Source organism: Lepisma saccharinum, chromosome 13 (genome assembly GCF_977018435.1).
Source record: "Lepisma saccharinum chromosome 13, izLepSacc3.1, whole genome shotgun sequence".
NCBI classification, from domain to species: Eukaryota; Metazoa; Arthropoda; class Insecta; order Zygentoma; family Lepismatidae; genus Lepisma; species Lepisma saccharinum.
Window position 1 is genome coordinate 465,024 of NC_139241.1, and position 72,089 is coordinate 537,112.

Consider the following 72,089-nt stretch of genomic DNA (forward strand, 5'->3'; position numbering starts at 1 on the left):
GGAAGATGACAGGCAGACAGGTGTTCATGCAAAACAAAACACTCGCTGGTGCATGATTGCCATATCTAACTTTCTTTGCGCTGGTTATGATGATACTTTGAATGTAGCGAAAGATAAAAGTTTAAAGTAATTGGGAATTCAGGTTGCTAATTTTCACTGTATGTTTGTTCCGGCATAACTCTCGAACGCCTGGAACGATTTCAACCAAACTTGGAACACGTATCACTTGCAATCTCGAAAGAAATACTGTGTAAGACATCTCTGGCACCCCTAGGGGTGAGGGTGGGAAGGGTTGACATGTAAAACGACCGATATTAGTGTGGAATCAATAGTTTTCGGGGTCGCTAAGATTAATAATGACACTCTCAATGCCGTTCAATTCCAAGACACTCCTGGCACCCCTGGGGTGGGAAGGGGGTGACATGTAAAACGAGCCCGACCCTGTGGCCGAGTGGTTAGCACATCGCTCTATGACGCCAGGGGTTCCGGGTTCGAATACCGGCTGGGCATGGATGTTTGTGAGTGGCCATTCATCAAGTTCATCATATCATCACTCATTCTCATCTTCGCAAATTAGCCAAAAGTGGCACAAGAAGCGAAGTAAAATAAAGCAAATCAATCAATTAATTAGTTAGTTCTACTATAGACCTTGAATGATTACCAAGGTTTCAGATGCATGGAACTAACGATTAAAGATTTTATTTGTCGTTGTTGTACATTGTTTGCAATAATTGTAGACAGCTTATAATTCCACTAACCGAGACTGTTTCGGAAGGATCCCTCCATCCGTGTTAAAAAATATTTTAAATGCCCATAAATCAAAGTTCACAGGCACACATACTATGCACATACTTTTAGAAGAGAACACATATTTTAAAACGTCTCTTTAAGAAAGTAACAATACGCGTAAGCCAGAGTCGGTGTAGCACACTTTTAATACGATTGGCAACGCTGCATCTCCCTCGAAAAGGCAACGATCTGTCTGCCAAGTACGTACAACAGCAGAAGTCATGACGCAATGCACCTGCCGAGGAGCGAGCAAGACACTACGCGCCAGTTTCCTCCACCTTTCCTCTTGAAAGGGGAACAAGAAGGCCAATCCGCTAGCCGGTAGCACTGACGTCAGTCACCTACACAAGAAGCGCAGAACACGAAAACAACAGGGCTGTCGTGTGGGGGAGGTAGCATAAGCAAACGTACAATCCCGCAACACTGATTGCTTGAACGGGTTCATATCCAAATTAAGATAAGGATGAGATATGATGAAATTGAAGAAGGGTCAATCACAAAGAACTCCAATTCCCAGACTGGAGTCGTGAAGCGTTGAGATAACCATTGATGTGGGGGTAGGGCCCAACACATTCCCAATCTCGCTCGGCCATTTGGAGGTGATGTGATCAGCACCACGCTCCGGCCACCTTCCCCCCCCCCCCCCGAGGGTTTCCCCTAGTTATCCATTTATTTGAGTCTGGGTTAGCCCAGGAGCCGCTATATGCTGGGACAAGGCCGGAATAATTTCGAAGTTAGATCATCCACCGCGGGATTCAAACCCTGGTCTCCAGCGTTGCAGTCAGACGCCCTACCGACTAGACCAGCAGTTGCGGTTACACCATTCATATATAAAAATAACTATCTCACCGGATATGAGCTTGCACTTCAAATGCTCCGATTGCGGATCAGAGCACTATTGTATCTCGCCCCGCTCCGGATCGGATCGTGCATGTAAAAATAAGTAACCACTCCGCTCCGGAGCGGAGTGCTGTAGTACCATGCTCCGCTCCGGAGCGGAGTGGTATCGCACCACGCTCGGCTCCGGATCGGAGCGTGGAAGCAGAAACATCCAACCACTCCGCTCCGGAGCGGAGTGCTGTCGTCCTACGCTCCGCTCCGGATCGGAGCGTGCACGTAAAAATTACTAACCACTCCGCTCCGGATCGGAGCGTGCAAGCAAAAATATCCAACCACTCCGCTCCGGAGCGGAGTGCTGTCGTCCCACGCTCCGCTCCGGAGCGAGGAGCGGAGTAGAACTGACGCTTCGAAATCGCTCCGGAGCGTTCCTTTAGTGCGCTCCGCACTCCGCTCCGAAACCCTGCTTGGAACACGCCTTCGATAACGGTATTTGCTATTCGTAACGGATATGTGTATCACTTTTTCGAAACAGACTTTTGTGGAGGGAAAGAACTGTAACGTTACAAAAATAACGAGCACAATTATACGAGAGACCTATGTTATTCTCTCCGGAACACGGCATCGGACACGGTATTGCACATCGGAACGTCTGTATGATACCAGCTATCAATAACGTTGTTGCTTTGAAGCAAGGAGTGTAACGTTTTTACAGTCGTGGCCTCAATTAAGTTACTGGTTAATTGTAACGTTACTATCACTTTCCATACACACTAAAGTTACTAGTCAATACGTGACAAACTTGTTTCTTACCCTGTAACGTTACTGGTTGCCGGCAATGGATGTAACGTTAAAGCGTCACCGAACGACCTACTGCTTTACAGATCAGTTATGGTTCGGTACCGTTATGCACACCTGTAACGTAATGTTCATATACCTGAGGTAACGTTTCTGTTCACGAAAAAAGTTATTCTGTTTCCGGTTGTAACGTAACGGAAACCGTAATTGAAAATACCGTTCCATTTCGTTACGTTACGACTCCCTGCTTAAAACACCAAGTCAACCAACCAACCAATCTATGAAATATCCCTGCTGCTCACGTGCAAGATAAATGAAAGGGTTCAGCTGCGTGTGTGTTTTCAGGCCATGCGAAAAATATTGCTTATAAAATTGGTTGCTGACCAGACACTCAAAAATATTTTTTAAACTTATATTTATCGTTATTTACCGTAACCTATGTAGTGCAAAATAGGAATTTTCACATTCTTCACTTTATTTATAAAGCCTATTTAACTTTCTTTTCCAAAAAGCAATTTCAGTTTGTGTTCCAGATAAAAGATTACATTAGTTGCACAGTACATATCTATACTTAGTTTATGTATAATTATTACAAGGAAATAATGTGTATAACTATGGGCGTATTTAAGGGGGATTCAACAGGTCCGACCCCCCCTTTTTTTGGTTCACTAAAATTGCCAGTTTCCTTGTTCTATCCGCTTGTTCATAAAAAATTCCTTCGGACTTATTTCAATCTCTTAAATTAAAGACGTATAGGATGGGATACGGATGGGAAGGAAATTTCGTAATTCCACACACCAGATGGGACTGCAGACCAATATCTGCAATTTCCTGATAGTTTCGGAATTTCTGCGATAAGAAACTACATTGAGACTCTCAAATCAGCTATTTCCCCCCCCCCCCCTCCAATCATATTAAAGAAATTTGGATCTTAAAAACGTAGTGACACAAGATGAAGAGAAAAGTATCAATACTAATAAGTACTGTGACTACATACACACAACTTTGTCGGGTCCAGCACCCCTTCCCCCCCCCCCCTGCTCCCCAACAAGCTTCCGGCCAGCAGTGTCCTGGATTTTCCCTTACGAAACAAAGCAACCCTAATCATACCAAAAGTTGATCCATACCTCCCCCCCCCGTGAACTATATATACGCCCCTGTGTATAACAATATCCCATACTCAAATGGTACGATATAATTATTTTGAATTTTGTACTGCGGAAAAAGCCGCCTCATCTCGTTACCCCGAACGCATTAATTGGTTGGTTCACAACTTCACCACTAAGGATCCTATCGAGACGAGACATGGCAGCCTTGGTCTCGTTCTCGTTGAGAGTTGTAAATGTCTGTCTCGTGTTTATTTGTAAATGTCTCATTGACAGTCTCGTCTCAATTTATAAACATCCGTCTCGGTTTGGGAGGGCAATTCTCGTTCTCGTCTCAAGTGTAGAAAAATATAGAATTAACAACGTATGCAAAGGCTTATCATTATAAATACAAAAAAAAACTTTCTTAATATATATATATATATATATATATATATATATTGACTCCTCGTTTCGACGGTACAGCCCTCGAAAACTAAATATTATCCTGCTTATATATGCAAGCCAAACTGCAGATTCAGAATTACCAGGAATGAACTGGCGTTGTAATTATTATACACAAAATTCATGATTTAACTGAGGAAGTCGCATGTTCCAGGTTTGACTCGACCTGGGCATGACTGTTTCCTTGTGAGTGACATTTCATTGAACTAGAAATTGTTACATGGGAGGATGTTTGCTCGAGACTTTGGGGACAGCTAGGGGGATGCTTCTATTGTTAATGTTAGTGTTGTTCACGAGACGAGGCATGTTCCGTCTCGTCTCATAAAAGGAGATGGGACAAGTGAATGATTTCGAAATGAGATGGGACAGAAGAAAAGGTTCGTCTCTTATAGTGGCAGGTTGTGTGATACTTAGATTGTGCAGTTGGTGGTAGTGTGTGTGTGGGGGGGGTGTACTCCTGCACCCCGACTTCGAATACTGCTTGTAGTTATTCATCTTCATTGTAGCGATTAGCCAAAAGTGGGAAGAAATGTGATGTTAGAGATGATACATAATAAATTAACCATGCGTTCTCATCGTTGCGGTTAAACAAAGTGAACGGAAAAGCGACGTAAAAGTAGGCTAAATACAAAAATTTGCAATATATATATATATATATATATATATATATATATATATATATATATATATATATTAACTGAAGAAAACTGTCATTTACTGCAGGAAATTTAAAAACTCACCGTACCTTTTTATACCGTATCACCTCTTATATTGCAGAAATTGACGTGTAAACCAGTGTGTTCTAAAAGGATTATCTTAAAATTTGTGAAGAAAATATTATGACGAAAATAATTGTAATTCCAGAAAAGGCATTCCTATAACATTAAGTTCTTGCCAGTCAGAACTAACCTATGTATTCGCAATGAACAAGGCTGTTCACGTGTTCAGCCATTGACTGTTACAAGATTTGCTTTGTCACCCTAATGGGAAAACCCTCTACCGAGTGGCTGAATTATAGTAAATACTACTATACTGCTAGGGCATAATTCATCTCCAAGAAATGGAGCACAGATTCTTGCACTGGAAGTTGTAAGATACTTGTTTTACACAGTAACAAGTGAATTTTCTGTCGCTTCCGCGGCTCATGCTAAGTTGACGGGACGAGCAGAAGACATGCTTGCACCCATTTCTAAGTGATGACGTCAGAGGACCTCCTGTCTGTGGAGAGGACGTTTTCAAATACGTGACGTAGTAGGTGAATTTCAGCGGTGTTTGAAGGCGAGTTTCTCGAGAACCGAAACAAATATCGCCAAGATATTTGGAACATCTCATGTTTGTGTCATTATCTGTAAAATGAATGGATTTAAAACGTTTTTCATGTCAAAGTGGAAATGTCCATTTTTAATCGCGAAGATATTCTCAGTTATGATTGTCATGTTAAACAATAGATTAGGAGATTGCTTTCGTTGCTTAAAAGTAGGAGGAATTTATTGAAAAAATCATCAGAATTATCTATGAGTAAAGTGTTGGTAGTTTTTATTATTATTATTATTATTAAATTATGAGTAATGGCAAAATGTGTTGCCCTTTTTTTGCGGTGTCCTCTTTTTTATGACTTTGTCCCCCTTTTTCACCATGGTCTGTCCTATTTTTTGAATGTGTGTGCAGGGACGGCGACAGGGGTGGGCATGGGTGGGCAAGCGCCCACCCAAAAATTCATGTGCCCACCCGATTGCCCACCCAATCAAATTCAATAAGTACATATACTCGGGGATATATGAATGATTAAATATTTAAGTGTAACCTGGTGTTCATAAAATGTATATTTTACTTGTGAATATTATCTATGCTGTAAATGTTCACATATTATCAACCCATAAAAAGCCACTTTTGTCACTGTTGAAACAAAAACTGTGATCAAATTAATACTTCCATGTTTAAAAGCAGCTAGTAGGCTTAGGAGGCTCAAAATTATGCAGGGTATGATCAAGATTAAATCAGAATTGAGGGTGAACTTGAGGACTGCAGCTCCGGGCCTCCATTACATATATATATTCCAGCCTGGCTATGGTTAAAATAATCTCCAAATAAACAAATCTAAACATCATCATCATCATTACTTTCTCCAGCAACACAATAAATTATTTCGACTTTTTAATTAATATTAGATTAATTTAATCAAGAAGACTTAGGTAGATGGGCAGGCCATGTGACACGAATGGCAGAGGAAAGAATAGTCTACAGGATTCTTGTTGAAACCTGATGGTAAGGGACCAGTAGGAAGGCTAAGACGAGGATGGAGGGATAATGTTGAGATGGACCTAAAGGAAATCAGTAAGGATGGAAAAGATTGGATTGATCTTGCCCAGGATAGGGACAGATGGAAGGCTTATGTTGCTGCAGCCATAAACCTTCGGGTTTAAGTATGCTATAGAGCAGGCATGTCCAACGCGTCGATCGCGATTGACCGGTCGATCGCGGGGCGTTTTTTAGTCGATCGCAGTTATCTATTGTAATTATACGAATATACGTTATTTGAATTCAACTTCTATAATGTATAATGGCTGAGTAGGTACAATTTTTTGCAAAGATGAACGATTAATAGTAGCTCACTGCCTGTTGTGACAATAAAAAGTAGATCACTGCTTGATTGAAGTTGGACATGCCTGCTACAGAGTATAATATAATTTTAATTAGCTCTGCATTGAAATTCCAGAAGTGTCCATTTTTTTCATAACAATTTTTATATACCTGTTATCTTCAAATATCAATATTGTATACGAAATATCAACTTTATATTCGTTCTACTAATAAGAAGGAATTACAACAATCACTACAATACAGAAGTGAATAAATTTTAATAAATCAGTTATATATGGAAAAATCTACAGAATTTTTCAATTGCTAATGAGTGGCTTATCCTATTTAGAAATCCTCGTTCCACACATAAATTTTGTCACATGAATTAGCCGAAAATGTCAACAGAATCTGTAGATGCAGCTGAAGTAAAGAAAAAAAGTTATGTCACGAAGTATATAGAAGACGATTTTGTTAGTTTGTTTCTAAGCCCATTTTCATGCACAGATAGGCTAATCGGGACTAAACCTACAGTTTAACGTGTAGTCCGAACCAGTGTGCATTGTGCTTCCACCAGAGGAGGGGGAGTCAAACACAGGACCTCTTCATTATAATGCGACAGCGTTATGCCATTTGGGGAAAAATATACAGAAAGAACTCGCACCAAACGTGGCATTTTATCACCACAGAAGATGCGTCTATTTTAAGAGTGTGATTGCCTGAGACAAATATTTGAGACTTTCGGAAAACAACGTCATTGTTCACGGAATTAGCTGCCTTGATCCACTAATGAAACGGTGTGCGATTGAAACTACCTCCTTAACTTTCTAAGAGGTATAAACTAATGAAACTCCATTTTTGGAAGAGTAAGTTCTGGTTGATTTGTTTTATTGTAAGTCATTTTCTGCTAATTTTAATAATGACGACGTAATAAGGTTCAATGGTGATTAGATGAAAGTAACGAAGGGGCGAACACAAACACACGCCGACACTCAAAATACAAACCCTCATAAATTATTACTTTGACAGTGGATCCAGGCACCAGGGACTCGTTGCCCTGGAAGAATAAAGTCTCCAGGGTATGCTGCACAGGATAGAGGTTGATATTCTAGTGTGTTCGAAATGGTCACGCCATACAACCCAATGAAAAATAGATGAAGTATTACTGGTACGATGATCAACTTCGATTAATTCCTTGTGTCCTAAATCATTTTATTATCTCAAAAAATATGTTCATGTAACCATAAGTGTATTGCTTCTCCCGCATTAGTAATATGACAGTTCTTCAGAAAACGAATAGCAACTTAGCTAATAATCTCTTAAATTCTGAACAGATTTCTCAATCTTACTTGTTTATTACTTATGACGAGTGATATTTTGTGAAAATAGCCTTTCATTAGCCTAGGGATACTTAATGGACAATGAACAAATAATTTGTTTTCCGTGTGCGTTCTAAATCATTCCTAATAAGACGTTCATTTTAATCCCAACATTCAGTGGCGGCGATTAGGAGGAGCGGAAAGTGGGGGATGCAGTTCCCCAGCCACATTTTGCCACTTTTTGTCCCCGCACTATAGCCTCTTTATGCTAAGCCTTTTCTACCAAGAAAACGTATATTCAAGGGTGCCCACAGGGGGATTATGGCGCAGGCTGCACCATCGAGATTCTTTGGGGGGAATTTTTCCTTCCAATAATGTAAAATTGAACATTTATATATTTTTCCAAAATACAGGTTAAAATTTTACACCTTAAATTCACCATATTTAATCCATTAGATGAAGAAAAGAAAGCGTTTAAGGTCATTATTGAAGGTGCGAGGGGGGGATAAATATCCAACTCCTATATATTAGGCCTTAATTGACACGTGGGTTCCGGGGGAATTCTGAATTAAACGTTGGCGGGGACAGTATTCAACTCTAAGTCTTAGATTATGGCGGGTATTTTAGTTAGACGGGCATTGAGCATTAAGGTATCCAATTCTTGTGTATTACTATTGTCTTAGAATGTTTTAGAACTTCTGGTGTGGAGACTGAGAATATTTTTTTTGGAGGAGGCAATATCCAGTCTTCAATATCAACAGTAAGTCTAAAATTGGCATGGACATTTTTGTGGTAGGATTGAGTATTAAATTTAAAGGGGGAGATAGGAAGCTCTTGATAAAGTGTTAAATCTTAGATTGTCAAGAGATTTCTGTAGTGAAGAGAGAGTTTGAACATTAAATTTTGGAGACTGTATTTAGCGATATGGTATCCACACGTTTTCGACCCCGAACGTGCCAAAACAGAAGTTGGAAAACACTAAATATTTTTGGATCCTAAGAAAATATTGACACCCCGTTAAATTAATATTCTTGAAAGCCTGCAAAGAAATGGATGTAAAAATGTTCTTGCTTGCTTCGCTCGCAATAATCTGTTTGTTACAACAATGCGTGTTTGGCGCTCTACTGAGGTGGATGTGAATTTTTATGCTATAGCTGCATTACAAGACATGAGCGATATTATCCATATTCATGAGTAACATCACTTCTTAAAATGTAGTGCTTAGTGTTGGTATACTGCTTATTTTAAAGCAGGTGCATCATTTGGAACAAAAAGCTAAGAAAAAAGTTTCTTTCGGTGTAGAGATTACGATATAGTTTCAGGGCGGATATGATATGATTGGGGGGGGGGGGAAGGATTACATGGACATGATTTTTGTGGGGATGGGCCATTGGCCTAGGGGGGATGGGCACCTCTGCGTATATTGTCCATAACCCTCAAATGTTGGCACCCAATCGCTGCTACTACAAATATTCAGATAGATTTGTCAGTTGTACAAACCTTGTAAGCTAAGAAAAGTAACCCCCAAGGAGTAAGAAAACTCTTTCAGTCAAAAACTTACACGATGAAAATACTATGCTCAGGAACATGCATTTAAATTACGAGAAACTTCACGATTGTCTACCATCGCACTTTCCATCATTGTCGCCGAATACATAAAATCAAGTATGTGCCTTGCATTTGCAGCACAAGCTTAAACCTAATTCACATTTATTTCACTGTATTAACATGCATGAAAGTGTGAGGCAACCACCAGTTTAGAATTTCTTTTTCAATAATAATATACATATTATTTTTTTTTGTTTGTGTTTCGTGTGTAGTTTGCGCTCTTCTCTGGAGTATAAGAGATCCGGGCATGGAGGACTCTGGCGAGAAGGTGCGGGTAGAATTTTTGTATTTTAATTATATATTTTTTTTCTTGGGTTTATATTCAACATTAATCTATTCCTATTCTCCTGGGGTATTTGGGTTATAGTTAGGGATTAGTTGAGGTCCAGTACTACCAGTGTACCCTCATATACGGTCCATAACAGATCAGGCCCGTAGCCAGGAATTCTTTGCAGGGGGGGCAAAGTCAATCCTAGAGGGGGCAAATTTTAAATATATTGTCACATTGGCAGATATAGCATGGTACACAGAAAAGGGATGATATCTTAAAACTGCAAAAAAAAAAAAAAAAAAAAAACTACTTCGAGCAACATCAAAATAGCAATATTTCGATGATGACCTTTGCAGATTGCTAAAGAATATAAAGTTTAACATAAATAGGGACTGTATCTACTTGATATTTACAGGTCGATAATGTTAAAAGACGATTAATATGTACCAACAGCTTTGGACCTCTCTGCAGAACTGATTAAGGGAGCCCTTTATAAATCATGCTTCATAATGATTCCCTGTAGTTTCCAGTAGGCAAGATTTTTACGTACAAAGGGATCTAACGAGAATCCAACACCATTGTGTTGTGTTATGCAAGGAAAATCGAATTAATTAAATAATAATGGTTGCATATTATCTACACTTGAGGAATTGTGTAAAAATTTGTAATACATTTTTTTGTACTTGCTAAAATATGAAAACATGGGTCCCTTAGTCCACCACGGAATCTATTTCCTTCAAAGGGGAGTCTCTTGCATCACTACAGACAATGTTTGCCTAATGGTTACGTTAACCATTTTGCAAAATATTGTGTGAATTGTATTACATTATAGTTGAAATACATGTTTTGACACCTGACAAACAAATAAGAATCCCTTGATTGATCAATGAGTTCTTGGATTACAATGTCATCATTAATATTTCATATTAAGTTTCATAGAAAGAAATTGTTTTAATAGGGCGCACATAATTTTACAGGACGCCATGGAGAACTTAAATTTCTTTTTTTCATATAGATGGTTTGGCTCCCAGGGCCGACTCCCGCCGCCCCTTAGCTATGGCTCTGTACTTGGACTATAAGAATAGAAGGAAATGCGAGCGAAGCGAGCAAGAAAATTTAAGGAGATGTATTTTTTATTTGTATAAAATTTGAAATCGAGGGGGGGGGGGTGCAATTGTCCCTCTGTCCCCCTTGCGAGTGCCCTTTGCCGTCTGGAAGAAGAATGCAAGAAACACATAAAAACTAATTCCATCATGAGTATCCAATTGTCCTGCTATTCTTAGATTCTCCTAGTCTTGTTATTTTACTTCAATGTTTGCTTCCCCTAGAATGGATTTCCGTCCAAGGTCGGTGGGGGAGGCAATGTCCCCTGCCCCCTGTGGTTGCGGCACTATTTATGAGTGTATCTTCATCAATTTCACGTCATCACTCATTCTTGCGATTACCTACGTGGCAGAAAAGCAAAGAAAAGTAACAAAAATAAAATATCCACTCCCTCCTCTCTCTACCATATGAATCACTATTACCAAAAGGTAGACTTGGGAAACAAAAATTTAAGCAGTTACAAGTTCATAGCAATACATCCAAGAAACACTTCCGAACACATTAGGCACCTTTAATATAAGACTACTCAAAATGTCACAACTGTTCTAGATACTGAAAATTGCGAAATCATTTCCCGAAGTTTGAATCTGGAAGTGAATTTTCCCCCCAATCCTGATACGACATTATACGGAATCCCATGCACCCTAATAATGATTGATTGATTTGGTGTTTTATGTCCACTTTATGCACAGTAAGGCTAATCGGGACTGGACCTACAGTTAAAGTGGGATCCGAACCACTATGTGCCTCCACCGGGTATCGAACCCGGGACCCCTTGATTACAAGGCGACGACGCTACCACTGTGCCATCGGGGAGACCTATATACACCCTAATAAATCACAAAATCAATAAGTGTCTTTGTTATGTTGCTAGAGTAACACATGATATAATTTTAAGGATTAGTGCGAATTCTAGGTAGGAATGTGTTCTGCATTTTTCACAGGGGGGGCAAGGTAGGCTCTCAGGGGGGGCAGTTGCCCCCCCTGCCCCCCCTCTAGCTACGGGCCTGTAACAGATTACGGGCAGCTAGATGTGGAATTTTAACATGTAGTGTAACAAAATACGCAAGAGGGCAGCACCTCGTGTGACTGACCAAAAAGGACTCTTGTTGGACACCCCCTCTGCCGGTCAGTCCAAGAACCACCCCAGGGGGAAGAAGGGGGAAGTTTTTTTTTACGTTTTTTTCTCTCTCTTCGAGGAGAGAGTCTACAAAAGGACAACAAAGATATAATATGGCGGAGTAGAAGGACATAAAAACAGCCTGTAGAGAGTGTGCGAGTGTGCATTGTGCAAATAGTGCGGATAAGGATTTTTTGACATGTGTAATATCGAAGCAAGGATCTTAGGAAAGGATTGGACATAGTGAAAGAAAGAAGCGGCCGAAGGAAAGTGCGTAAAAGAAGAGGATTGGACTAGCTTAGAAGGAATATGCAGGTGAGAGTGCAGTGAATAAGGGCCCCAACGAAAGGCGCCGGGACTTAGTTAGTGTGTGTGCATGGAATAAGTAAAACAAATAGTAGAGGCCTCTAATAACTAAGACGGAACTGTAAATACAACAAGAAGCAAAAGTATATACTTATAATGTTCACAATCATTTAATCATATTTTGTTTAACAACGCAGAAATAATAAATTCAATATTTGTATAAATATTATTGTACTAATTGTTTTTTTATGAACAAATTATAGTGCTCACGGCGGCGAGGTGGGGAAAGGGTTAACACCTACGTAAACTTTCATAAAGAGTCTCATGCCATCCCTTTCGCCTCTCCCCGTTGTGCGTCACAGAAAGAATGTGATTAGAATGTATGTCTAGGGTATGGCTGCGCATGTGTAAACACTTCCTTGAAATAATTGTGTCCATCAGATAAAAAACGAAAGGAAATGGAACAAGATGCGAGAATAGATTAGAAAAGAATAAAGAGGAAAACAAGGAAAGGGAAAAGAAGTAAGAGGAAAATCGGGAGTGTAAGAGAGAGAGGGGGATACATACGTCTTATGTACACATACATGGTCTTACATTTATACTGCCCACCCTAATCTATCACTATGGAGCTTCTGCCCACCCGGTCAATAGGTTCTGGCGCCGCCCCTGTGTGTGTGTCTGGTCACCCTAGGAAGGTAGTGCAGACGGTGCAGACACCAAATACGCTACTTGACTCCAGATCAACGAACCAGACATTTTTAGACGCTTCGGTGCAAAGAAAGTCACAGCGAGTCAAAAAGAGCAGCGAACTAGACGGGGCTACTATGAAGACACATCTATACTAGCGCCTCCATCGGAAAAGTTTGTCGCGTAATATCTTGGGAACACACTTTCTATTGGAAGATATCTGCTGAAGCAGCCAATAGAATCCTACTTTTTTGTTCTGTTAGGTGTTTTGTCACGTGCTGCTGACTAATGTCTGAAACGCAGAAACGTACGTTTTGTATCAGCTGATTTTTGTATGCTCTCTCTCGTTTTTCAGTTTTTTTAATTTGTGTAAGTATTTAGTTAAGTAATTGTACATGTATTAATTTCTGATTTAATGTAAAATTGTAGATGCGTACTGCATATCACCTTTTTTTCACAAACACACACTGTGCAATATATCGAAAAGAAGTTCACATATGAACTTTTATCCTATTATCTGAATGCTTTGTGTGCAAACTTTCTGGTATTCTAAAGATAACGAGGAGTTATGTTAAAAAGGGTACTACTTTACTATACCGGAGACACTTATCAATGATTTATTTCGCAATTTTTTACATTGCTAACGTACTATTCTGCATTGCGGAACATTTCTTTAGGTGAAATAATGAATTTCTAACTAAAATAATGTCTATTTATTACGTTAACGAGACGTTAACGAGTACTTACTGTTCCTTATTTCCCACAAACCATCCACGGCTAGCCCCAAAAACCATTGACGTTAGCCCAAAAAATTACGATAGCCCCACGAACCATCACGGGTATGAGGTATGCCTACTAGGTTAGGTTAGGCCTGTTAGATTAGGTTCCATTAGCACTCCTTTCGTTCAATTTAGCATATACGGACAACATCGGCTTGTAGCAGCAGCAATAGCGCGTCAGAAATAGATTTTCGTAGAACACCACATCCATTCGCATTAAAATGGATGAAAACTACATTCCCGAACATCAACAATGCTACAGAAAATGATTTGCGTAAGTACTTTCTCCTGTAAATTTGAAGAAATCTGTCTCCGGTATAGTAATGTGTTACCACCTTAAAGGTTGAATGTATTGTCATGCATTATTTTTTGTTCATTATTCCGGAGCCAGTGAAAGATCCTGGGGTCGTCAACCCACTGTACCCCCTCGAGAATTACGTAGACTTTCTTTTTAATCTACGGATTTCATCGGTTTACGTAATATAAAAGTGGTTCCAGCGTTAGGATACCACAAATAACTGAGATATTTGATCGCAAAGTATGACCCGCGTAAGCACAAGAAACGGTAAATGTCTGTTATATCGGAGACACATTTCTTCATTTTTACAGAAGAAACTACTTACGGAAATTAGTTTCTGTAACATTTTGAAAGTTCGTGGAGGTATTTTCTCACCGTAGAATGCTGCACAACAAGAAATAAGCACTTTTGATATAATAAACTTGCATTTTGCGCAAAGCGACAACATTATGCCGTTGTTTCCATTATGGGTACTATTATCGTATGGGTGAAACACCTACGAATCATATATTTCGGACTTCTTTACATTGCTAACGTGTTGCGGAACATTTCTTAAGGCGAAATAATGCATTTCTAACTAAGATAATGTTTATTTTCTCTATTTACGAGTACTTACGTTTACTTGTTGTTTCGAATCTGTAACACATTATGGCCGTCATAGCATACAGGTTTAGGGGGCGTTCTGAGAGTGTTTTGTCGATTTATGCAGTGGTGCAACCTCGTTCACCGGAAAATATCTACTTTAGTGCCCCTATTTGAAATTATGCTAATACGTCGCATTTACGTGTAGAACTTGTAAAATAACCTTGCGATTTACCACGTTCATTCGTTCATTGTCCATACACAGCAATTCGGAACCATCTTTCTTTCACAATTCGTTAATGCTCTTCCTTTACGCACAACACTCTTGCAACCTTGAATATTGACGTCAGACGAGGAATGCCTACGTGGTTAGGTTAGGCCTGTTAGGTTAGGTTCCATTAGCATAAATACAAAGAAAAAATATTTTCGCTAAGAGACGCGTTACCTTTGTATTGCCTAACATGAAAGAGGTCTCTCCTGTGACGTCAGAACACAATGTTGCTAGAGTGTTGTGCGATAAGTGACACCCATTCGGGTCGGAACCATCTTTCTTTCGAAATTTTTTAATGCTCTTCCTTTACGCACAACCATCTTGCAACCTTGAATATTGACGTCAGACGAGGAATGCCTATGTGGTTAGGTTAGGCCTGTTGGGTTAGGTTCCATTAGCATAGATACAAAGAAAAATTATTATTTTCGCTAAGAGACGCGTTAGCTTGTATTGCCTAACATGAAAAAGATCTTTCCTGTGACGTCAGAACACAATGTTGCTTCAGTGTTGTGCGATAAGTGACACCCATTCGGGTCGGAACCATCTTTCTTTCGTAATTCGTTAATTCTCTTCCTTTACGCACAACAATCTTGCAACCTTGAATATTGACAGACGAGGAATGCCTACGTGGTTAGGTTAGGCCTGTTAGGTTAGGTTCCATTAGCATAAATACAAAGAAAAATTGTAAAAACAGCTCTCTCCTGTGACGTCCGAACACAATGTTGCTACAATGTTGTGCGATAAGTGACACCCATTCGGGGAAAAATGGCTTGTTCCGAACTCGACAGGTGGTTCTAGTGAAAACACGGCGAGGCTGAAATACTGGCTACGGGGTTGTATCGTCTTAACACACGGAACATTGCACTCTCATGCAAAAAGCAAATGGCGGGAGCAGAAACAGCGTGTCGGACAGAGATTTTCGCAGAAAATAAAACGCATTCACATTAAAATGGATCAAATCTACATTCAGGAACTTCCAAAATGCTCAAGAAAATGATTTCCGTAAGTACTGTCTCCTGGAAATTTGAAGGAAATTTGAAGGAATCCGTTTTACCCATACGATAATGTTACCCCATTATGTACCTGCAGATGGCACGAGCGTCGAAAGTGACGTGGTTTTGCCAGTGTTTCCAAACGTGCCTTTTTTTTACGAGAATTTTTTGTAACTATGCTTGCCTAGCCTAACCTTGCCGGAAATGGTTCGTGAGGCTATCGTGAATGGTTTGTGATGACATAATGAACACAAAATTAGGTATTTTTCAGTTAGGAAGGTTGAAACACTGCATACCCACTCCAAATCGACAAATCACAAGCACGACGCACGATGATCCACAAGCTTGCCCGCCATATTGTATGTTCTGCAACGGAAGAAAGGACTCAAAAGAATTACTCGTAATGTGAAAAATCGAAGTTATTTTCCTGTAAAAAGCATGTGGGCACCTTCAACTATGTTCCGCAATACACAATTGGTAAGTACGAACCATTTGAAACTGAAAATATCCGATAGAAATGTGTCTCCGATATAATAGACATTTACCCAAGAAACTACTATCGCTCATTTTTCCCGTAAAAAATTCCCAAACAGCAGCAAAACTAACACTCGTGGCGTATCCTGACATTACTACAATCCAAAATTTTAACTATGTTTACCTAAGCTTACTGTGCATGTTTCGTGGGACTATCCATTAATGGTTTGTGGGGCTACCCGTGCATGACGTCAGTGCAAAAGTTTAACTGCAGATTCGTGATTACGAGGCATAAATTATTGACTGTGAAAAATGAAAGAAATTGGCCACTCTTCTCGCTGCCGTATTTTTAACTTCATCCACACATTCCTGCGATATCGTCCACTGCATTTGACACATTTCTTTTTTTCCGGTCAATAAACCATCCTACTGCAACTCTCAGATATACACCTCCAGCTCCCGGCCGAAGAACTCCAGGATACTGAAACTGTCGATACACTCATTCCTATGCATTTTCAATTAATAGCACTTACCACGCTAAGAACGCATGCCCACCTTACAAACAAAATTCCAGTACCATGTGACATGAACTGAAACAACGTCTGCAATAAATCTCACGCGGCCTGACGTAACACCAGGATTGCCAACCTTCAATCTCAGATATTTCCAACACGGCTCCAAGTTACAAAACACAAATAACGTAACAACATGTTCCTTCATATCACATGCAGATTGCAGCGATGAAAATGACGTCATAAATAGTGTCATCAAAAAACTCCATTATAATACATCTCCTGAAGCTAAAAACAACACAAATCGTTCGTATAGAATGTAATTTCATACATGACACCAAAATCATCACCTTATCGCGGGGTACGGAGTGTCGGCGGTACCAAAGATCATACACCCCATCACAAGTATAAACTATTCTGTTATTTAATCAGCAGATTTCAGTGTTTTTACATGGTAAAAGTTTGGTAACTGTTTCAATTGTTTCATGATTTTTCAAAATTTCCTAGCAGAAAACCCAATTATCGTAGAATGTTGGCAATCATTGTCACATGAAATTTGAACCTTCCTTAAAGTAATGAGCAATGTTTGGATTTCGAGAAAGTAGCTATTAACATTGAAAATAAAAAGTTAAGAAATACCTTACGCAAGCATGTATGCTCTCGATGGACAAGTCATTTTCCATTTATAAAATCCCCCCTCCCCCAAAAAAGAAAAATATGTAGAAATTTTAACGGCATTAAACCTAACAGTCCAATTGCAACAGAAAACATAAAATTACTGTCAACAGTGCTGTCATCATGTGATAAAGAGTACCACAGAAGACCTCCAATACTTCATTATAACATCCTTGCAAGCTAGAAAGAAAAGGAAATACTCATGACAGTCATCATAAACAGTACAAAATGTTCCACTTGCCTGCAGTTGGATATTGGTCATGAACAACACTTGATATGTAGAAATTTTAGAGAAAAGTGCAAACTTAACCAGGACTCAAACCAAGGTCTCTGCTATACCATGCCATGGACCAAGTTCCTTTTATTTCATGCTACTTTGATTTACATATGTTAAAACATACTTCAGAGTTTTAGCAATTACTTGCTGCATGTTTCCTTGACACTGGTTTTTCACTCCCATATAATTCTATACTTACCAGGGTCGTGCGGTGCCAGCTACATTAAGCTAGGCTCTGAACCAGTTGCAGCGATTAGGGGGTGGGGGGCAATTACCCTCCACTTTTTGCCGCCTTTGCCCCCGCACTATGCTAAACCTTATTACCAAGGGAAAGTAAACTAACTGTCTTGTCCCCCCCCCCCACCCCCCAGTTTTGGAACTGCCACTGCCTGAAATGTAACTGAACAAGTGAACGCAAAGGACTGAGATATATCGTGTTTTGTGATAGCTATGGACGTCAGCAGGATTTTTTCAGTGAGGGGCAAGCAAGGCATTTTTCCAAAAGGGGGGGGGGTGAGGCAAAATAGGCTTACTTCTTCCATAATAGTGATACCTCCTCAAAAAATACAGTTTGTCTGAAATTATCATGTTTCTTCAACACTCTTATATAATTAATATAAATTACTGTGACTGAAATGAAATTGTGTGAAATATAGACTTCTTAGGTAGACATTCATTTTCCAGGGGGGGCATGGCCCACCCTTGCCCCTCTTCTGGTTGGTGAGATTATTCAAGTTGTGACCTTCTTTACTCCACACACTCCGTTCATTACAATAAGTATCTATGGCCAGCAAAATAATTTACTCCATTTACAACTACCTGCTAACCAATCAGTCATTTCATATTGATGTGATGAACATTAGAATAGCAAAAGTATTCCCTTTCTTTTTCTTTTTGTAAAATTTTCAAATTTGGAAGTGCTGGCACAGGTCTCCCTATATTTATAATATAACGTTTCTCACTAAAAGTGTGACAACCAAATGGTTTCTCCAACACATCATCAATTACAAACGCACTTTCTACCATTGCAATACAATATCTTTCATTGTAAATACACAGAGAGAGCAATACACGAAATAAGAGCATCTCATCCCATCCCATTACGACTAGTATGCTGCACATAGAGCTGTCTGCAATGCATTCAATGGAGGCACAGCGAGTCACAACGCATGTGCCAACTCGCCAATGCAAATAGGTAAAGCATGTTCGTACACTCACTACAGGGCCCAGTAGGTGCAACACTCAATGAACCCACACTCAGTGTAGGGCCCCGGGTCCAATACAGGCTGCGCTTCGAAGGCTTGTGATCCGTCGGAACACGAAGCGACAAGGATGGATACGTTTTATTTCCATCACTCGCTCGTGTTACAATTTCATGTACACTTATTCTTATTTTACCTGGGTAGGCGGAGTTTACCTAGCCTACCCAGAATGCACTCCACTGATACTTACCAACAGCAATTTCTTTCTATCGTCGTGGTTCTGAACTGCCCTTCCTATCTAGGTCACATGCGTGAGTTACGAAGGGGTTTCCGGTATCAGTTCACAGATTCTAGTCATTTACCATGTGTTGTTCGGATGTATACTTTCTTCCTGCCACCATAATGTTTCAAGATTTCAGAGATGTATGGAAACTATACAGGCTGCATGAAACTTTTCAGGGATGAGTTGACAATAGTTTTCTGCACACATTTCGTGTTTGTCCGCACCACACCATGTCACATTTCTTACTTGCTTTGAAATCTGCTTTTGTAGTTAGGTTAGGCTGGACAGGTTTGGTTCCCTTGGCATTTCCTTAATAATCGTATTATTTTTAGGTTAGATTAGGCTGGTTACGTTCAGTTGTATTAGCATTACAATACAACATCCCTAAATGATTGCTACTATAAATTTCGCTACTGCTGCTCTCAAACACAAAACTCCTTCGAGAGTTGTATATTACTTATGATTTGGCACACACAGGTAATGTAGTGTGTATAAATTTTAGCAAAAAATGCACGATACATCTCCAAATCATAAGCACCTGATACATTTGATAGGTTAATTTGTTATTGCTGTAGAAGATATGTTCTTCATATTCTTAAGTTATATAATACGCTTCAATTGTAAATTCCACAGCTGGAACATGGTGTACGTTCTTAAATCAATTTACAAAAGTGTTAAAATGCCTGTAACATTTTTTTTAAATTAATCTTTTTACAAAATGCAACATTATTTCTTGTGGATTCCGAAAAGTGCAGTGCCTCCCCAATGACATAATAGTATCGTTGTCACCTTGTAATCAAGGGGTCCTGGGTTCTATGCCCTGTGGAGGCAGATAGTGGTTCGAATCTCACTTTAACTGTAGGTCCAGTCCTGATTAGCCTTCCTGTGCATAAAGTAAACTTGAAACAAAATCAATAAATAAACCATTCTATCTCCATTGGATGTGCCTCCCAGATGACAGAAATAGCCAATGAGGAAGCCTTTGGTTAATGCATTGAAAAATAGAGACCTGCTTTGGTGGTTCTCACCAGAGTGAATGCATAATAATGCATCATTTTTACACCCAACTAATAAACAGACACACACCCATGAAGCACAATTTAAAACCTGGGGAAGGCAGCTCCAGAGCAAAGTTCATCACCTGGTGAAGCTAGTCACTCTCATATTTATGTACAGTCATGTTCCTAATATTCACATCAGAATAAGAAAAGTGTATTTAACATGTTGAGCCACATGCAAACTTTTTCTACAATGATTTGGTGGTTAAAATATGAAGGCCAGAATATAAGATTCAGATTAACATATGCAGGTAGCATAACATAACCCATACTGCAACAGCCAAGGCCTACCTCCAGCCTCACCTCATCCAACCAGTTACGGGGTCATGTGTGGTCAGCACAACAAATCCCATCATTATAGGTTTCCATGACCAGGTTACACTACTCGTTCGTAACTCCCCAATTTCCTCAATATGGTGAGTGCCCACTGGTCGAAATGTCAGGAGGAGTTACGCTTCACCCAGGAGACTCGAACAAGAGTGCATCCCTGACACATGACACTGCACGGCCACGGTGCAGAACAACCTATGCAGGTATGTCCACAAATTTCGGGAGAAAAATATATCTCAAAGTAATAATAATAATTACAAGACATATTCCCCTCCCCCAATCCATTATATTTTTTCTTCCCTACTTTCTTTCCTTAATAAGCCTTTAAGGGTCCACTATTATATTAAATGCTCGCATTAATTTCCAGAAAATATATATGACCAGGGCTCGAAAAATCCCGGTCACCATGGCGATTAAAATTTTCAGCCTGGCGACTGTGATCTTTTGCTGTAATATGTACGAAATTTTGAAGATTCTTTATTCTTTTTTTGCATTTCTGCCACCTAACCCATGTCATGGAGTATGGCCAATATTTAAGTACATGTTGAGTACGTCTGTTGACAAAACTTCGACCTGCTAGTGTTGCCATATGTCCCACAAATGGCACTTTTTCACTCAACTCATAAAATCGCCAGTCAAAAATCCATCAAATGCTGCACATGATCAATATTGGTCACAACTGGCAGATTGACATGGTATCAGACATCTTATTATGAGTCTTTGATAATTTCTTACATATTTCTCTCATTCAAAAATACATTTCTGCCTTCCGCTAGTTATTAATTTATCTAATTTTCTGTGTGGCGTATACTGATGACTTTTTAGCATTGAAAAATATCTCAATGGATGAGGCTTTATAATGCAGAGATCCCGGTGTAAATATCTCTTACGGTTTTCAAGATATGCATTTTCAAATCATCGGTTGCGCGACTTTTGAAACACCGTAGTATGCACAATTCCTAGTAGGTGGTTTCCTGGCACCTGATATTCAGAGCTGGTAGCTTTGAAGAAGAAGATTTTTCGAGCACTGTAACTCTCTAGCCTTCTTAAACCCGAAGGTTCATGGCTGCAGCAACACAGGCCTTCCATGTTTCCCTATCTTGAGCAAGATCTATATACTCTTTTCCATCACTACCGATTCGAGCACTGTATATGACCCTTTTTTTTCACAATAAAGCTATCTTCACCATGCATTGTTTCCACAACAGAAAGCACCCAAATAAACTATAAATGGAAAATCATTCCACAAAGCTCTCAAACAAACAGAAATGTTGCCATTCTCATTCCATATAAATAAACTAGTTTGAAGATAGAGTAATTATTGAACTATGGAATCACAGGTCATTATAACAGGAACAAAATGCTTCTGGTTATCTTGTAGTGGTCCAGAGAACATAATGTTTGTATGGTAATGTCAGTTTAATCAAAATAGAATTTTTAGTTTTGATTGCAATTAGGACTTAATTTTTATGCTTTTAATAGCTAAGATCTCAACACATGAAATACAATTTTTTTAAAGAGAAAACAGTTTTTTTTGTTTTAAATATTTTAATCAGTGTTTTAAAGAAATAAAACATTTAAGGGACTTATTTTCTAAGAATAATGATTGATAAGGAACCTGTTAATCAAGTAAATGCTTGACTAACTTCTTAAAATACCTATTTATGTTAATCTTAAATCACGCATGTAGGCTGTTCGAGAAGGTTCAAGTAATACACAGTTGCCAGGCCCCACTCTATTCAAGAACACCCATGCCCAGGCAGGGATTCGAACTCGGGACCCCTGCCGTCTTAGCACTCTGCACTAACCATTCCGCCACGGAAGGCAGCCTGTTGCTTTTCTAGTTAAAACATATGCAATACAGAATCGCATATTGAGAATTTTATTACATTATTATATACTTCCTTGAAATAACAAAGCGAATATGTAAATTCAACAATGATCTCGCAAGAAGATATCCAGCTTTTGTATTTGTATTTATTTGCATTTTTCTTGTGCGAGCTGTACGCACTACATAAATTTTACTTTACACACACTATCTTCCCGTACAGTCATGTATTAATATTGTACCCTCTTTACGTTAATAGCATATTGGTTACATGCGCATTACTCACTATCTATAAACAAAAATACATTAAGAGTATTAAATTTCGTCTACTTACGTAAGTGAGTGTATATTCTTTGCAAACTACGTTTCGGAAGCTTTACTGCTTCCTTCTTCAGGTGGTCGTATTTTAGGCTCAGAAAATCAAGCCACGTCGCAGAAGTGTCAAAGGAGGATACTAGGTAAAAGGTTGCGGTGAAAACACTTCATGGTGCTAGACAGTACAAATTTAAAACTACCTTTGTTAAAAACCCAAAACTCACGAAAAAACATGTTAAAATCACCACCATGGTATTCTCGAGTGGCCGTTGAAAGCCCTAGTTCCTTGCCAAGGTGAAGCGTGCGAGCACCATGAAGTGTTTTCACCCCAACCTTTTACCTAGTATCCTCGTTTGACACTTCTGCGACGTGGCTTGATGTTCCGAGCCTAAAATATGACCACCTGAAGAAGGAAGCAGTAAAGCTTCCGAAACGTAGTTTGCAATGAATATATACTCACTTACGTAAGTAGACGAAATTTAATACTCTTAATGTATTTTTGTTTCTTTACATTAATATACAAATACTCTTAGTATTTGATGAGATATAAGAACATTAGACATAATAAGTATAGTTTAACAATCCAAATATTACACATGCAAATAAAATTGTGTCTAGTTCCTTTGGCCTCCAGTCTCTATATACCTGTATTCTATTTCAATCTTTCACTTCCCGCACAAACTCCCCCCTTGCACTATTTCTCAGGCTCACACTTCCATTCTCCCCTCTTCGTTACGTGATAAGGGATGTTTACACTTTACACTATAAAGATGGCTCGGTTGGAGCATGATCACTCATTTCGCTACCTTCTCTACTAGCTTTCTCCCAGATATTTCTCCACTTGTTGTCCTGCTTTGTTTGTCTTTCTTCTATCGTCTACCACTTCTATCACCTCCCTCCCTGTTAAGTTTTCAGAAACTTGTCCCTTAGGTCATGTGTGGAAGGGAAGTTCAAGAGTATATGCTCATCAGTCTCCTCTCCATTGCACAAAGAACATACTGTTTCCCCTTCTTCATTTCTCTTCCTTAATAGTTTCCATCCACCTAGTCTGAACCATGCCAGGGTGCCTCTTTCCTTTTTTCCCCACAACATTGATATATTTTGCTTTCCCCATTCTCTTACCCTTAGCTGTTCCCTGATTGAGGTCTTCGTTTGGCAGTCTGCTGTTATTTCTTGTCTGTCTATGTCAAGTAATCTGTCTTTAATTTGGTTTTCTGTTGAAAAACCTTCCACCCTCTTCCCATACCCAGCCCATTCTGCAATTGTACAGGAGATTTTTCACTTCCCAACCCCAGTTGTGAACGTTTTCCTCCCTTGTCTGTATTTCCAAGCATTGTCCCCTCAGCGTAGTTTGGCCCTCTTGTGATAATCGCATCCAATATTTAACAACCTTCATCCGTGCTTGTGCCGTGTCTCTGTCCAAGCCCAATTCCTTGAGGATCCAACAGTTGGCCGTACCTCTGCTTAAGCCCATTATCCCCTTACAGAATTCGGTTTGTGTGCCGGTTATTGTGTTGTCTCCCCTTAGCCCCCACAGTTCTTCTACTCCATAATGTTCCTAATATTATTGATGAATACAGGTTTTGAATGACCAGGAGAAACATTTGAGGATGCAAGGATTGAATATGAGGTAAAGTGTAAGGTGGCTGTCACTTTTCCCTGCTGTTGATAGAGTGCTAGAAATGTTCGCAGCATTAAAATCATATTTCTTGTCCCAATCTAAACTACCTAAAATATTAATTCAAATTTTTGGAAATACGTTCAAGCGAAGCTTACTTTTTACATTTCCAATCACCTACATATTTCTATTTAATATCCAAGAATTGAAAAAGGAGTAAAATTCTGTGCTTCAAATAAAATATATTCTATAGATTGCTTTCTTTCCTTAAACGTAAGACGAAATTACTGAAAGAGATCATCTGAGAAGTATCTGTGAGTAAAGTGTTGATTATTTTTTTTGTAAATATTGATTAAATTACGAGTAATGGCAAGTGTGTTGCCATTTTTTGCAGGGTCCTCTTTTATATGTCTTGACCTCCTTTTTTGCCTGCTCTGTCCTCTTTTATTTGAATGTAGGTGTCTGGTCTCCCTAGCCATGAGCAATTACTATCCCATAAGATGAGTGATGGCCATAGCTCTATGCACTTGTACTGTGATTAAGTTTTGGTTTTAAGACCAATTTATGCACAGGAAGGCTAATCGGGACTGGACCTACAGTTTAAAGTGGGATCTGAGCCACTTACGCCTCCACTAGGTATCAAACTTGGGATCCGTTCTATGGTGTGATGATGTTACCACTATGCCATTGGGGAGGCTAATGCGAATGAACAATGGCCTGTAATCGCCAGAGCTAGGAATTTTAGGTGCAAAAATTTGCCAATAAAGGTGCAAAAAAGGTGCCAATTTTTGTACAAAAAAGGTGCTAAAATAGGTGCTAATTTTCAGATGTAAAATTTACTGTTAGCAGTACATACATATATGATTCAACTTGTCTGGATAAACACATAAGAGTATTGTCTGGTTTTAATATAACTAAGCAAAGAAAATTCTCTGATACATTAGAAAGCGACATGAAGGAAAACATGCTTCTTCTTGCTTGCTTAGAATTAGTCATCTAGAAAACTGTTAAAATAGATTACATTCAAAATTTCTATGTTCTTCTGAGTGAGGCTACATCTGCGGTCACTAAGCAGATACTTGTAAGTTGAAAAAAGAACTTTCAACGTCAACAGACACAAGTGGTGCGTATTTTGTTTTCAACCGGTAATCCACATCCTTGTTGGTTGCGACTTCTTGAACATCAGGGTTTTTGGCTAAACTTTGTTCTAACTTCTCTTTCCCGACCCCTTGCAGCTCTCGTTGCACATCCATCAAAACAGCCCACTGTGCTTCCTTTTCAGGACACTACTCCTCCAGTTTTGTGATTGCAGTAGTAAGGAAAGAGAAGCCGTGTACAATATAGAGTTCATCTTGCAATTTCTGTTTAAGTGCAAGTTTTTTGGCTTTTTCTACAGCTGAGGAATCACTAGGCAAAGCATCTAAAAATTTCGATATTGTATGGAAATGATTGCAAATAAACACTGCAGCTTTTAACCATGTACCCCATCTAGTGAGGATGGGAGAGGGTGGTAGTGGAAGTTTCGTAATTTCTACGTACTTCTGTATTCTAGAAGGAGCCTTTTTCAGTATTTTCTTAATGCTAGAAACAAATTCGTTCACATATGTATATTCATCTTTAAGAGCTTCACAAACTCGATGCAAAGCATGAACAAGGCAGGTCACATGTTTTAAGTTAGGATACATATTCTTCAGATTAGAAAATGCAGCTAACATGTAAGATGCTTGGTCTGTAAGAACTAACCACACACTATCATATTTACGCCCTCCGGCCACAATACAAAACAAGCATCATTGAAACTTTGCATTACACTTGCATTATCTGTTTTGCCGAGAAAATATTTTGGCATGGTGAACAAGCAAATCCGATGCATCGATCAGTCGATCACAGACTGCAGTTACCTTGCTCGCTGAGACTGGAGAAGGAAACGAAAACAAAACAGCTTTCCTACAACAATTCGTAAACAATACAGCATAGGACAAAAAGAGCACAACTTCAAGCAATTGTAATGTGTCATTGTTGGCACTGTTTAAAGTCTGCGCGCTTACTACATTAACGTCCAAGAACTGAAGAAAGCCGATTCATTGTTGTGCGGTAAACAAGAATCGCGTACCAAGAAGCCGTGCCTCGAATGTGGGTGGGGTTAAACAGCGTGCGAGTTGTATTAAAAAAATGATAAAAGATGCAAAGAGGGCGAAAAGGTGCAAAAGGTTCTGAGATTGTGAAAAAGGTGGAAAAGGTTCTGAGATTGTGAAAAAGGTGCAAAAAGGTGCAACCGAAACACCATTAGTAGAGTTCAATACGTGCTTATTTTGGGGATGAGTCACTTTTTTACCCATTTTCACACAAAAAAATTTAAGGTGCAGCACCTAAAATTCCTAGCTCTGGTAATCGCACCACACCTTGTGTTGACACATGTTGTAACTACTTTTATCAAATTTCAACCACTAGATGTCATGTTCTCTTCGTTGCTGAATTTCATTTGTACTCATGTCTAATTACATTTTGGTTTTGCTTATACTTTTGAGAATAGCATTGAAAAAAATTTAGTCACCAGGATTCTGCTTTGGATTTCGATTACCGGTGGAGGCATATAGTGCTTCGGATCCCACTTTAAACTAGATCCTGTCCTGATTAGCCTTACTGTGCATAAAGTGGATTTAAAACACCAACTCGGTCAATCAAATGACCTTTAACTTTTACTACCAGTACCAGCCATGATAATTTTCTAAGGGGATGTTCAAGATGTTCCTAAGAGGACATCTTGTAGATTTCAGAAAAAGAAAATGGTAATAATAGAAAGGATATAAATGTTTATTTTGTGTTTTACAGGGTGATTTGGGCAGTGAGCAATGCCAGTTCTGTACAGTGTGGTGTCTCGTGGTACGACAGTCCTTGTGAAGTATGCTTCATGCGCTGGGAACTTTGCGGAAGTCACGGACCAGATCCTGGCCAAAATATCTCCAGAGAATGCCAAGCTGACGTACTCTCATGGCAGTTACCTGTTCCACTACGTGTGCGAGGATGAGATCATATACATGTGCATAACAGATGATGTGAGTGCTCAGGGGCTTTTGTAAAGGTCTGAAAGAATGACAAATGTCACTGCTTTCTTCACAAAATACTAATTTTGCCAGATCGGAATGTTTTTTTTTTTTTTTTTTTTTTTTTTTTTAAATAATTGTCATGATCACAAAATGTGGAAAAATTTGCAGCAAACGCTGTAAATTTGAACAATTTTCTCCCAGTTGAAAAAGAATACTGTCTACATTCAAACAGGGTAAAATTCCCTGTGGAGTTGAAGGGAGTTATCCTATGTGCAGATGGGGTCTCATCCAGCAAGGTGGTTTGATTTAAATCACTTTAAAGAAATAATTTATAGAGTAATGTACATAGGTAATTTGTAGATATCAGAATCACTTTTGGTGAAAGTGCATTAACCTTGTAGTCATTGAATAGTGTTTATTAGGTTCTAAGATACTTTTAAGATTTCGAAACAGAAAGCAATGAAACCAATTATATGTTGCTGATGGGGTGAAGCTCTCACAAAAGGAAAATGTAATATGCAAGCTGTAAACACACTTAAATTTCTCTTGATTTAAAATTCAATATTTTTTGTAGACAAAAGTAGCAAAACTTCTCTGAAGAATAATATGCAAAATACTATTCACGTTAAACTATAAATTGTGCAATTTCATTATCATTAAGCTGTAAATGAACATTACAAACATCATTTCAAAAGTCACCAAAATTCAGCCACAAGACTAGAAAAAATATTCAAAGTTATTAAAAGCTGTTGTTTTAGAAAATCAAAAAACATCAAAAATTATTTTTTAAAATACAAATGATGATTTTTATCCACCTTGTCATCCAGTAGCCACATGTGCACAGTCAGTGCGCTCCCTGGGGGGTCGTAAAGGCTGCTAGAGCATGGTGCTGATATCATCACCTTCACTGTGGCCAACACTGAGAATATGCAGCTCTCAGCCTCTACACCACCTCTACTAATGTCTTTGTTAATAACAAGCACTATTTTTTTATATATTCTAATGTTACCATAATATATTTTTATTATTACTACTTGGTGACTGACTTGTGATTTTGTGGCAGGAATTTGAGAGGTCGAGGGCCTTCCTCTACTTGAACGAGATCAAGAGAAAATTCCAGAATGCGTACGGAGTGAGAGCGAAGTCAGCCTTGGCGTACGCAATGAACACTGAATTCTCCCACGTCCTGGCTAACGAGATGGTGAGTGAGTTCACTCGGTCATTGTGTTCCACCTAGAGTTTTGATTGTTATGCAGCATTTTAATTTATTTTTTTTTACATTATATCCTAAATGTTAATTTTACGTAATATTACTTGCAAAATATGTAAAACATTTTACATGCATATGTAGATTCATGCACAGAAAAATCGAAGGATAGAATTAATTTAACCTTTAGTGGACGAAAGCCTCGCGTAGCATTTTTTTTTTTTTTTTTTATCAATGTTGTGAACATTCCATAGATTCAGTAACAATTTCTTACCCTTTGTCCCCCATTTCCTTTCTCAAATGATTTAGCAATGTTTTGAATACCATGATGCTCAGCTTCTTATACAGAATGTTTCAAAAGTCGCACAACCCAAATTTTGAAAATGTATATCATTAAAACCGTAAGAGATATTTACACAGAGTTTTCTGCATTATAAAGCCTCATCCATTGAGATTTTTTCATTGCATAAAATTATCAGTTTACGCCATGCAAAAAATTAGATAAATTAATAACTAGCGGAAGGCAGGGTTAAAATTTTTCCAGAAATGAACTTTTGAGTGAGAAAAATATCTAAGAAATTATCGAAGGGTCATAATTAAAATTTTGGAAAAAAGTGCACATTATACATGAGTAAATACGGTATTTTATTTCAAAACATGTGAAACAAGAGAAGAGTGTCACTGACAAAATCAGACTTATTTTCCTGTTGAGTGTTAAAGCTATGAAGTCTGCTCTACAGACCTGCAGCAAAAATGTTGTCCTGTGGGTATTCTCAATATTTCTCTTCAGAGCTGATTGCGTACCCCCTTCAAGTCGTTCATGTACCCCTGGGGGTGTGTGTACCACTGTTGTACAGGATGTTTCACTCGCTCTCGGCCCCTGATTTTTGCTTATAAAATTCAAACTATTGGTCATGTGCTTTCAGTCTGAGTTCTTGGCCCTGCTGTTGCGACGCACCTGATAGTGGTTCATGTTTGTTTGGGTTGGGTTGAAAGTTTGTGGTTCTTACCAGCAGTGGTTTGTGATTGATTACGGTACAATAACAAAGCAGTACAGTATGAGTCGGTACTCAGTGGAACAACGTGTGGTTTCTTCCTATGGGGCATGCTGAAAGGAAAGATTTATCACAAGAAGCCACGGACTATGACAAGACAGCATTCTGCGGGAAATTGACGCTGTGACTCCTGATACGTTGGTGGTTACCTCCTGTAACATTGAAAAGCATGTGAAGGCAACCACTTCCAACACTCGCTCGCTGTGATGTCACCATGCTTTCTGTACACCAAGGTATGTCCCTAGCAAATTTCATTACATTATGACCAATAGTTTAATTTTTATAAGCGAAAATCACGGGCCGAGAGTGAGTGACACAACCTGTAGAGTGAAATTTCCACATTGTATGTCCTAATAATGCAGGTTAAAGGGAGAAGAAGAAAATTCAACTTTTTTCCAATGAAATGGTATTCAGCACACCCTATGGCCACAGCAATAGACCAAAGTGAATGAAAGAATGTAGCAGTGGTACACTCCTACAACCATTCAAAGTTGCATTGAAAATAGGCTGAGACTTCTTGGGAAAAGTATACCAACAATGTATCAGGAAAGCAGTGTTGCCAGCTTATGGGAAAAAATTCCTGAAATCACTCTAGCATCGACCCTATGGATGCTGAAAGTGCAAAATTTGTAGGGAAACTCAACAATAGACTACTCTTTGAGGACATGTAATGCCCATTCCCCAATTTTCAAGGAAGAAAAATGAAAAATGTGCAAAAATTTTGAAAAACATAATTTTGAGGAAATGTTGTGGCTGGCATCAGGTGAGGATTGTGGGTTGAGTGTTGGAGGATGGACCCCTAGTTGTTCTTTTGTTTTCATTATTATACGTAAAAGTGACATATCAGTGGTTGAAGATTAACCTTTTGCTGCCCAAGCATCTCGAACGAGATACCCAAAAGTAACCCTCAGGGGACCAAGCGTCTCGATCGAGATGCTGTGTCAAGGTCGTAGTTTTTACGTTATAACTTTTCTATTTTTGGCTAGAATTTCGATTTTATTTTTTTATATTGTTCCTAACACATGTATTTAACAGAAATGTTTTTTTGCATTTTTTTTGTCTTCATGAAAATGGAGGGGGAAAGGCGGGAAAAGGGACTTCTCTCTTGCGTTTCTTTTCAAGGTCAATTTTTTTCCGACAAAGGAAGACCGGCTTTGTTGTTCTAAAGCAATGCTTTTCACTCCCTCCTGCTAAGTGCATTCGAAGGAAGCTTGTTTATCAGTATCCGATGTCAAAATGAAAGTTTTCCGTGAGGGTGCAAGCAGGTGTGAGGGCATTTTTTGGGTGAAGTGACAATTTTTTAAAATAATTTTTGGGGATTTTCTCCCTTCCCCCTCCATATATACACCAAATTTGCATAAATTTTGCATTTTGTGCATTGTGACATTTTTTTTCGGGGCAGGGAGAAACACCATTTTTTTTAAGAAAAGTATTTTTGAGGGGATTTCCCCCCTTTCCCCCTCCATATATACGCCAAATGTGCATAAATTATATATCGTCTGAATCTGTGATTCATTCTGCGTACAACGGTATATCTTTCATATCTCTAGGGCATTTAGTTTCTGAGCTATAGTCATTTCAAGGTACCGCTGCATTTTGAAGCTTGAATCAGTGGCCATTCCTTTTGGGGGTACATCATACGACAATGATGCAAATATTTTTCTGTTCCTTACATGTCAGCGATCATTTCCATGTGCATGTCGACACTGTCATGTACTTTTTTCTTGGGGGGAGGGTGGGGGAACCAAATTTTTTTTTCCGGAATTTTGGAATTTTGAGATTTAGCCCCCCCCCCCCCCCCCCCGCCACATATACGCCGAATTTTCAAAAATTTCATATAGTCTGAATCTCTGGTTCATTCCGCGTACAACGGTATATCACTCATCTCTCTTGGGCAATTAGCCTCCGATCTACACTCATTTAATTGAAACTCTGCATTTTACTCAAAATCGGCTCGGGCAATAGAGGCTTACTTGTGAAAAAGGCCTTGGGCGGCAAAAGGTTAAATGACCCATTTATAAAATTTATCCTCCTGTACAGGAAAAGATCAACATTTTCATACTGCGTTTCTTAATAAAAGTAGGAATGACAATGAATGTTTAATGATTGGAATTCATGTGTCGTTTTGAAGAAAGAGCACATCAATTGCTGCCACATGGAGGTTGTCCACTAAGGAGAAATGTATTATTTTATAATTGTGTTTGGAGGTGCAGGAAATACATTGAACTCGATGAAGGTTATTAGTAGGGCTCGGAAGTTGGTGTATTTTTTCTGAACCTTGAAAACAGTGCTAAACCTGATATCAGTCAGTTTCCCTTCAGTTAATTTTTATTTTGCCTTTTCGGCCTTTTTTGGCTTTTAGGTCATTTTTCAGTATTTTTTTTTAAGTTTTTATTGCATTTTTCTTCATTTTTGATGCTTTTTCCTCCTCCCCTTGTTTTGTGAATTTTAAATGCATTTGCTAGCATAACTTACATATTTCAATTTTCTGACAGTATCCTCTTAGCAAGTGTGCCATTACTCAAAAATGCAATCATTATTGTAAATTTATTTTTCCTCCAGCACACTTAAAATATTTTTGTCAGGTTCCCTTCCAAGCCCTGGTGATCAGACACTTTTTTTAAAATCTAATTCAGTCTTCTGTGCATGCTATCTCATGATTAGACCTCGGATTTTAGGTTTTTAACCTATTTTTTCCTTTGCAGGTAAATATATATATATATATATATATATATATATATATATATATATATATATATATATATATATATATATATATATATATATATAAAAATGGATGTGTGTGTGTGGGTGTGTATATTTGTTTGTTCCGGCATAACTCTCGAATGCCTGGAGCAATTTCAACCAAACTTGGTACACGTAAGGTAAAGGTAAAGTGCTCCCCTGTGCTTAGCACCACGCCATGAAGGCGTATAGGAGATGTGGGGGTAACGCACCACACTTGCTTGATCCGGTCGTGAGTGCCCCTGACTGCCTTTACCCCCCAGGGTTTCCCCCAGGTGCCCATGTTATTCGAAGCTGGGTGGATGCCGGGACACAATCTGAAGACACAGGTAAGACACCCCTGGCACCCCTAGGGGTGGGGTGGAAAGGGGTGACATGTAAAAATAATCCAAAAGGACCGATATTAAATTCTGCACAAACAGACGTCCGTGACACAATGCAATCCTGCACAACGATAGTGTTTCTCGGGTTGTCTAACATTCAGGCTGTGTTGCAAGAACTACCGATATTAGTGTGGAGTCCATAGTTTTTGTAACACGCCCAATGCGGTTCAACTTCAAGTTCATCACCTATTGGCATGGGGGTTGGGGGGGTTGGGGTGAAAAATAAAATGCCACAAATGACCTAGATTAGTGTCGAATCCATAGTTTTCGGAGTCACTAAGCTAATTGGTGACTTATTGATCACATTTAAAATTAGTTACATTTTACACTATAGTTAGAATTCATTATTTTCCTATCTAATACAAGATTGGGATAAATAAACACCCAGGCAATGCCAGGTAATCAGCTACTAAGAAATAAAAAATTACGTCATCGTTTCATTAAAAAGCGCAAAAACTGATGAACTTTTATAGTGCCTAAAATCATGTATTTTGCTTGTTACAACCTATTTTAGATGTACGTGCCTAAATTATACCTTTTTTTATTTTTTTTAAGGTATTACATGATTTGTATATCTCACAGAGGTATTTGCTCGGTTTAGTGATGAAACAATTCCATGATGTCATGTTTGAACAGTGTTTTCTGTCTAGTTCCTCCTTCCAAGTCCATGTTTTTCAAGGCTCTAAACAAAACAAAATGCCTGATGCGACTGTTACCTGCCCAGTCCAAGTGCAAACTTCTAATCCACTTACTTTTGGTCCTTTCTAGCATTCAAATTTGCACCATTGCATAGTGATCCGGAATGCAAGAAAAATCGGCAAAAATCAGGAGCTCTCTATTTGAGCCCTAAATCAATACAAATGTGTAAGATTAGCAATTTTAAGGAATAATTCACACTTTGGGTCCACAGAATTCACAGGAGATTGATTATTTTGATTTTTATACAAAAAGTATATAATTTTGGCCTATTTCAATACACACTTGAAACCACAGTAATACTAAACAATACACTTGGAAACCGAAATACATTTCCAGAAATAGATTAAATAATAACAAAAATAATGAAAACAAGGATTATAATGATGGTAATAAAATAATAACAACAATAATAATAATAAATATAAGAAGTATCCTTAAAATGAATTTATGCACAATAAATGTTTAAAGTGAGGAAAACACTTTCAAGATAAATTAATATCTTTTAAGGCATTATATAATAATTATTTATTAGTTCTGATATCTTTCTTTCTTCCTTTAAATGTACTTTGGTTGTGAATGCGAGTTCCTTAGACGTATTTTCCCGGCAAAGCTCTTCAGTCTATCACCTATTATTTCTGTCGCTACTTTCAATCTACTTTTGAGATTGCATAGAGTGAAGAAAAAGCAACTACAAACACCACATTTTTGAAAAGTCAACTGAAATTATTTTTAAGAAAATTATCTTCTTTTCGTCAACAGTTTTCATATCCTTAAAATGTTTTGCTGCAGCACCGTTACACATCAACACTAACACAATCTTAAGCGATATTTTTAAAATTTATAGAATCTAACACGAATGAAACAAATTATTATTCTGATAATTTCTATCTTGATCAGATTTTTCAGGAATAATGGTTCGTGGATTTCTATGACATAAAAACATTATATTTTATTGTAATTCAAATGTGTGTTCTTTTTCACATTACTGAGAAGTTGAGTCTACCAAGCACAATTATATTGTCCGGTGAAAAAATAATTGCTATAGCCTGACAAGTTAAGTCCCGATATGCGAAGATCGCTGCAGAGCACTTCCTACTACATCATCCTCCCCACCACTCTTCTACGTACTGGTCTGGTCTTGAGACTACGAGTGGTGCCAACTCAGCAAAATTAAGCTAAAACAAATATGACAAACTATTTTTACTGTGTAGATTGTCGGTGCCGGCTCATATCAGTTTATCAGTGGTTCATTTGATTTAATCCGGTCTTTGAAAATGCGTGCGGTGTGTGGATCGTAAAGTGTTGTATTACGCATGCACATTAAGGTTTATAACGAAGAGAAACTTCTGGGTGAATGACTTCATTTTCTGAATGCGACATCGAACAGTGGCCTGGTTTTTTTTAAAGCCGAGTGGGGTGGGGGGTTCTTTTGTTTTTCGAACAACAATCACTACGAGAAGGCAATATGATAACATGCTTGCCTATGTTCTTTTTTTAAAGCACTGTAATGTTCTTGCTCTTTACTCTTGGCTGCATATTTTTGAAATGCAAAAATCAAATCAAGCCAGGTCCAACGAAATTTACAATCTGCTCTGGAAAGCCCCTTAGAGGACAGGCCAGAGAAATTGTTTACAATGTTGCAACATATTTGCGAAATCAGAAGGAGTATCTAAATGGATGGTTTCTCAAGTTTTAAAGTGGGATCCGAACCACTATGTGCCTCCACCAGGAATCAAACCCGGGATCCCTTGATTACAAGGAGACATGATGCTACCACTGCGCCATCAGGGAGTTCTAGTTTTAAAAGAATGAAAAGAGTAGTTGGCGAAAGGTGAGCTGAAGTTCTGTTCATCGACAGGTAGAAAACAGCCCAGGAAAAAGCGAATACAAATTTCGTTGCAATACTGTGAACCAACGTCGCTGCGAAGAATGGTATGGGAAAATGTGGTGTGAGATGCGCAACAGCTATTTACAGCATCTTGTTTTTAAACTTGTCAAGTTATACAACAAGTTTTAAAAATAAGTTCAAAATCTAGTCCGAAAATTCCATTTTCACGAACTGCCATTTGAGGCCTGAAAACAAGAATAAATAATACATTTAGAGAAAAAAAAATATTAGTTTCATGCTCGATTTAGTTGTTTACAGAAGAGGTAATGTTTTACCCCCCTTACTGAAAAGTCAAAATTTCTATTTTTGCCAAATTTTTTCGCATTCTATATCACTGTGCATTGACTAAGCATCTGTTCAAAGATTATTTTCAGCATATAAGATGATCCTCACAGATACCAGGTGCATACGCTTAAATCTGCTGTTTGCTCATAGATGGTGTTAGTGAGCGTATGAAGCTATCATGGGCACGCCATATCTGGTGTTTTTATTAGTTGGACATCTGCCAACACGAATCAGTGCACATCGTCAGCACGTGCAGACAACAACAGACAGTGTTCCTGTGGTAAGCATGTCTAGTTTGTGCCAGAAAAAGAGCATATGCAGGAAACAACACGCCAAAAAAAGTCCTCTTTTGAGGCAAACCACTCATCAAGCCATGTTCGGACGTCTGCATACGAATCGAAGTGCTGCTCAGCGAGGGCGTGGCCCATCGACGAAAACAGATGGTAGTCGGAAGGGGCCAGGTCTGGTGAATAGGCAGGATGGGGTAGCACCTCCCAGTTGTGTGTCTCCAAGTAGTTTTGGACCAGTCTTGACGTGTGTGATGGGGCGTTGTCTTGGAGGAAAATCAGCTTGTCATGTCTTTGTTGATAATCCGGCCTTTTGTCACACAGAGCACGGTGCAATTTGATCAGTTGTTGGTGGTAGCGGTGGGCAGTGACAGTTTCACCAGGTTTCAACAGCTCAAAGTAGACGATACCCTGTTGATCCCACCAAACACACAGCATCGTCTTTCGGCCGAAGCAATTTGGTCTCGAGGAAGATGTTGATGGTTGGCCATGATCAACCCACGATTTCTTGCGTTTAGGATTCTCGAAATATATCCACTTTTCATCACCAGTCACAATCCGATGCAGGAAAGATTTTCTTTTTTGTCTGGCAAGCAAGATTTCGCATGTGTTTTGGCGTCTCTCCAGATGCCGATCGGTCAATTCATGCGGCACCCATTTTCCGATCTTTTGAACCTTTCCCATGGCATGTAGACGCATGGAAATGGCTGCTTGAGTAAGACTCAAATTGCTCGGCAAGCATCTTTTGCGTTTGGGTATCGTCCTCGTCCAAAAGAGCCTGCAATTGATGGTCCTCAACCTTCCTGGACCAATTTTCATGCTTCTTGTCGCTCAGGTCAAAATTGCCATCTTTGAACCGATGAAACCAATCCCTGCGTGTTGTTTCCGATACAGCACTGTCACTGTAGGCCTCCACAAGCATTTGATGCGATTCGGCAGCCGATTTCTTCAAATGGAAGCAGAAAAGCAGAGCTTCCCGCATATGCTCTTTTTCTGGCACAAAACTAGACATGCTTACCACAGGAACACTGTCTCTTGTCTGCACGTGCTGACGATGTGCACTGATTCGTGTTGGCAGATGTCCAACTCATACAAACACCAGGTATGGCGTGCCCATGGTAGCTTCATACGCTCACTAACGCCATCTATGAGCAAACAGCAGATTTAAGCTTATATACCTGGTACACTTTCTGGAATTACAGTAATTTTCGTCATAATATTTGTTCCAAATTTTAAAATTGCAATACATTTAGAACACTCGGGATTACAAATCAGTTTCCTCAATATATTTTATGGTATTGTAAAAAGTATGTACGAGTTACTGACTTTTCTACAGAACAACAATATTCTTTAGTTAATGTACAGTTTCCAACTTCTTCTACTTTTACTTCGTTTTCCTAATCATGACAATGAGGATGAATGGTTTATTTTGTTATTGTGTTATCTAGAGTCACTTTCTACCACTTTTGGCTAATTGTGAGAATGAAGAAAAATGATGAATGATGATGAGCAGTGTTGGGGGTGGAGAGTAGAGGAGCAGAAGGATCCATCCTTCCAACTAGGCGTCTTTCCTAGTTTTTGTTTTGAGTCCACTTTAAGCACAGATAAGCTAATCGAGACTGGATCTGAATCACTAGTGCCTCTGCCAGGTATCGAACCTGGTGCCCTTTAATTACAAGGTGACAATTTCCACTGTGTCTTCAGGGAAGCATCGCTCCACCTCCATCCACCAGCTATCTGCAATGTTAGAGCAAACATCTAACGAATTACGGGAATTATGATAATAAATAACGATCTATTTTCCAGTAAGTACAACTAGCATACTAGGGGCTTCTTTTGAACATCCATGTGGTTGTTTCAAGTTGTTTTTTTTCTTTATACATAAGTAGCGTAGTGAACTACTTTTTGGTAGCTGTAGCAAAGCTACATTTTTTGATCAGTAGCAGTAGCTGTAGCAAAGCTGCTTTTAAAATGTAGCGTTCTGTCACATTTTTAGAACTTAAAAATCCGTGATCTACTCATAATCTTGCTGTAGGAATTCTAACCCAAGCTTTGTGCTCATCACATCAATAATTTCACTCAATCATGATCATTCTCATCCTTCAACCAGCCTAGAGAGGCAGGAAAGAATGTAATTTGTAATTCAATTTAGCACCTGTTGTTTCTTCGTCTGTTCATTGTTTATTTCATGTACTGCTAAACTCAAGTATGCATTTCAATATTAACTTTGCCCAAAATTCCAGCAGGTTATTTTGAAAGTAAGTAGCTTGCAAGATTCCTTTTGAAGAGTTACCTAAGAGCTGCTGCATCCGTAATGTTGATTTCAGTCTATCAAAACTCTGTTAAGAATAATCCCTGCAAAGAAATTTCACTCGCCTGTAAGTGTACAATGACAATTTAATTCCACATGAGGGTAAATGTTGAGTCACTTTGTACCATTGTGTTTCAGAAACGTTACTCGGAATCCCAGGACATTGACTCGATTTCTCGTGTGCAGGGAGAGCTGGATGAATTGAAGGACATCATGGTGAAAAACATAGGTAAGTAGAATGGGTTCTTTAACTAACATGTATGTAATTCAAGCTAGGGTCAAGCCAATCAGGTGCCCAAATTGTGTGAATGAATGATAGCCAGGTACTAGGATAATTCTGATTGTGTTATAAGGGAATTTCAAAATACTTTCTAGTCAAAATGCTTGTTGACTGAAATAGCATGGATGATTACCAATTCAGTATTTCTGTAAATAGGCTGAGAGTTCATAGAAATCCCTGCCATTTTATTTTTATTTTTACTAATATAAATAACGTGGTTTTCTATTTGTATCATTCCCCTCTTCAAATATTCATGCAAATTAACTTTACTTGGGTTACATGTCGGTAGACACACAAATGTCACTCTCTCTTCCACATAATACACCCTGGACTGCACATTACAGACTATTCTTTTACCATGATTAGGCATCCTTATCCCATCCCTCTTCATGCCGAAACCACAGCATGTGTCACAGTTGACTTTGCAACTTTTCCCTGTTCTCGTCTGTGAGCAGCCAGCCCTCCTCTCTTCACTCGGTGGCTTTTATATGAAGGGAGGATGAAGACAGGAAGGTTACAAAAGAAAGTGACTGAACTGAAGAAAATGCTGCCACCATCTCCCTGTCCTTTTTTAGGTTGGGGGTTGCTTAACAACACTGAACTTTTCTCTCTGGCTGGGGAAACTAAGGACATTCAAAAAGGTGAAGACTGTAAAGTTTTACTGAAGTGCCAGTAAATGAGAAATATAGAGCCATTCAATCTATCAATCAAATTGAAACGAGTCAGGTAATTTTGTACAATCTAAAGAGAATTGGCTATTAGAACAGCTTACTGGTACATGGATGAGAACTTACGGAAAACTTAGTTAAACATTGAGGCTACATCAGGGATCAAGTGTGAGTCTTTGACATTCTGGTACTTGGTCTCATGATATGCCCTGCAGTTGAGTGAACTAAGTGGAGGAACTTTGGATGAGACCAGAGGTTAGCCTGTTAGCTTGGTGGTAGAACATCTGCCAGAAAATTCCAAAGACCTTGATTAAGCCTGAAATTTGCACTAATTTTTTTCAGTAAGTTAAAAAGAATGAAATCTGTAAGTCAAGTACATTACTCTTCAATTCTTTACACTTCTTAATAAATAAACAGGAATTCACTTCGAAATATGTCATTGAATTTGCAATTCCTTTGCAGTCCCATAATGAACTAACGTGCTGTCTCACAATGTGGAAACTTTATTTGAAAACTGTGGACTGAAGAGATGGGCACCCAAGCACTGACTGTTTACAGTAGGCAGCTTACTTTACAGTGGAAGAGAACCTTAACAGAAAGTCAGTGCTGTAAATATCGGGTGATTCCATCGTTAGAGACCTCAAACTTTTGTCTATAAAATTGCCATTTACTTGAAGTTTGTCTTGAATTTTTTTATGTACATACCTTGAACAATGTAAAACAGGATCTAACCCCTCGCAATAGGTTTGAGCTCTTCCAGTGGTCTTCATTTGTTTTGTTCCGAGACAATGCATCTTGATAGTGTTCGCTCTAATGTATAGGGATTACAATGTACACAATGGAAGAGCGTGTGTTCCTCGTTCGTAAGTACTGGCAAACTGGTTCATTTAAAGTATGTCAAAGGATATTTCAGACTGAATTTCGTGAGACTTGTACCTTCAAAGTGTTTCCAGAATTTGGTAAGAAAGTTAGAGACAACAGGAATCTTGTCACACAGCATTCACGAGGCCAGAAAATGTTTGAAGAGACAAAACAGGATGTAAAGGAGCGATTACTGGCATCACCATCAAAATCATTGCGAAGACTTTCCCAAGAAACTAATTTCCCATATTCCACGTGTCTAAAAGCTGCAAAAAAATCAAAACTACGCTCTTACCATGTGTCATGTGTTCAAGAATTGCAATCCACAGACCATGAAGAATATGTGTGGTTTTGTTTATGGTTTCAAAATTTCCTTACTCAGAATCCTGGGATTTTAGACCTCACTTGGTTTACGGATGAAGCATGGTTTCATCTGAGTGGATATATAAACTCTCAAAACACGCGTATATGGTCAGAAGAAAATCCTCGTGCAATACATGAACAGTCTTTGCATTCTCAGAAAATTGGAGTTTAGTGTGGAGTGTCTCGCACGCAAATAATAGGCCCAATTTTTTTTTTTTTTTTTTTTTTTTTTATTTTTTTTTTTTTTTTTTTTTTATATAACAAATGGTTAACACTGAAGTCTACCTGGGAATATTCACTGAGTTTGTCAATCAGTTAACAGATGATGAACTAACTGATAGATATTTCCAACAAGATGTCACTCTTCAAATGTCATCATGAGAGGTTGTTTTTTTTTGGGGGGAGACCGAATTATCTCAAAAAATCTTTCGCCACCAAGATCTCTCGATCTCACCCCACTCGACATCTTTCTTTGAGGCTTATTGAAGGGAAATGTACAGAAATATACCCAGCACAATTGCAGCCCTGAAAGAAGCTGTATGTCAAGAGATTGAAGCCATTACCGGCACCACTTTACGAAAAGTATTCCAGAATTTGGAGAAACGTGTACAAGAGTGCTTGCATGTGGAAGGGGACATTTTCAGCATCGGATATGATCCTGTTTTACATTGTTGAAGGTATGTGCATGCAAATTTTCAATACAAACTTTAAGTAAATGTCATTTTTATAGACAAAAGTTTGGGGCCTCTAGCAAGGGAATCACCCTGTAGGAAATAAAAATAATACTATTACTAATTGTTTTCTGCACGTGCATTGAGTGGCAAAGATCTCTGCAGCACTTTCTTCTTTCAATGAACAGTTAGGTTGTTTTGTAAAATGAGCATTTTAAAATTACTTTCCACATTTAAATAGAAATAATCTTCATAGTGTTAATCATTTATTCTTTCCCACCTGATGCCTGTACATTTGTGTATCCCGAAGAAACTATTTTGGACACCAGGTTAAATGATACTATTCTGGGATGTTGTTACTTTCCTCCAAGTTATTTTGCCTCTGCTCCTGTAGTTGGGAACATTGAGAGATTAAGGGTCTACACTGAAACCTTCTTGGGTGGGTTTGAAGGAAAAAACTGACCACCGGGTAGAATTTGATAAGGGTTTGCTATTCGAAGTCAGTCTGAGTACGTTAGGATAGAAGCAGCAAGAGATCTGGAATCTGGGTATTTACGAACTTTGTACTGGTATATTGTACTTTAGTCTGTGGAACTTTGGTATCCAACAACACAGAGTTCATACCCTTAGGCAGAGATTCCTGGAGTGCTGAAGTCACTTTCAAGTTGTCTGCAAGCTGACAACGCAAGAATTACCCAGTATTGTCACCAGGGTTGGCAAAATTTGTGTGTTTTTTTTAAAAAAAGAACAAAACAAACTGTTTTTTTTTGTTTTAAACATAGTTTTAAACATGAGTTTAAAAAAATATGTTTTAAACAAAAGAAAGTCAACCTTTTCCCAGTAAATTATAGTTAAAGTCGTTAAAGAAAAAATACTTATTTTTATGAGTGTAGCGGCGGCAAGGAGAGTTTATTTACCTTTGGAGATAAGGTTTACCATACTGCAGGGTGTGCGGGACACAATTTTTTGGGTCGGGTCGGGATGGGAAATTCTTTAAATCTCGACATTCGGGACGGGATACGTTCGAAATTTCCCAAAGCTCTTGAAATCTCGAATTCTACACGTAATTTCCATCTTAAGAGCTTGTTTTTGCACTTCTGGTACAAAACTAACAATTTCCGATAAGTTCCAGACATTTACAATGCAGAAAACGTCGAGAATTGACGACTTTTTGAAATGACCATTCTGTATTTCCCGACTGCTTGGGATCCCGAAAAGTCGGGAAGTCATTTCCCGAAGTCGCGATCAGGCCGGGAATTTTTGCCCCAGGCACGTAGCCAGGAATTCTTTGTAGGAGGGGGGGAGGGGGGGGTGCGAAGTCAATCCTAGTGGGGGTAATTTCTTAATATATTGTGTCACATTGGCAGATATAGCAGGGTACACAGAGGCACTTGCCCCCTCCCCCAAAAGAGATAAGTGGATGATATCTTGAAACTGCATCGATCAATAAAAACTTCGAGCAGCATCAAATAGCAACATTTCGATAATGATCTTTCCAGATTGTCAAAGATTAAGTGTCGTGCCCAAGGGGGGACTAGTGGGAGTCATACCCCTCCCTTTTGGTCCAATATTTAAAAAAAAATAATGTCAAAGGCAGGAAAATATGGCAAAATGAGGAATGACTACTTAAAAATGTAGACATAACCCCTCCCTTTCGAAAATCCTGGGCACGCCACTTCAAAGAATATAAAGTTTAACATAAATAAGCTAATAGAGACTGTATCAACTTGATATCTACAGGTCGATAATGTTAATAGATGATTAACATGTACAAACAGCTTTGGGCCTCTCTGCAAAACTGATTAGGGGAGCCCTTTATAAATCATGCTTCATAATGATTCCCTCTGGTTTCCAGGATGCAAGATTTTTACTCGCAAAGGTATCTGATGTGAATCCAACAACACCATTGTATTGTGTTATGTAAGAAAAATCGAATTAATTAAATAATAATGGTTACATATTATCTACACTTTGATGAATTGTGTATAAATTTGTAATACATTTTTTGTACTTGCTAAAACATTAAAGCATGGGTCCCTTAGTCCACCACGGACTCTATTTCCTTCAAAGGGAAGAGACTTGCATCACTACAGACAATGTTTGCCTACTGGTTACGTTAACCATTTTGCAAAATATTGTGTGAATTGTATTATATTATAGTTGAAATACATGTTTTGACACCTGACAAACAAATAGGAATCCCTTGACTGATCAATGACTTCTTTGATTACAGTGTCATCTTTAATATTTCATATTAAATTTCATAGAAAGAAATTGTTTTAATAGGGCGCAAATAACTTTACGGGGTGCCATGGCATTCTCTTGAACATTTTTTTTTTTTTTACTATAGATCATTTGGCTCCCAGGGCCGACTCCCGCCGCCCCATAGCTATGACTCTGAACTTGGACTATAAGAATAGCAGATATTGCGAGCAAAGCGAGCAAGGACATTTTACGAAATGGAATGTTATTTGTATAAAATTTGAAATGGAGGGGTGCTATTGCCCCTTGCAAGTCCCCTTGGCCGTCTGTAAGAAAAATGCAAGGAACACGTAAAAACTAATTCCATCATGAGTATCCAATTGTCCTGCTATTCTTAGATTCTCCTAGTCTTGTTTTTTTACTTCAATGTTTGCTTCCCATAGAATGGACTTCCGTCCAAGGTGTGGGGTGGGGCAATGCCCCATGCCCCCTGTGGTTTTGGCACTGTTTGTGAGTGTCTCTTCATCAATTTCACGTCATCAGTCATTGTTGCCATTAGCTAGAAGTGGCAGAAATGCAACGATACGTAACAAAACTCAAATATCCACTCCTTCTCTCTATCACATGAAGCAAAAATTTAAGCAGTTCCAAGTTCATAGCAACACATCCCAAGAAAAACATCCGACAGCTGTACGCACTTTTAGTACAAGACTACTCAAAATGTCACAACTCTTCTAGATACTGAAAATTGCGAAATCATTTTCCGAAGTCTGAATCTGGAAGGGAATTCCCCCCTCCCCCCAATCATGATAGGACATTATACGGAATCCCACACACCCTAATAAATCACAAAATCAATAAGTGTCTGTTATGTTGCTAGAGTAACACATGATATAATTGTAAAGATTATTGAGAATTTCAGGTATGAATGTGTTCTGTATTTTTCACAGATGTGCCAAAGCAGGCTCTCAGGGAGGGGCAGTTGCCCCCTGCCCCCCCTCTAGCTACAGGCCTGTTTTGCCCCCGATCCCGGTCCCGACTTTTCGGGATCCCGCACACCTCTACTGCAGGGACAAAGGTTGGGGGTAATAGCCCCCTTTTCCCGTCACTGTTGATGTAGGTTAGGATTCATATTCATCTAAATTTCAAGAAACTAAATATTATTGAATTACTATCCTCGTCCTGGAAAAATCAAGGTGAAATATTTCCTGCTGCCTGAACAGTTTATATAGCAGAAAACAACCTGCAGTGTCATAATAAATTCTCCAGATCAATTTATCTTTCCAAGTACAAAATTATGTTATCAAAAGTAACCATCTGCGCTTCATTCAGTTATACAAACCAATGAATCGTATCGCAAGAGAAATAAAAATCACGTCATGATCAAAATCACGCATTGTGTATTCAGATATTAGTTTCCAGCTTCCACCTGTCTCAAACTTACAGGACGGTAGGAAACAAAGAACAGAAGTTTTGATTTCTACAGTAAAGCATGGGTCTTTCTTGTCGCACAACAGTTTTGCTACCTTGTGCATACAACGTAGGCATGTGCCCTAAAATTAAAAAGCTTTCTCCCGTGACGTCAGAACAAAAGGTTGGTCAAGTGTTGTGGGATAAGTGAGACCCATAAAGCACAGATTAATTGACACAGATTCAATGAAAAAACAGGGTTGCCAAACAAAAAAAATATCAAGTACCAAAATGTGTTTTAAACACTTCTAAAAAAAAACATGTTTAAAACACATTGTTTTAAACATTTAAAACATTTGTAAAAGGAACAAAGCCATGTGTTTTAAACGTTTAAAACAAAGTGTTTTAAACACTTTTGTTTTAAACATGCCAACCCCGATTGTCACCTTGGGGTCTTGAGATGACTCAACACTTTGCATGGACAGACAAACGTGAGGCATGGATAAAAATGAACTAAATTAGTAACAAAATCTAGGCTCCTTTATATCAGAGTTCTGCAGTATTGTACTCCTGTCTTGCATGTTTTATGACGTAATATTGTCTTTAGTTACAATAAAAATTGTTGGATATACATTGATAAGCTGTGATAAATTATTTAAAATTTTGGCATATCTTTTTTGAGTAAACAACTATTCATACATCAAAAAATATAATTTTTAAACATTCCACCTTCATTTAGATGCATATAGGTTAGTACTTCAACATCCTTTAATTTTTAATTGGCATTCATTCATTTGCATCATAATTATTAGTATAGTTTACTTTTTTGGTCATATTTAATCTTTTAATTTTTAACATTTATATTTTGTACCTTCTACATTTTTTTTTTTTCCTATCCTGTTGTTTTATATATTAACTTTATCAAATAATACAAGGGCGTAACAACCCTAAATAAATATCATGCATGAAATCCAAAGGAATGTTGAAGTTCTGGTTTCTTCTGTATTTGAACAAAAGCAATTGTTGTCTTCCTCAGATAATGTAGCCATGCGAGGGGAGAGACTGGAGCTCCTTGTAAATAAGACTGAGAACCTGAGTCAAAATGTAAGTACATTATTTCCTCTTCTGTTTCTAAACCATGTTCCATGCATAGTCATAATGTTTGAGTTACTCACAATTACTGTTTCAATGATTGTACAGGAAGGGAAAAGAATGTCGATCACTTGTACTCACAGAGTGGCAGGTTTGTTAATTGTTTTGAAATAAATATTTACGCAGTAGTTCACACCAGGTGGTTTCACAGATTGACTCTTTGTCACTTATGTGATGTTGGGGCAAAATTGAGTAACCGCCATAAGTGAGGAAAATGCTTCTTTGCCTATGGATTTTAGGAATTTTCAACTATGATTTATCTCTGTTTGTAATGCTCTGCACAGAGCCTCCTGTGCCTGTGAAACATCTCCGGATGGGATCTTTTCAAGCATGCTCTTTGGAAACTTGCCACGAAATACAAAAAAAAAATGTGAGGTAAGGTGAAGTTCCCTGTGCATATAGCACCGTGCCATTGAAACACATTTAGGAGAGGAGATTTGGAGATAGGACCCCACACATTCTCGAGTTTGGCCATTTTGGAACTGATGTGATGAGCACAATGCTCAGCCTGCCTTTACTCCCCAGGTGCCTATTGATTTTGAGGCTGGGTGAGCTTCAGAGCCACTTTACTTTATGCTGGGACAAGACCGGAAAAATTCCTACTTTAGATCACCCATCCTGAGAAAAAATCATAGCTCGAGAATTACTTTTCATAGACCAGCACTGTGTATGAAAAAGAAATTGCAATACGTATCAATATTAAAATTGAATGTCGACACAGTCAAACTGCAGTCAAAATGATTGAAATAAGTAGAATATAAAACCAAATAATAATTTAGAACAATATCAATTACTGGAAGCATCAGTATAGTTGTCAGGAATGTCAAAACATCCCATATTCTTTCTATCAGTGGTACACAGTGTTCCTGGAATGGTCATTCTTGTGACCACTGACAGGTCTCGAGCAAGCCCCCTTGCTGCACTCTGAATCTGTGGTCTCACAGTAAGGGACAAATATCTTCCTTGGTTTCCATTGTAACCCTTGGGTCAGTGTGTGTGTGTGTGCAAGAATCAGGGTGTGGGGAAAGCAAGTTTCCTGTTCATGGTACTATTTTGCATCCTACAAACTTACGTTACAGGTAAAATATATGAAGGGTGTGGCATAAAAATTGACTTTTTTAAATGCAACTACATTTTATTATTTAAATTAATACAAACACATCAACTATGTCCTTACACCTTCATGTTTTGAAAACCACCATTTCCTTGGCACGTTCCAACATTTGAATAGGAATGTTTCTGTCTGTTTCTGCTTCAGTGCACTTCCTGTAGCTTCAAAGTTCTTCAGCCACATCCTGATTTTTCAATATCCAGGGCTTGAGAAATATTAAAATAAATCAGCTGCCAGCCCCTTTTTCTCAGGGACCAAATAATGTCTAAGAAGGCATTAAGCTACATGTTTTCAAATATGATCTCAAAATTTGTAATTTATTAATGAATACACTATTGTATTAAAAGTTACTAATTCTTCCACTGGAGTGACCTTCCTAAAGAAGGCTCGACTGGTATCAGCATGAATAACTAACTAATATGTAGCCGATTCTACCATGTAACAGCAGGCTTTAAAATCCAGGTAGCAACAGAGCAACATTTGTATGGTATGTTGTTATACATGTACTCATTATTTTTAAAAAGGTCACGTAATTCCATTTTCCATAAGCAAATTCAAAATATTGAATTTTTTTTTAGATCAGAATTTGAAAATTCAACCTCTGTTCGTATGAGTAATTTCCCCGTGACATCACCATATTGAAAAAGATGCTTTTCTCTTTCAGTCTGTTTCATTCAGGAAAACCAGCCGCAACCTTGCCAGGTCATTGTTTTGGAAGAATGTGAAGCTGTATGTTATTTTAGCTGTTGTGATAATTGTAAGTATTATTCTGCCTTCACTTTCTCCTTGGTCAGTTTTTCTTTTTTTATCCAATAGCAATCTTCATACACACTAAGATATTCCTGAGGTACTGATGCTTGGACAATAACAATTTAGAATTGTTTACAATAGTTTCCTATATATTTTAAATTAATTTATTAGTATTCCATGGCAACCAAACCACTATTACTATATCAGGGTGGCTACTCACCGGGAATTCTGTGAATTCTACATGAATTTTTGGCTCCGGGAATTATGTGTGAATTCTGCTTGAATTTTTCTCCGTAGACGTGAAAAATTGCAGCTTTTATTAATCCAAATCCTATTGAATTTATACGTATTGATAAATGCACTAAGGCGAGATTTTCACAGTTGAGTTTCTATTTTTGTCGAGAAAGGATAAGAAAGCTGAGTGGAAAATAAAACCAAATTCTCTCGTTCCGTTTACTTTGTTAGTGTCCTTTGCAAGACAATCTATCTGACGGACGGAAGATTATTTCAAGATAAGATTTCTTGAAGATGATTAGGTAGATTTGAGTTTGAAATTCTTACACAATTAACAATTTTTCGCAGGTTAGAATATAAACCGTAACATTTGTAACCTGTTATTTATAGATGTACGTATTTCGAGTGTGAGTATGTGAAATGGCAAATGTAAACTAAGGACCTCAAATTAAATGTTTTAAATATATCGTTTAATTAAATTAAATTAGAATTTTTGGATACATTGGAATCACACAAACACTTCATATTGTTACTATATTTGTGTGTGCATATCAGTGGCGCAACCACAGGGGGGCATTGTCCCCCAACGTTGAATGGAAATCAATTTTAAGGAGGGCAAGGGCACCTGCAGAGGGTACAGAGGGGCAATTATCTCCATCGATTTCAAATTTTATGCAAATAAAAATACATTTCATAAAATATTCTCGCTCGCAATGTCGTCTTAGGGTCGTCAAATTCAGAGCCTTAGCTAGGGAGCCGCAGGAGTCAGCCCTGGCCGCCGAACAATCTAAATAATAAAAGTTGTAAAAGAGAGAATGCCATGGCGCCTCATGAAATTATTTGCACCCTATTAAATCAATATTGTTTTCAGTTTGCAAAAAAATGGATGAAAATTTTTCTTGTCCGCTTCACTCGCAATATGATTGTTTTCTGTAATGCACTGTAAATTACCAGAGAGAGAAATAAGACTTCTCTTAATGGATTTTGTCTTAAATGCATGAACAAATGTTGGGAGGAAAAGGAGCGTGCCCATTTGAGAGACAATTTGTATAATGTTTGCTGTTGGTTTGCTATGAGGTGGATGAATTGATTATGTAATGAATATAAATAATAGACGTACCAGGTGTGCCGGTTAATAATTCTTAATTGATCCGAAAGAAAACAAGTGTATCTGGGGAGAAAGGTAACAAATGCTTTATTGAAAGTATGCGACAACGCTAGCTATACATTGTGCCCATCTGTCCGTCAAATTGTGGATCCCCTTCATTCGTTCACATTTTGAAGTGATCCAGTCAGCCAGCCATTGTTTGACATCTTCGTAATTGTTGAAGTGTTGCTGGGAAAGTTAGTGAGACATCGATGAAAACAAGTGGTAGTCCGAAGGGGCTAAGTCTGGTGAGTATGGTGGGTGGGGCAAGAATTCCCAGCCAAGTGCAGAAATGGTGTGTCTGACGCCTTTCGCTGTGTGTGATGAGGCGTTGTCGTGCTATAAAATCACTTTTCCGTGTCTTGTCGCCCAATCTGGGTGCTTTTCGATCAATGCATGGTTCAAATTGATGAGTTGTTGACGGTAGCGAACGGCATTCAGTGTTTCACCTGGTTTCAGAAGCTCATGGTACACCACACCCTTCTGATCCCACCAAATGCACAGCATTGTCTTCCTTCCGAAGCGATTCTGTTTTGCGGTTGATGTTGAAGGTTGTCCTGGGTCAACCCATGACTTTACATTTTGGGTTCTCGAAGTAGATCCATTTTTCGTCCCCAGTCACTATCCGATGCAGGAAAGACTTTCTTTCATGCCTAGAAAACAACACTTCACACACAGTTTTTCGCTTTTCCATTTGTCTGTCGTTCAGATGATGTGGGATCCATTTTTCTGCCTTCTGGATCTTTCACATGGCATGAAGACGATCAGATATGGTTTGGTGACCAACATTTAACTTCTCTGAGAGTTGTTGCGTTTGTGTATAGTTTCCATCCAACAGTGCTTGCAATTCTGCATCTTAAAAAAAAATTTCAGCTGGCCCGGGTGATCTTTGTCTTTCACCACTTTTGATTCGTCGAAACCAACGTGCACACTTCTTGCGTTAGGACATTGTCACCGTACGTTTCCACAAGGATACGATGGCTTTTACTCGTGTTTTTCTTTTGGTTGAACAAGAAAAGCAGGACGTGCCGCACATGCTTCTTATTTGGTTTGAAGGTCAACATGTTTCCCACACAAATCCAATATCACGATCACTCGCACTCTGTTGCACATCCTCGGCATTTTGACAGATACTGTCCTGGCAACACACTGACGTAACAGTTGAGGCTGTGCACCAACCCTTGCTTCCAGCACCATCCAGCAACGAAATTAAGAATTATTAACTGGCACACCTGGTATATGCTGTATCCTATGTGTGTGTGTGTGTGTGTGTGTGTGTGTGTGTGTGTGTGTGTGTGTGTGTATGTATGTATGTATGTATAAGTGTATATTGATATATATATATATATAATATTAAAAAAACTATGAATACGTACACAATTTAGTGTTGGCATGTATTTTCTTATTTTACATCACTCCATTTTGAATATGTGTAAAACATATGTTGTACATGAAAGCTATACATATTATATGTACAAAAATAATAATATTTGGAATGCATTTATCATGCATTTTCTACCATTCAAAAATACAGTTTGTGTACTTCATTTCCATTATTAATGAATGTGAAATTCAACGTTTTTTTAAAAAAAAAAAATGTTTAAAATCGTTTGTTCCAACACAAATGCTTTAACACGGACTTCTACCCCCTTTTTGTGTAATTTGTGAGGATGATAACGTCTTTGACAATACAACCACTACTAATAATAATACGTCATAATAATGTCATTATTATTATTGGTACCTTTATCCTGGTACTTTCCCCCCCCCCCCCCCTTTCCCAGACAAACGTTTGTGGTTGCACCTCTTGTAACTGTGTCTGGGTGTTGAAAGACAGTAATACGCAAGGTTGAAATAGAGAAAACATGTGTCGCCTTGAAAATTTGCCTTGAAAACTGGGAATTATACTTGAATTTTATCATGGTTCTAGAGTGGCCACCCTGTATATTTATGTGTGTGGCATTTGGCAGAAACTGGCTTATCAGTTACCTAATTTTGTACATGCAAAGTTGCCAGCCCTGTTGAAAATTGTGAGTGATTAAGTTTAAAATTGCTAACTAACTAACTCTCTAGCATTCTTAAACCCGAAGGTTTATGGCTACAGCAACACAAGCCTTCCATATGTCCCTATCCTGAGCAAGATTAATCTTTTCCATCCTTACCGATTTCCTTTAGGTCCATCTCAACGTTATCCCTCCATCTTCGTCTTGGCCTTCGTACAGATCACTTACCATCCAGTTTCCCAACAAGAATCCTGTAAACTCTCCTTTCCTCTCCCATTCGTGCCACATGGTCTGCCCACCTAAGTCATCTTGATTAACACTAGAATCGCGGACTTATAACTAGAACCGCGACAGCAGTCAAATTGACCACCACGAAAAAAGTGGATTATATTTATAGTTTTGTTTGTTTAATATTTTTTTAATTGTTTCAGTACACATCTTTAATTTCACAGAAATGAATACATGACCCCATTGTTGTTTTCACAAACATGAATACAAATAACAATAAATTTACTTTTTTGGCATCATCTGCAATGCAATTGGTACACTATTTTTTAACAATTTTTACACATTTTCCACATACTGCTTTTCCACACTGCTCACATAAGTCTCCTGTCTTGTTTCTTCACTGTCGACGCTGTCGTTTTCCTGGAGGCTCATAGGAGACACTCTGTAGATTATACTGTGGGATTCTGTTGCTTCCTTCTCGGAGTTCTTCAGAAAGTTTCATCAGGAACAAGTGATGACCAGAATTTTCGCCAGTTGTACTCTTGTACAAAATATATGCATTGAGAGCGGCTAGGTCCAAAATGTAGAATACATGAACTGGCCATCTTCGTGATGCTGCTTTTATGGAACATTTACAAGCCATCTGATCAACTACATCTACACCAAACTGTGCTGTTCTAAAAGCTGACAGTTTTACAGTTTCTTTACACCACCACCAATACACATGTTTGAATGCATGGAACTGAGAATTAGAACGTTTTGTTTCTTTTTCCTTGGTACACAGTGAGTGTGCTGTCAGCACTACTCAGTACCCGATAAAGTTGTATGTATGTATGTATAACGTAATTGTCATTTACATCCCACACCGTGTGGGAACTTTATTTGAAAACTGCGGACTGAACAGATAGGCACCCAAGCCCTCTTTATAGTAAGCAGATTACTATACAATGAAAGAGAATCATAACTGAAATTCAGCACTGCTAGCAGAAGGCAGCGCCATTGTGAAGTCAAAGATGTTTGCAGTACTGTCTGTGTCTCGTTAACTCTTGTATTATGGAGATGGAGTGGTACAATGTACAGTTAGATTGTTTTGTAAAATTAGCATCTTAAAATTTCGTCCATGCATTTAAATACAAAAAAGTTCAGGATAGTATAGTCTTAATCATTTCTTCTTTCCCACCCGATTCCAGGACATTTGTGCATCCTGAAGAAACTTCAGAACACCGGGACAAATTATACCAATCCTGGATTGTCCCTGAAAATTCGGGACGTATAGCATCCCTAGGTATGATCTGGCTATCAAAATCCACTCTGCCACCACATGAAGGTCACACATTTATTAAATTAAGTCTTATCTACGAACTTCTAACTTTTCTACATAAAGGAGAAAATGCATTTGAAAAGCTAATCCCAGCTTCTCTTTAAAGAAGAATTACAATGTTAGAATTAATCTTTTCCTCCTTGCTACAAAATTGTAAATAACATCATCGGCGTTATTTTAATATTCGTACGTATGTACACTTAACAGTGCAAGGTCCATTAGTCTAGGATCTCCCGTTGAATCGCGAGGACATTATTTCTACCTCCTTAATGTTAAACACATCCTGTCGGGTGTTGAAAATGAAACTGGCAGTGTAGCCAAGATCACCAATAATTTGTGCATATTTGAGTACAAGAGCTTGTCACAATTTTCTACTGCCTACAATGCAGACCCTGGACATGTCTTTTCAATTACTGCTTGCCACATTTTTCATTCAGATTTGAAAATGTAAAAAATATCAACCAGGCCATCCAACATGTTGACACACTGTTCCAATGAATGAGGAATAGGCATTTCATATTGGAATAAGTATTTGCAATTTTTCAATGTGTTGACTGTGTTCAGAGAAACTTGGGTTCATTTCTACTACAAAATGTTCCAAGAATGGACAACAGTAAAATTTCTACTATTAGTGTATACGATTTCACAAGTCACCCTACTGAGTATTGATACTTTTCTGCCCATCTTGCGTCAAACAACTTGTGAACATTACAGTACTTCCCTAGCTATCTTGCACTTCATTTTTTACAACCATATTACTTCGAGAAGATTGATTGATTTATTTGCAGTATTTTACTTCGCCTTTTGTGCCACTTTTGGCTAATTTCCAAAGATCGAGGTGAATTATGACGATGAAATTTATGAATGGACACCCACAAACGCCCATGTCTGTTTTCGAACCCGGGACCCACCGTGTGCTAACCACGGGGGGCAGCTCCTTTGAAAAGACCCGAGGGGAAAAAATTGTAACTGATTTGACAGTCTCAATATCGCAGAAATTGCACAGAAATGGGCAATAGGCAGGGTTAAAATGTACAAAAATTGCTTTTGGACACTTCTCTGAAATTATCTCTCTCTCTCACCCCCTTAATCTACCACCCATTACATCAGCACCATCATATTCTTCACCAACTATTTTCTTTTCTAAATCCACACCCACTCAACCCAGAGAAAGTAGAAATACTAATAGCTGAAGCTAACCCAGATGCAGTTATAATCTCCAATAGGTACAAGTTTTCCATTCCGATCTAGAGTTTGGAAAATGGTATATCAACTTTTGGGATTATCAAACAGTTGGGAAATTTCAAATTATCAAAAAATTAGAACCTGAGGAATACTTAAATCTTGAATGGGAACTTCTAATGAAATTATAATATTTATACTATAAGATCACAAACAGCTGCTTCGGGCAGAAATTACATGTGGCATTATAGAATTCGTGAAATGTCAGGAGTTTTCTGAGTAATTTCCAGAGAAATTCCGAATCTATCATGAAATTGCAGATATTTGCTTTGCAGTCCCATCTGGTGTGTGGAATCAATTTCTTTCCCATCCGTATCCCGTTCTATACGCTTGTAATTAATGAGAACAAAATAAGTCTGAAGAACAGGAATCTGGTAAATTTACAGAACCTAAAGGGGGGGGTGTTGGACCCATTTAACCCCCCCCCCCCCTTAAATGTGCCCAGGTGCTGTCCCACAAACTGTCTAATTTAAGACTTTTCACACAATGTGTTCCGGAAGCATACAAAATTGCGATAAATGAAGTTCCTGTAATGTAACAGACCAGTCATTTCCTCCAGTTTGACAATGAGCTTCTTCAGTGCAGGATTATATGTGAGGAAGCATCCTCTCGTTCACAAAATGACGCCATGCACTTGAAACCTTTCCTTCAAGGAAAGCCTGACGGCCAGGCTTAGCACTGTATTTCATTCCAGATAGAAAAGGAGACTCACCTGGAGACACTGTGGCTTTTCTTTTTGCTCCCCGTTGAACTGTAGAAACAGGTGCTGCTTCGTTTTCTTCATCTTCTGACGAATGGTTCGATTCAATGTCTTGTTCTAGTGGAATATAATTGGAATCCTCTTCACATTCACCTCCATCGGAATTGTCAGCATCTATGTCCTGAATTGAGTCTAAATACTTTGATATATCTTCAGCTGATAGTCCACGTTCAACCATTTTTAGAGCACAATAATCACTCACGTGTGCGAGAAACAAATATCAAGAACAGACGACAAAGAGATTGAACATTCATTCACCTGTAAGCTGCTGCCACCTAGTGATAAATCTAATAAATGACACACCAGGTGGCAGTAGCTAGAAAGCGAATTTTGTAATACATCTCCTGAAAGGAGGTTTGCATTTTTCTGTTTACCTTTGCATAAAAAATGGAGGGTTGGAGGTATTTCGATGAATAACTACATAATAAATTTATTTTTTAAAATTTTTAAATCAAAACTATATTCTAAACGTAAAAAGAACAAAAGTCAAGGAATTTCAGATGATTCGAAGAGATATTAATGTCTTATGTAACAGCAATTTGAAATTCAACAGCAGTCAAAATGACCGCTTCCTTGGTTCAAGTGTTAAATTATTCTAATAATAGTTCGACAGGAATACAATTTATGCAGTTCCAAATTATGTAACCTTCTCCACTCATCCCTTTTAGGTCCAAATATTTTCGTAACGAAGGTTTAAAATTGCACAAGGTTTTAAATGAAAATTTATATCTTGGTAACTACGAATGCGAGAGTTACAAAGTTCAGCTCATTTTGTTCAGTCTAAAAAAAATTCATTTAACAAAGGAAAAAATGATGATGAAGGTTTGAAGAAAGTAATTTTTTTTATGAAATTTGAACTCGTTGGGCCCCCACTTAGGTAACGCTGAGAAGTGAGGGTGCAAAGGATTATCTGCATGTTGCCTGATGTATGTTCAGTACTTATGGCAAGAATTGCACAATTCCTGCTGATACATCGGAATAAAAAAAAATATTCTATTGTAAAAGCTGTGCCTTTTTTCTTTGGCAGAAAATTGAAAATTACATCTAGTTTTCTTCAGTACAAACTAGGCTATAAGCCTATGGTCGAAGAAACCTAATTTTCATTTATCTAGAAGATAAAGTATTTTAATGCATTTTCAACCTTGTTACGCTTCATGTAGGCAATGCCAGGACTACAGGGTTCAAAACATTATCTTCATGTTGCCTGATATTTGTTTCATCGCAAGAATTGCGCAGTTGCTGCTGATACTTTCGGAGAAAGAAAATTCTAATGTGTAAGCTGTAATTTTTTTGCATGCCCAAAACAAATTTTACTAATTACTAATAGTAAGCGTCAAGGCTCATGTAGCACTCAAAATATGTGACCTGTGCATGTCATGTCCTAGCATTTAAAGGTTATGGCACGAGGGTCAGTTTCCACATCCAGCCAGTCATGAGAACCCGAAACCCCATAGACTTTTCCCCACTGCAAGCTAGGGAAAGAGAAGTCTGTGCACTGGATGGTCATAGGAGGGGGGGACTTAGCATTACTCTTATGGGAGTATTGTTTTACTTGTTCTCTTGGGAATGTCAAGCTTCCGATAGTGTAGAAAAAATACATCAGTGGGAACAGGCCAGGTTGAAGATTATGCTTGTGTTAGGAAAAGTCAAAACTTGATTAGCCGTAACTTGAAGTTGAAATTGTCTGTCCATAAGAAATACATGGGAGTCTATAAATAATTATTCATCATATTTTTACAGATCGTATCTAGCTCCACTTGCAACATGGAGAGGAATTCATTCTCTCTTGTCGTATGTTTGCTTTTTTTCAGTAGCAGAGCCCATTCGGATGATATTGAAATAAATATGGTGGAGACCCAGGTTCAAGTCCTGATCGAGCATGCATTTTTCTTATCAATTTCTGCGTAATTAAGTAGCTAACTCTCTAGCATTCTTAAACCCGAAGGTTTATGGCTGCAGTAGCTCAAGCCCTCCATCTGACCCTATCCTGGGCCGATTATTGCATAATTATTGAAGGCATTTTAATTAAGTATTATTTTGTATCAGTAATATTAGTGTTCCCCAGCCTCTGACACCTTATTGTAAACAAATTAATAGAGATAATTTTTTAAGGCTCCTGTGAAATTCATGTAGTTTTCATGACTTTCTGCCTGTATAAAGATTTACAGACAACTATTGTTAAATTTTCCGTGTAAAATACAAATGCCATGTGATTCTGTTGTAGAGCCTTGAATTTTTGGAAATCTCCCTACAGAAACCAACTGGCATTAAAAACATGGATAAAAAAAATGTAAAGTGCTCCCCTGTGCTTAACACCACGCCATGAAGGTGTATAGGGGGTGTGGGGGTAATGCCCCACACTTTCTTGATCCGGTCATGAGTGGGGGTGATGTGATCAGCATCACGCCCCTGACTGCCTTTACCCCCCAGGGTTTCCACCAGGTACCCATGTCATTCGACACTGGGTGGATGCCGGGGCTGCTTCCATCGTTAGAAAAGAAAGTTCCCGGATTTGAACCGGCCGGGGATCGAACCCGGGACCTTGAGCATGGTAGTCAGACACGTTACCGACTGAGCCACCGTGGCCACTTTAAAAACATGGAAACTAAAGGAAATTAGTCAAATCTTGAAAGTATATACGAAGGCCAGGATTTAGGAATGCAAATAAATTCAATTTTTTTTTTTTTAACCATCCTGTTGATTGTATGATGTAAACATGTTTCTCTAGTTAATTTTTGTTCATATGTTTGTACAAATTTCAATTAACACTATTCTCATGAACAGTAAATGCAGAATGACACTGAAAACTCAGGTCATTAGCATTATTAAACACCACAGAATGGACGGGCAATTTGTTTTGCGAAAATGGTGGAGACCTGTCGTGTATGTACACAGAGGTTAATTTATCCACACACACACACGTAGGTACTACATAATACAATGATTATCACAAGGATTTATAAAAAACAAAAATGTATTTCTAAACTTATAAAACTATTTCTAAGATATCTGGGCTTACAATTTTGTAATGCACAATTTTACAAACAATTGAATGTTGACTCTGATATTATACACACTTAACAAGACCCTACTTGAAATTTTACTTGAAGTTTAGCTTTGTTTTTGAGTGGCCATCCTCATGTGGTAATTGCAACAAGGCAACACATTGCTTGCAGTAAGAGTAGTTCCTTGTTTCTTGTTGCAGGTGATAATTTACTTTATTGTGTCAATGGCTTGCGGGCTGGACTGGAGTGGCTGCGTTGGAAAGTAGGAGAGCACCCGGATGGTCAGGGCTTCTTCCAGTGATATTAAGTCTGCGTCAAGGACTGTCAACAAGCATGCAAGTAATGTCTCCGAATGCTTGCTTTTAAAACAGTATTTTTATGTGTATTTTCCACAGTGTATAAGCCTTGGATCGAGTGTTGTTGTAGTTCAGAGTTCCGAGTGAAAGTTGTTGCAGAGTGAATGCAGAGCTTGCAAGGTTATTTTTTTTCAGTTAACGTACATATTTCAGCCTTGCACATACCAATGTATTGAACGTGCAATATAAATATATATTTGGGATTAAATACCTTAATTATCTTGCTGTACAGAATTTTGTATATTTTTATTTGATTGCAAGCGTGGAGATGTAGATAGATTTTTACATGTAGCTAATAATGTGAATACTAGCGAGATTATTGAACAGTGCAGTTCTATTTTTCAGAATCACTGTAAGGTGTACAGAACAAGGTCATGCATAATTGCATCATTGTGTTGTTCGGTCATGGACGCTTCTGGATTGTAGCAATACCGTGGACTTTCAAAGGAATCAATACAACCCAGAAGTGTCCGTAACTGTACATAGGGGCAAGAAAAGTTAAATTAGCCATTCCATCTTCATTTTTTATCTGCCATTTGGTTTTGTATATTTATTATGTAAAATGTTCCGCAAATTTGAATTTTTCTCTATTGTGTTGCTTCCGGTGATTATTTGAACACAAATCTTCAAGTAATGTCCTGTTTTTTTTAAGCTTGCGTGAAATGACCTGAAATGATCGTCTGCTTCAGGGCAGTCTTGTGAATTATCTCATCCCACACCCCTTGGTGTAACACTATGCACATCACACCTTCACAGTTCCTTAGAAAAAACATACGCTTACAGGAAATTGATAATTTGCCTATTGTGACTAATAATTTATTTTTCTGCAAGTTTTGAAAAGGAATCGTATCATTGCAAGAAATAACTTATCATCCACTATAAAAGGAACTTCATGTGTTTTTTTTTTTTTATTATTTATTCTACATGTGCTCATTGATATGCAGAAGATTAGGAATTTAGTGTTGATATTTTTTTCAGTCTCTTTCTTTGATATGTGTAGAAATGTTGAGCACATCTATTTTTTCATACGTCATCCTTGTTAATCAGAAAACTGAAGGTATGGAAAATCACAATTGTGAAATGTGGCATTATGTACGAGGTCCACACTTTTAAGAAAGGGGAAAACAACCATGTGTTGATTTCTCACAAAATCTTTGATCTTAACGTTTTGAGAATTTTACGGTCCGTTGTATTATTCACTCAAAGTTGTAAGAAAACACTACCCTGAACTGAAAAGTGTTCAGATTTTGTACTTTTATTGGAAATGAACTGTCAGTATACAAATACATTATCAGATACAGGCATGTCAGAAAAACTGATGAATGGTGTTCATTGTTTCACCTTGTATGTAGCTCGGAAATGCTAAGGTACTGACTGAAGTAATGAGCAGAAGGATTGATTGATTGCACTTCCTAGGGCAGCCTGTCTGTCTGTACATGCATGCATGCAGGTATATGTGTGTTACTAAGAGAAGATTATCCAGGAATAGGGTAACTTTCTAAGACTATTATTCCAGCATTTTAACAATGTAGTGGGACTTACCCTGTTCCTGGATAATCATATTGTAATAATGTGTTCTGTCTGCTGGTATTTTGATTAATTGTTAATGTTGTAGATTATTTGTAGAAAGAGTTAGAGAACTATCGTGTTTTGATACCAAAGATTCTTCAGCAGTTTCTGTCAAGATTATAATGAAGCCTATTGTTAGTTTTTGAAGTAAACAGTGAAAATGATTTCCAAGGTGCAATTTTCGATATCTATCTGCTGACATCATGGCAGAATGGCGGAGGTTCCAAGTTTGAACTCTGCTTGGAAGTACAGAGTGATTCAAAAGTCTCTTCACATTTTAATCAAAAAGCATTTTATTGACAAAATTGACATTACTGCTGAAAAGTACTCTAGATAGAAGACAAACTCAGTACATTTGAATGTGGTGGCCCTGTAAGTCTAGGCATAGCACCCACCTCTCTTGCGTAGACCGGAACACATGCTCCAACATAGCTGGTGTGATCTCCCCTGTTGGTGCAGCTATTCGCTGTGTCAGTTGCTCTATGGTGTTGACTTTTACTTGGTACACCCTGGACTTAACGAAACTCCCGACAAAAAAAATCTCAGGGAGTCAGGTCTGAGAGCGAGCTGCCCAAAGTATAGGTGAGCCAAGACCAATACACCTATCTGTGTCAGCAACATAGTCCCAAACGATTCTGGCAAAATGGGGTGGTGCACCATCTTGTTGGAAATCCAATGTATTTTATCCCATTATCAAAACGATTCATTAGTGATATAAGGAAAATGTCAAGAGAATTTTGAATCACCCTGTATAATTGTGTTTTGTGTTTGTCCCATCTATTTCATGAGTTCATCATTAACCCAGAGATAGAAAAGCAAGATAAAATAGCCAAAGTAGGAGGACAAAGTATATCTATCCATAATCACACAATTATGCTTTGTTAATGTATATACTGTTTTCTTCTGCATATTTCTGTGCTAAGAGAGAGGAGAAAATAAGGAAGGAAACAGTCTCTGTTATTTGAAGTCAAGAATTCACAAGTTGTACTGAATGAGACATATGGAAGAGATTTCCCCATATCTCTCTGTTACGGTTATCTATGAAGTGGTAATTGTGGGGTGGCCAGATGTTAGGGTAGCTTAGTGGTATGGTACTGGCACAGAACGGCTAAAGTCTCGTCCACCAGTCAGTGTTGAAATACAAAACTGCCACATTCAAATTCACCATTTTCTTCTACATATCGTTGTTTGAGAACCAGAGGAATGTTAGCAGTGCAGTGGTTGTGTGGAAAAAAACTTCCTTCATTGGTCGATTGGTCAAATTTTATCTGGTTTTATAGCGAGAAGGTCCTGTTTTAAAGTTTTCTGGTTCACTTAACAAAAAATCATCAGGTATTTCACTCAACAGGGAGGAAATTCTAAATCCATTTGGATGTGATGAAACCAAACAAAAAAACATATCTTAGAATTTTACTTTTGTTATTTATTTTTTCCTTTGTTTTTGGACACACCCACTTCATATATTTATAACAAATTTTGTATATGTGGAAATACTGTGTATCCTAAAACACTCCTGTCAATGTTTGCATCGATCACTATTGTGCTCTTGAAATATGAGCTCTAATAACACGTCAACAATGGATAAATTTCAAATAACAGCTGCAAAAACAGTCCCCGGGCTGTTCCAGGAAGATAGACTGGGAGCGAAGGTCAAGAGGGTTGCCAAACTGCAGCTATTGTGATCTGCGCGACCACTGCAGTGTTAACTTTAAAAATGTTTTTTTTTTTTTGTTTTATTTAACGTATCTTCCCTGATGAGCTCTATTTGGAGTGAGGTTGACATATCTCTCCTTCTAATCTTTTCGGTAAAGTGGAGTCACATATCTCCAATTTATTGACTCTCTTTAAGAGTCAAAAATGTTCCTAAGAATACATTATTTCCTCTCTTCTGTAAATTTGATAAATGAGATTATGTCCTTCTGTTTCTCACATGACTAGACTATATTCTCCCATCTCACTTCAAATGCATTCGACATATACTTTTAGAGTTTGTATTTCAGGTTATGCAAAGGTTGTACGAATACTTATGAAATAGTTTCAGAGATGTGACATATTCTTTTTCGTTGTTTCTGTGTCAGATGCACGGTACAAGGAACTATTAATTATAGTTTGTTCCATGTTGAAGTTTTTGATAAAATGTGTTTCTGTTCTGATTTTCTTAGAAGATGGACTTAGAACTTAAAATGGAAATGACCTCAGGTAAGTAAGATACAATGATTCATGTGACTTGTATATTATTAAACAAACTTGTGAATCATGTTACAATAAAAATGTTGTAATTTTTTTTATGGAAACTACTGGGTTTGACACACACATTTCAATACACAAGAATTATTTTTTTGTTGAAAAAGGAAATATTTTATATGTGAAATAGAACTGTACTTGGTAAACACACACTGTAATATTATTTAGCAGTCCTTGAAAAACGTATTGATCGAAAAGAGTATATGACATAAGAAAGTTGTTTTTTCATACATGTTTAATAATTTGTACATATTGTAAGTAAATATGTTCATTTTGAATGTTGATTATCTCATGTTAAATAATAGTGTCGATAGCAGTCTATAAATTCAAATGCTCCTCACTGCAAATGCAATTTTATTAATAATACGCAATTAATTTGTGGCATATTTTGTATAATTTATCCTACTGCAACCAATGTAATTGTTATCTTTATAAATGTGCAGAAACTATGAAGAGTATGTTTACAGAAATAAAAGAGTAATTTCAAAAAGAGAGAGAGTTATTTCCTGTATGGTAAGACACGTGATGTGCTCATTTTCTTACTATGTTTTTAGCCGCATGCGTGTGGTTCACATAGCTCCCACCAGGTGGCTATTATCATTAACAGAGTTTTTCAAATTGAAACTTTTTGTGAGAGTGTGGGTGTGTGAATAATAATATTAGGTGCTTTTCTAGAGACAAACAATAGTAGAACTTGAATTTGTTGAATGTATTCATTGCTCTGCCATTTATAAACACCACTCCATTGAGGAGTAGTTATCACATCATGCTACGATGCCAGAAGTCCCAGGTTCAATTCCCAGTCTGAACGTTTTACTTGGTCTAGTTAGGAAGGATAGCATAGATTAGTCCGTGGATAGGAAGATGCAAATTTAGTTGAACACAAATGTTTCCGAGTGTTTGAAGCTTATGAAACGTTGTTCGCGCTGCTTCAGGGTTCATTTAGAACCACCGCTGTGAATAAGCAATTGTACTCCCAAAAGCAAACAATAGTTCTTTACATATCCAATCGCCGTGTTTCGTATTATAATTTGTACCACACGGTAATTCAAGAATGATAAAAAAATGTATAGTTTAAAATAATAATCAAATACACTACTATCACTAACAACTTTACCACTACTTGACTATTTTATATCTTGAGGATGTTTCTCACCTTTTTGGGTAAAGGATGGTACAGTACGGAATTTTAATTAACTATGATTTATTCAATAATAAATCTTTCTCACCCAACAATAATGTTTTAACCCTGTACATCAAACTTGAAATAGCTTGGCAAAATTTATTTGTTAATAAATCACGTTTTGTGGCAGTAACAGCACATGCATAAATATATGTATATAGTCGTCAATTCAGCAGTAGATTTAGTTGCTTTATGATGTATTTTGTCCAACAAAATATCTCATTAAGTTAAACAAACACAATAACGAATATTCATCTTAATGCTTACCGCATTTCAACTATGCACTTCTTTTATCATTCAATTACATTGGTTACTAAAAATAGGATTATATGCAGTTGCTCACTCAATACACGTCGCAGATGCTCTTTTCCGAGGTAAAATAATTTTACTTCATTGGTAGAGGTGGGGGGAACAAAGAATCATTATTGTACGCATCATTCAAGTATGTCTCATTTCTTTAGTCTTTTATCACTCAAAATGCTTAAAAGTTCAACCTCGCGGTTGCCACGAGTTAATTTCTTTGTATTTCATCACACACACAATTTTAACTACAAAAACCTTGTCTAATCTCCACACCACTTGCATGCAATTTAAACTCAATCAAATGGTGTGTCAAAGCAATGATAATTTCACTTGCACAAATTAATAGTTTTAATATTCGGAAACTTTGAGTTCAAATGTAGTACTTCGCTACGAAGCAAGGAAAATTTACATCATCTAAGGTTTACCTAAATTCCATATTGTACCACACAAAAAACTCTTTTAACACATATGTGAACACATACCTGTAAGGTGGTTGCAAAGTTCTGCGATGTTGTCACATCTTAAACGTCAAGGACGGGACTGTCGAGGAACTTCTGGCACCGTGCCCCACTTTTTGGCATCGAAATCAGGACCATGCAGTGTCATAGTAAAAGGACTCCAGTAACTTCTCTCTACATTAAACATCACGATGTCTGGAACTTCGATGTTCTAGTAGATATGGCAACGTATTTGTCAGCGGCTGGATTCTTCCATCACGATCGTAGCTTCCAGACACGTAGACAGAATACGCAAAAGAACTTGCCGATCCTCTGCTCCACAAAGAATTTCCACTTTCGCACAAATGATAGTAACTATGCAAGTTCAGCATGCTATCACTCGGTTTCCAACATTCTGTGTACATGACGAGTACTAGTGTTCTAGCAAAGCATTGTTCCTCTTTCACAGCTTACGATGCAGTGAGTGCTTGGCATCGCGTAGTGTGTCCCGCGTACTGTGTAGCTTGGGTGGTGAGTCGTGAATGTCTGTTTGCCAAGCATACGATTTCAACCAGGAAAAGATGCACGGCATGTGGTGCCTCCTGGCATTTATCAAAGTAACTATATTGGGAGTACCAGAAAACAACACAAAGCATTCAGGGGCGAATAAGCTGACTTCTGGCAATTTGAAACTGGGAATATTATTTGAAAGTTTCTAATAACGTGAAAATCGCCACAAATTCATCAATCCCATAAAATTATCGCTTATCCTCATCTTTTCATTAAATCAAACGTGATAGAAAAGCAAAGTAAAATAAACAAAATTAGTGTGTCAACCAAAAAATATGAAGATATTACTTACAATGTGGAGCTTTCTTCAATATGTTTTTCTTCTTTCTTAAGGCAAATATCTTCTTGCTGGTGTTCATATAACATAAGCATAGTCTTCACATGTTTGACAAAGTGCCTCATGTTTAATCCAATAAATAAACGATAAAAAGTGTATACATTTATCGTATATATTGGATAATGTTCGTTTCATGCAAGAGGTTAAAGGTTCAATCTCCACTTTGCATTGAAATGTTTGTTGTTTACCCAGCACTGAGAGGATTCTTAAAGAGCTACTTTAGAGAAAATAGCACCAATAACATGCCCAAGGTGTGGGGGGGTCATAATCCCCCCCTTTTTGCCCAGTATTCCTAAAAAAAGAACAATATCAAGAATAGATAGCAAAACGAGGATTGATTACTTAAAGAAGTTCACATAACCCCCCCCCCCCTTCAAAAATTCGGGTCATGCCACTGAGTAGTACAATGAAAAATGTTGTTTGTTCAAGTCCACTTTATGCACAGATAGGCTGATCAGGAGTGGACCTACAGTTTAAAGTGGGATCTGAACCACTCTGCAATGTGCCTTCAATGGGTATTAAACCTGGGAAGACTTGACTACAAGGCCATTTGATAGGATTCGACAACAGAGACCTGCCCTTAATGGCTATTTGATGAACAAAGGTGGTAAGAATAAACTACATAGTCTACTACTTCTGTAAACAGTCTCAAATAATATTTGAGGGGGTGATTGCAAATGTGTGAAAGAGCTTATCACAAATTGGCATTCCTTAGTCCTCTTTGAGTGCTGTGAAGCAATTAACTGCAATGTCCCAAACAACGACCAATGGAGATAGTTTAATTCGCATCAAGTTGGAATTTTTTACTGTATTTCGTGTCATTCCACAGTTTCGAGCTGGTTCACTTTCTCGATTGCAATAAGGAGTGTGGTCAGGGTGGGAAATATTCAAAATCTCACGTAACTATAAAAATCTGCGAACTGGTGCCCATTGAAGTAATTGCTTTTACATTTCTGGAATAAACACTACCATTTTAAAGACATTTCAGACAGTTGTAGTGAGGAAAATATCGAAAATTAAAAACATTCAAGATTGGTATCCATAAAAGTCGGGGAAAACATTTCCCAAAGTTATAATCAAGGTGGGAAACTTTTTCCAAATCCCAATACTGGCTATTTGAGATTCCATACAACCAACGGCATGCATTCTGGGTACGAAAGGTACGCAATGCGTACCCACAACATAATAACAAAATAATAAATATTTTATTCGCCTTCCCTGAACATGAAAATTCGACAATTATCGTTCCGAACTTCCACTGCAAGAAATTCAGATTTCCGCACGAACATGCTACTGACTGCCTTGTGTCGTCTGCACCATCTGGCCTTCCTGGACGCAGTCCCGAACGATCCCAATGTGCCTTCGGCAACCCACGTGATCCACGTTTCTGCCGATTTCCGTGAGCAAACGCAGCCGCTTCTCTTGAGTACCCTAGAATTTCGGAAGGCAACCCCATAGGCTCAGATCTGCCCTGACCATATGTTTGGATCTGCCGGCGCTCACCTCATCCTGCATTTCCCTGTTCAAAGCACAGAGGTCTGGAAGCCAGGGTACCAAGAATTTTGTCAGTGTTTGCAGTAGTCAGCATATATTTCTGTCTGGTGTTTAGCTTACTCACATTTAGCAGTCATGCGTAGATAAGATCACTGTGCTCGATTGCAATAAAAAAAATATTAAAAAAATAAATAAAAGATTGCTAAGACCAGGGCAAGGATATTTTGTGGTAGAATATACGCGTAAACTATCAGATATAAAATATTTATGCAAGGTTAAAATTACACTAGCAAGGTTTTTGCATTAGGGAGGCGAGGATAGCAGAATTGACTGACTGACTGAGGATTGAGTTTTGCGCGTGAACCCCTTTTTGGCGTCGTCACTGTCTCGGGGGGAAATTATGTGAACAATTTGCAAGTTTCACACAATACTCAGAGTATCTGTTTATCCCATTCCAGAGATCAACATTTATTTAAGTTCATTTGCATTCCAGCCTATAAGTTGATGAGGATGGGTGTTGAGTTGACTGTTGACCCGACAATATGAATGAATAGAAAAACAAAAAAAAACATAAGTAAACACAATGCTACTATGGGATTCGATAATGACACCCCCCCCCCCCCCCCAGCCCTTCCAAGAGATTTAAAAATGTGGTTTATGTGGATGGTATATTGTGCCCAACATTTCTTTTTTAGCTTTTGAACTGTGCTGGGATGAATATCATTGTATGCTGACGCATTTTTCTCGTGAGCTTTATTATCTTTTTTCTACAAAATATTTCATCGACTGGCAACTCAAGAGTCATTCATCCACAAGAACGGGCTGTTTTCGGGGCAGCAGACAATTGTCTGGTACCGTGGGAGGTTGACTTTTGCTTTGCTTCTGTTGTGTGAAATTTGCAGCAAGTGTTTCGTTCATATTATTTGCTTTCTCGTTTGTCGGTTTAGTGAATGGGGAGGGGGGGAGAGGATTCGGGAGTTATTGACGACATTCTGGAGATGGAATTTTCGGCATAATAATAAAAGTGCAAACAATCCGAAATGGTAGGTGTGTGTGTTCCTGATTTGCAGGACTTTTTTCAAGCAGGAGTTATGAATGATAGTAAACAGTATGTTACGCATTTTCAGAAGGAAGAAAAATAAAAATAATAGAACTCTACAGTTGACTGGCAGTAGAAAAAGCAGAAACTTTATTGTTGGCCTTGTTCGTTGGTTTTCTCTGAGAAAGCTGTGTCAAATAGTAGAGGATACGAAGGATACTGACATTTATCAAATTTATCACATGCTATACAAAAGCACGAAAAATCATTATGCTAGTTCGTTCGCGTTCAATGTTCATTGCTCTGCATGAAGGAATTAATCGAAGTCAGTTGTTGGACTGTTCATAGCTACATCAGAATATATTTGCAAATATAAATATAAAAGATCATACATATATCTTACCTCGTTACATTTGGATCTCTCTGGTAGTGTTTAAGATTATATCAGAGATTCCTTAGTTTCCTCAATAATGCTTCAATAATTGACATGCTATTTTAAACTAGCTTCAATTAATTTCCGTGTGCACAAAGCAAGCTTTAAATAACTTCTGCTCCCCTTAATCTTCAGGACATGTTCCTCGTAAAAAAAATAATGCAAAAAAATGCAATTAAATGCAATTAAAATATGGTGTGATTCTTTATTCTCAAGCAACAACTTTTGTGCAGGATGAATGAAGGTCTTGCAAAAGGGTGCAAGGAGTGATAAATGCTGCTGTGCCATTCCAAAAAGTGATTCCTGTTATTTGAAAATTATTGAATGATGTATTGTATAAATTACCGGTGATATTGTGTGAAGAAGAACTGCATTATCCATTGATTGGACGTTCATGGCTCGACAGTATTCATCCAGGTTGGAGGAACCTGTTAGCACAATGTTCACAAATACGGGGTCCGGACGAAATTATAACGCAGATATTAATACTAAAATACCAGAAAGTGAAGGTTTGAGAATGCAGCTGGAGACTAAACTTGCCCAGAAAGAAAAGGAGAAGAAAGATGAGCATCTGAGGCAGTTGGTTCAGAAGGCGAGAGAAGAGGAGAGAGCTGGAATTCGAACACAGGCAATAGCAGATAAGGATGATGAATCAAGGGAACGTGTCCAAGTGCTATATGAGACACACACAGATAGACAACAAAATATAAATTTGGTCAGAGCAGATCCTGATAGAAGATCAAAGCTACAGGGAGAGGTACATTAGTGAAAAGATTGGCCTTGGAATGCCAGATAAGAGTATGTTCAGTGAAGACACTCAGTTTGACCAGAGGCTGTTCAACCAATCAAAGGGGATGGACAGTGGGTACGGAGATGATGAAGCATACAACCTGTATGATAACCCTTGGAGGGATGCAGGAACTCTGAGCCAACATATTTACAGACCATCAAGATATCTGGACAAGGCTGTGTATGGAGATGATTTGGAGAAAATAATGAAAACAAACAGATTTGTCCCAGACAGGGAATTCAGTGGCATGGAGCAGCACGCAGCACACCTGTTCAATTTGAGAAAGATGAAGACGATCCTTTCGGTCTGGACCAATTTTGACTCTAGATAGAAGAGCTAGCAAGAGACCTAAGGATGCAGAGGGAAGAGATAATGAAAACCAACCAAACACAGACGCTGCATGCACCACTCAGAAGATGGAATAGACTTAGGAGACGACCTGATAGATATGGTGAGACCAGCACTCGAAACAAAAAAGAGACTCTAGGAGGAGATGATAGATGCAGGATAAGAGGAAGAAGAAGAATTTGTTCTTTATAGTATGTTATTGATTGGTTGTCATAGTATCAGTGTGTAAGATGTATGTGAATTTCTTCCATGCATTAAAGTTATGTTGTTTAATTTGAACCTACGTGTTTGTATGTCTTGTATAAGTATAGATAAGAAATCACACACACACAACAAGGCTTACAACCTCTACAATATAAATTTCAGAAATCCCCCAACGGATGTCTCACTAATTGTTTTTCAAATTCCAGATACGTAACTTCTTTGTTAAATAATCTGTTAGAAGCTTAATTGTTAATTAACATGATCAAAATTAGTGTGATTGTAGTGTTTAAACTAATCCTATAAACAGAATTCTAGTGTTTCTCAATCATGCTCTGGGTCGTGACTAAAGGGAAGTTTTGTTTTGCAGGCAGCAGGAATTGAAAAATTCATATTAGAAAAGGATAACTTTAGGAACATTAAATCTGCTTAACACTAATAATTAACTGTAGACGTTGGTACGGACACCAAACATAACCGTAAGATCCTTAACACACTTTACATATTAATAAAAGTAATGATTATGCCTGTAATATGATTTGTAAAGTTGATGGAACATGGATTTTTAGTTGAACACGGAAAGAACTGGGTGCGTGGTAAAGAATGGAGACAGGATAGATCACAGATACATGACCTTTGCTGGATTTTGGATTGTTTTTGCGTTTTCATGGACTTTCAAGGGAAATAACTTGGTTAAGTGAACCGATGAATACCCAAGTGTGTAGCAGATGCAAGCTACGCAGGGAGTTATGTGCTATTGGCCGAATTGATGTGATTGATGTTCCGGCGGGAAGGAGACTAATGGTAGGCTGCGTGTAAGTAGGAAACTGTTCCACCAAGAGATCTCAAATACGAAAGTTAGTAATACTGCAGTAACTAAACGTGGTTTTAATAAGCTAGCTTTGCATGTGTTGAAAAGTGCACGATCATTGAATTTTGTCATCGCCGAGAACGTTCGTGTTACAAAATGGTGAAGGCCACCATGACACACGGAATTGGTATGCAAGTTGGTTCATGACATTTTGCAAGTTGGTAGACCTAAGTACTAGCTCGTATTCAGTTCCAAAGTACTATACTTTTACTTACGTGTAATTTTTGGGTGCCAAACAGACATATTCTGTTCAAGTCTTGTGAAGAGAATTAGCATTTTACATTTGTGTAACTGACGCTGAGTAATATCTCAGGCCAACAATCCTGTATGTGAAACACATGTTTTGATGTCCAATTTGCAAAGTTTTACATCGCTTATTGCAAGTTAATTCTTTTAATTGGAGAAGGAAAATTTGTGGGGAAACATTGGTATTATGAAATACCTCACCAGATTATAAAGTATACAGCTTACATTTGAACTATGATTCATGTTAATTTGAATCTGACTCAAGTCAGAAAGTATTCATGCAATATTGCTTTGAGTTAACATATATTTTGAGTATGTGCATGTACATTCTAATGTGGGAAATTCTTTTGCAGCTGTGAGATTTCGTTCTTGTACTGGTTATCTGGGACAGAGGGCTGTAAACTTTTACCATTTGTCTGACTTTAAGGGAAAAATAAACAGTATCACATTGCATGTATAGTGGTACATTGACAACTTGTATGGGATTATTGATTTGGATACCACTTGCACATAACGTTTGTCCTCTGGTACTTTGATGTCAGTGGGATAACTTTCCAGTAAGACAGTTGTATGACAAAACTGTGGTACTAATTTAGGGGTACATTGGAATGGGTGAAGTGTGATACAGAACTTGATACTAGAGTTTGTTAGAGTGAAGTTTGGCAAACAAGTCTGGTTGATAATGCCTTTACCTATTTCCTCCAGGTAGATTTTTATCATAATGGTTTGATTCCTGTGTCTTTCTTGTTGGAAGCCACATCCTGCCCAAGTTGGAAGATAACTTATTGTATGAGGAACACTCCATATGTTATTACTTGGTAGAAATGTTTCGTTCACATGAGTTACTCATACAGTGTGTATGAGAAGTCCAAAGGTTTAATAAATTAAGAAATAAATCACCATAGGTATTGGCTTGTTGAGGTATTTTATCCAGACACGATTAATTTGTCAAAAATCACCTTTTGAGACACAATTAATTTATCATCTTGGTAACTTTCTTAGCGGAATTGTTCACATAATCTTTAAATTTTACATCGGTGATCCTATAATCTTAGCACCTAGCTACGGGCGAGACCAGCAAAGACCATTGTAGGAAGTGCAGTAAGTTTTTCTATAGTTAGGGAAAAAGTTTGGGGTCTTTACTTAGGGTTACCAGATCGCTGTAAGGGAAATGTAGAACATTAAGTCAAAATGTAGGATGCAACACATTCTCAATAAATAATACATATTTCTATAGAACACGTTAGGAAGTAGTTGAAAAATTACACTTTTCAGTTTTTAAAAAATTATTTCCCAACGAATGTTTAAATGCAAAATTTCAAAACTGGCAATCATACTAATCAATGCACCTCTTACTACTTGATTTAAGTGGTACTTCTCAGACGAGACAATTTTTATCAAAATTTCAGGTTTTGTCAAACTATATATTGATGTTAGAGTGGACAGTCAAACTCGTTGAAATTATAGGGACCAGTACCAAACATTTTACAGACTTGTAATTTGCATGACTTTTTTCTGTTATGTATTTTCTTAATTAATATCATGTGACGCTCAAAATGCAGGACATGTTCGGAAAAATCCATACGTCTGGTAACCCTATCTTTGCTACGCGTAACGTCTCACTATCACCAAAGCTCTACCAGAAATGTCATCCTGCCTTTCAGCGTTTCCCTGTGTGCATCAAGTTTGGACCTGATACATCATATTTGTGTGTCGCTTTTTGGCCAAATTTCTTGACAATAGTTTCAAGATTGTAGTACAGATGGGTGGTTAGCAATTACACACCGTCCTTGGAGTCTCTGGAGCAAGCAAACAAAAACAAGTCCTCTGTGCAAGTAGTAGGTCTCAAGAGGTGGAAACACTTAAGTTGATCCTGCCATTGTATCATTATTT

At 38.0% G+C, this 72,089-nt stretch overlaps 1 protein-coding gene across 2 annotated transcripts; it reads left to right on the forward strand.

The window, feature by feature from the left end:
• Nucleotides 1-13,149: 13,149 nt before the first annotated feature.
• On the forward strand, nt 13,150-59,042 carry Vamp7 (Vesicle-associated membrane protein 7). Of its 2 annotated transcripts, none has more exons than XM_083133760.1 (7): nt 13,150-13,273; nt 27,293-27,516; nt 28,571-28,708; nt 38,506-38,596; nt 45,859-45,926; nt 47,750-47,842; nt 57,976-59,042. In XM_083133760.1, the coding sequence occupies exons 2-7, from the start codon at nt 27,313-27,315 to the stop codon at nt 58,039-58,041; spliced, it is 660 nt and encodes a 219-aa protein (XP_082989886.1). In that variant the 5' UTR covers nt 13,150-13,273; nt 27,293-27,312; the 3' UTR covers nt 58,042-59,042. The 2 variants fall into 2 exon arrangements, with proteins under 2 accessions (XP_082989886.1, XP_082989885.1); XM_083133759.1 differs by having other exon boundaries at nt 13,151-13,335.
• The last annotated feature ends 13,047 nt before the right edge of the window (nt 59,043-72,089 follow it).

Coding starts and splice junctions, on each gene's coding strand:
- Vamp7 (XM_083133760.1), top strand. CDS start 27,313: ATGCCAGTTCTGTACAGTGTGGTGTCTCGTGGTACGACAGTCCTTGTG. Junction 27,517..28,570: donor ACATGTGCATAACAGATGAT/GTGAGTGCTCAG, acceptor ATTTTGTGGCAG/GAATTTGAGAGGTCGAGGGC. Junction 47,843..57,975: donor TTTTAGCTGTTGTGATAATT/GTAAGTATTATT, acceptor TTCTTGTTGCAG/GTGATAATTTACTTTATTGT.